Raw genomic sequence first — 72,089 nt, forward strand, 5'->3', positions numbered from 1 at the left:
TTACGTGCTAGGGTGCCAGCCTTCGACCAGATGGATCTTTACAGAGATGCGCAGAGTTGGTCTGAGCAGGAGACTGGAAGACCGCTTCGCCGTGAGTTTGCTTCGATCTTGGGAGCACTTGCGGGGAGGCCTGGAGCAGAGACATCCTACGTGCACGGAGGAGCGCCTACAGCAGCCCCTCGTCTGGAACCCCATGGTTAGCACTCAGAGAGGCCACTTGGTTGGTAGTCGGCCTCATGTTTCCTGGGGTCCCATGGCAACAGGTCCAGCGTGCTCTTTAGGTGACTGGCTAGAGTTCACAGGTTTGTCAGAGGAGGTCCAGGGCCTTCAGTTGCAAGGCATGAGAGGGGTGCAGAGCATGTGCCAGGACATCACAGAGTCAGTACCAGCTGAGTGGCTCATTCCCCTCGGGCCAGTAGCACCCCGATGGATGGGAGCCTTCACACGATTGGAGGTTCTCATCTCAGTCAGGCCTGCTCAGAGACCGTCCTAGCTCTTTTCTTTGAGCTTCTGGGCGTGGGACGCCTTCAGCGAGTTGCAGTAGAGTCCCTATAGGTAGCAGAGTGCTGTTGTCAGAGGATCCGAGTAGTGGGCATCTGTGGGAGGACCGTTGTCATGGACCCTGACCCAGCAACTCTTGAGACTGGACACTAAAGGCTGTGGCCTTAGGAGTGTTGTCCACTGGAACGAGTACAGTGGGACCCTAGTGAGTGGCTATGGAGGGATCCCTTGTCTTTTGCAGACCACCCAGGAGTCCCGTTCTTTCAGTACACTGTTTGACTGGGACATCATATACTAGCAGCACAGAGAGAGGCCCGCCCCGTTGCAGCACCTCATTGGCAGGAGGAGGGACTCACAGCTGAGTTCTTGGCAGTTTTTTGGGAGCGGTTGTGGGACTCCAGACAGCCGAGGCGAGTCACCTTGTTTCAGTGGCTGGTCGCACATAGAGCTACAGTAGTCGGGAGCTGGCTAGTGCATAGTACAGCAGTCGGGAGCTTGTGACCATCTTGTGGAGAGTCAGCGTTACTGTCTTTGGGACTGTCCCTCGGCCCAGCAGGTGTGGATACGAGTTCTTCGGCTCATGCCTGCTCTCTCCACGGCTAGACAGTACACTTGGGGAGCAGCGGCTTGGTCCACCCTCTCAGGCCTGGCACTTCAGTTTGAGCTATCTTCCACCACCAGGATGATAGTGATGCAGCAGGGGCGACCTACACTCTAGCCTGCTCTACAGAGCTTACTCCACAGGAGTGGTGCAGTGAGAGAGAGGAGTGTTGGGAGCTCATCAGTGGCCTGGCACTCTGGTTCATCTGGCGGGCCCGCTGCTTCCGCATCTGAGGCTCGCCCCATGCCACCAGCAGAGACTGTTCGTGACTTCTGGCTAGAGCTGATCCACACTCTCAGAGGACAGTTCGAGGGACTACAGGGCAGCTCCGACCGCATACGGGAGCGTAGAGAGGCTTTCCTTCGACTTTGGCGTCCTGGGCCTTTCTACTCCATGGTCTAGGGTGTACTCCGATGGCACTACCGACCACCTGTGTGGCTTTTCCCTCCCCCCATTTCTTGATTTAGCCCCATTGTACATATGCTGGTTTTTTCATTGGGAGAGTCTCCCACCATGGTTGTTGTAGCCCTCTCTTGAGGTGGTTGTAGCCCTATGGGCAATTTCAATAACTAATAGAAGGTATTTTTCTGGAAAAAGAAAAAAGATAGTCGCCATTTTGAGGTTGCCCCCACCAATCAACCCCAAAGGTGTTCAGAGTTTTGTAGGCCATACAATGTTTAATATGAGAAATCGTTCTCCCATTTCTTGTCCCATGGATCGGAGTTCAAAGTTACTCAAGGATAATGATATTCCTTTGCTAGATGCTATGGAGTGGACATAGTTTATTGGTTCTCTATTATTCTTGGTCAACAGTCGCCCAATTGTACCACTACATGAGTATCTTAAGTTAGGTTTCTAGTCCATAGTCACAGGGGACGCCCATTTTTGGGCTTCCCGACCCCACTTGCCATCCTGCCCTCTTTTTTACACTAAAAATTCATTTGAGCCTCGTCCCCGTCCTGATTCCTCTGGACGCGTCCCTTGTGACTATGTTCTAGTCAGTCTCGTTTCTCTTTTTGACACGGTTTTCTTTTCAAAGAAATAGAGATCACTAAAGCTCAAGGAAGAGTAGAAGTGTGAGGAAAAATAAAGAAGATAGAGTAATCTTTTATAGGCAAGTGTGAAAGAGGGGGGGGGGGGGGGGGGGGGGGGGGGGGGGGGGGGGGGGGGGACGGTGGGGGGGGCGGTGGCAAGGGGGACGCGCAAGGTGGGCGGCGCAGGGTGCTGTGGCAAGGGGCGGGGCAGGGACATGTCACACGGGGCAGGGCAACGGGTGCGGTGGCAAGGGGCGGGGCAGGAACATGGCACACGGGGCAGGGCAGCGGGTGCGGTGGCAAGGGGCAAGGCACAGGGGGGACACGCGGTGGAAGGGGGCGGCGACGAGGGGGGGTGGCGGGGCGCGGTGGCAAGGGGCGGGGCAGGGGGGCTATTTCATCTTCATCTCCTAACTTAGTTTATCAAAGTGCTATTTCTCTAAAGAGTAGCACATAATCGTGTTGTTTGAAGATGGCCCAAGCACATCAATGTTGATAACCACTTTGTTCAGGATTACATCGAGGGTAGTTGAGTTTTTGTTTTACTTTAAACAGTCTTGTAAATTTTCTCACCAAGTGTCTTACCTCGACTTACACTGAATAATCTTCTTCAACAATGTGGACTTGGACCAACCATTTGGCACTAAAGAGGAAGTGTTGGAGATATTTGAGCTCTAGATGGTGACATCTTAGGTTGCATTTTCATTTTTAGTCTATTTTCCTATTTATTATCTTTTATGCTGATGTGCCATATTTTTAGATGATGTTGCACAATTTTTTAGGTATTAATGCCATGTGTTGTCATTTGATGAGGTGGCATTTAAATGAAGCCCTAAACTCGATCCCCCCCCCGCCCCCCCCCCGCCTCTTTTTGATGAGTGTAGGCTACTAATGAGTATATAGGTGACTCTTTGCCTTATCCAATCGAGGATTTCAAAAAGTTTTAAATACAAAAGCAATAGCTAATCATTTTTGGTTAGTTTTTGTAAGTCTAACCTGGAGGACAACTGTCTTGCGATCTTGGTTCAATATAATGGTTTGATTGTGGATATGAATGGTAACATCGTTTTGATGATGCCAAGGCATCCTTAACAGTATGTCAGTGTCCCAAGTTGAGTCAACTTTGCGTTGGTACCCTTGAATGGTGACTGAAAGAGCACCAATAAGAGGAACAATTGTATTGGGATCTCTTGTGGCTAGCTCTGCTTCGATACCTCCAACAAATGGGTCGTACTCAAAATCCATGGTTTTCAAAAAATTTGGATGGATTAAGTTTTCAATGGCTCTAGGATCAAAGAAGATATGTGCTTTATTGCCATGAATCTTTCCATAAGCTCTGCATAATTCTTTAAGGTATCGGGAGTAAAAATTGCATAGATATCCGGAACAAGTCTTACTACAGGAAGTTGCTCAGTTTGTGTGGACAAAGATAAGAAGTGTCTTCCATCTGGAAACATTTGAAACACTTGCCTTCTTGTTGAAGAATTTCTCATTGGCGAGCAGTAAGGGGAGGTTGTACAGGTAGAGTCGAAGTGTCACGAGAATGTGTCACAATTGACAGGCCTATCATAGTGTGCCACATCATCACTACGATACCTTCTCTCTTCCTCCATTGGTTAGGGCTGCCACATCATCACTTTTGTGACAGAGGAGCACTCTTTCATTGAGGTTTTACTTTTTGGTCATTCTCTTCTCTCACACTTTGTTTGTCTCCTCTCTTCATTCCATGCTTTGAGATCAGCTGAATTTATACATGAGAGAACTACTAGAGCTTGATGTTGGGTTTTCAATTATGCTCAATTCTTCGTTCTCTGTTGGTGTTCTGTGCATGATACATACGACCCTTGATTATGTAGTCACCTGTTGGATTATTATCAAGACTGATTGGCTCTCTCAATCGATAACAATAGCAACATTGTCGCCAATAGTTGCTGACATGGCACTGCCACGTGGCACAAAGTAACAAGGGCAGCCAGATGCCCACAGTTTTGACGGTTGTCCAACAATGGTGCCCACATTCAAGCAGTACACACGATAGTTTGTTGTCATCATAGTGTATTGGAAATTTGGCATTGGCACTAGCAACCTAGAGCGACCGTATTACCTTGGTATAAAAATGCCTCCCTTGTTTAATTGGGGATGGTGGCATTGTCTCTCTTGTGTCAAGAATGAGGCTTGCTTGGGAGGTATCATGCAGGTAGAAGCATCCACTTTATGAGGTTTCTCTCACTCAAAATACACACATGAAGACACAGTCTTCATCAACTGCATCAGCATTGGTAATATGCATGCTACATCTCACTCTGCTCGATGATGTGTGGAAAACCATAACTCCGGGCATTTGCATGTGCACGCGTGTGTTGCCACAGATGCATGTGTGTGCCCTCTTATGGTTCGTGAGTTTAAACTTTGCAGACATTATATGGAGAGATAGTTATCGTTTACTTTTTGAAATATTTGTGCCTCCTCATGCATGGTCACACTTGCAGGTCTTATATGCAACTATTCAAGGCCTTTTGTATCTATGCCGATTTTGGTATGGTTGCATCAGTATCATGCCACATATCTAGACAAAGTGACAAGTTTCTGTTAAGTTTACCAAACGGTGCATGCCATAAACCTGTGGCACTACAGGAACTTACAAGAGGAAATAACCATTTACTTTGATGGGTCAAGTGCAAACGTGGGACTCTACCAGTAGCATGTGCACGCGTGTTTGCCACAGATGCATGTGTGTGCCCTCTTATGGTTCGTGAGTTTAAACTTTGCAGACATTATATGGAGAGATAGTTATCGTTTACTTTTTGAAATATTTGTGCCTCCTCATGCATGGTCACACTTGCAGGTCTTATATGCAACTATTCAAGGCCTTTTGTATCTATGCCGATTTTGGTATGGTTGCATCAGTAACATCTTACATCTTATTGATAACTATGCTAAGTATGAGCACATAATTAGGATTGATTTGGGATCTAGTCTCACAACTCTTCATCATTCCACTAACTATTCTACTTGAAGTCATTAGAGCCTTAGTTAGTCGTGCTTGTTGCCCTTGCTCCCTTTAATGTAGCTCATCCATATCTTTCTCTCCCTCTTCCTCTTTTGTGACGCCCCAAAATCTGGGCGCATCAGGTTGAGGTTTGTCTTAAGGGCTGGCTCGGACGGGACACGGCTCAGGTGGGCCCGGCTCGGACGGTACTGGACTAGGGTCGAGGGTTGTCTTCCAGGGGGCCTGGGCTCGGAGGGACCGGCTCAGGTGGGCCCGGCTCGGACGGGACCGGCTCGTGTCGAGGGTGTTTTCTTCAAGGGTCCTGGCGCGGACGACACCGGCTCAGGAGGGGCCCGGCTCGGGGTGGTTGCGTTCCATGGGTCGACGGCCGTGTTGGCGTTTCTGCAGGGTCTTGCGTTCCGGGTCCCTAGCCCCACGTTTAGCCCCACGGGAACTTGCGTGAAGTCCTCACGCGGCACGATGTGCGTGGAGTGTGGTTAGCGTGTATATGGTGGGGGCTCCCCTCCGTTGGCCGTTCTCGGAGGCTCAGTCCCCTTATATCTTTTGTTGCTCCCCCCCACCCCCCTCCCCCCCCACCACCCCCCCCCCCCCCCCCCCCCCCCCCCCCCCCCCCCCCCCTTCTCTTTTGTAGTTTCAGTTTTGTAGTTTTAGCTTCATCAACTATGTTTTTTCTTTAAGCTGTTCTCTTATCTCATCATATTGCTTCTCAATTGTCCTTGCTTTTATGTATAGTTTGCAATTTCTCCATTTTTGCTTAAAATTTGCTTGTTTCTTCCATTGCTTGTGTTTTTTTTGTTGTTCCCGTTTTTAGGTCATGTGTGTGCGCCTCAGTTTTACAGGAAACGTAGCCCCCAACATTGGCAACGTCATTTTCGCTCGTCCAAGCAAGGGATTCTTTGAACCACTCCATAACGGGTTTGAACCCATGGCTATATTTTTAATTGAAAAAGGTGAAGACTCACCTTGGAATTTAAAACAAAAAGGACCATTTACAAACTAAAATAAGTCTTTTTAAACGAATGGTTGAAAAGGAAGTCACGAGGCTCTTCAATAAAGGGACTAGGATTCAAAAATTTGTAAGCCTTTCTCCTTACTGTGAAGGCATGTTTTGTCGAATCAAAAACCACTTATCAGGTCCATTCTCTTACTTTTTCCATGCAACGCTACAAAATTTGCACGCGCGCACGCGCACACACACACATATATAGAAACAAAGCATTTTTTGCCGAAAAGAAGGAGAAAGCTTCCCTAAGCAAAGCTACTCTTGGATTGATTGATAATAAATGGAGATCTATGTACTCATGCATATGTAGGCTTATGTGAATTATGAAATGTGGATACCTTGTTTCTTGTGTGTTCATGTAAAATATGTTGTAAATAACTCAACTTTATAAAACATGCCTTGGGTGAATAATCTTCTCTTCTCTCTCTCTCTCTCTCTCTCTCTCAAGTCATCAAAAAGATTTTTGAGGTCTTTTGATATTGTTCCTACGATGTCAAAACTACTCTTCTTCTTCTTGATTGATGCTAAGGAGAAAGTGGTAGGCTGGGGGACATGATATCTACATACCATACAAAAAAGATAGATAGGATGGAGCTATATATCTATTACTATTCCTCTAGCAACACACTTAGCACTAGCTCTCTTGTCTATTGGTCTATTGTAGTCAATCTTGTTGGCCTCTAATTCACCGTCTGTCTTGCTCATCTTTTGCAAAAGGTCCAAAGCACCTTGCATGTTGCCTTTTCTCTCAACACACATGCAATTGTATTCGCCTTTCCTTTGATTGGTTGGGACACTCCCTCCCTTGTCGCCAATGATACCCACCACACCCCGCACACACTACAAGAGGCTATTCATATTAACGACGCTCACACAGCGACGCTCAAAAAAAAAAATCTCGGCGTCGCTATGAGCGTCGCAACTTTCTTTGTAAATTTGCGACGCTTATAGCGACGCTCATAGCGACGTCGGCTGGGCTAAAAGAATAACCGAGCGCGCCCAAAAACTCAGATCTCAGATTTGAGTTTTTCGGCGCCCTCAAGCAAGGAGCAAGTAACGCTCTCCCTCTCTCTCTCTCTCTCTCTCTCTCTTTTTCTTCTCCACACACACACACACACACACACACACACACACACACACGAGGAGAGGAAGGAGAGCCAGGTATGCTCCTTCCCTCTCCTCATTCTCATGTTCCCTTCCCCTCTTTCTCTCTCCCTCTCTCTCTCTCTCACACACACACATAGTGTTTTTGAGAGAGAGAGAGTACAAACAAAAACAAAAACGCACACACACACATACATAAACAAAGAATGCACACACACATTGAGAGAGGAAAAGAGAGAGAGAGCATGCATGAACAAAAAACGCACGCATTGAGAGAGGAAAAGAGAGAGAGAACATGCATAAACAAAAAACGCACACATTGAGAGAGAAAAGAGAGAGAAAACATGCATACGATCCAAAAAAACGCACACACATTGAGAGAGAAAGAGAGAGAAACTAATTTAACGTCGTAGGAAACTAATTAAAATTAAAAGACCTAAAGATCTAGTCGACGAGGAGTTGAACTCAAGACCTATTATTCAAGAGGGAAATGGCATAATCAATCTATCATACTTGGCATGGGTGATAGAAAGGTTATACCATTTATCTCTTTTTATTGGCACACACATCCACACACGCGCACACAAACAAGAAGAAGAGAGTTATAACGTCGTAGGAAACTATCTTAAAAGACGTTAAAGATTAGGTTATATGTAGACTTACATTAAATTAGATTTAGGTTTATTTTTAACTAGATTTACGTTTATTTACGCTAGATTTAGATTTACGTTATATTAGACTAGATTTAGGTCTCCATAGACTGCGATGCCTGCATGAAGCGGGTGAAGAAAGCCCTCAATGGAATATAGGGTATTGCTGCCTTCACTCATGGTGGGCTCCGTCGATCCAAAAGTACTGGTGAAATGTCTTCAGAAGATAGGGAAGAGGTGGATCTTCAGGGCGGCAAGAGTCACTACATCCCCGACACAATGACCATCTAGACAACCTCTAGTCATTCAACAGCAACTTCAAAGTTAGTAACAAGAGCAAGAACGGTCTAAAGGGCCAATTGTTGTCGTCAGATGTGGATGGAGATGAGGCAGCGTCACCGCCGGAAGTTAACTCTCACATCTTTAGTGATGAGAATGCCAACTCTTGCCGAGTTTAGGGAAAAATTATGTGTTAAATCAGTTTTAAGGTTCTTATAATCCCTGTTAGTTTAGTTCTTTGTTTTTAATATAACATAATTTACGTTAGATTTAGATTTATGTTATATTAGAGTAGACTTAGGTTTATTTAGGTTTACCCACACACACACACACACACACACAAGAAGAAGAGAGTTTTAACGTCGTAGGAAACTATCCCAAAAGACGTTAAAGATTAGGTTAGATGTAGACTTACGTTAAATTAGATTTAGGTTTATTTTTAGTTAGATTTACGTTTATTTAGATTTACGCTTATTTACGTTAGATCGAGTCCACGCAAGAATTACTTACGGTTTAGGGTTTAGAGTTATACGAACAGTGAAAAGATCTACTGTGAAAAGATGTTAAGATGCTGTGAAGTGCTACAACTAGAGAAGAGGCAAAGGGGTTTTGTCCACTACATGCAGTATCATGTAGACGTGGGTGTGTAGATTTCTTGTACCCACAAATATAGGTATTGAACAATAAAGACGAGATTATAACCCGGTGGTTCTGATCTCCGTGCACCTCTAGACCGAGGTGTGCAGGGATTGGACATGACTAGACAATGTGAGGTAAAGAGAGAGAGAGAGAGAGAGAGAGAGAGAGAGATAAGACGAAGAATGCCAATAGAATATTAAATTTGTTGTCCAAGTTATAAGTTTTTTATCCTCATTATGAGTAGTGACGAGGATGTGGGACCGTCCAACCGAAACACCTATCTCTCAATGAGGGTCTTATGTCCTTGTAATCAATGCAAGCATGCTGTGCGACGGACAAGACGTGTTTCTTTGCAGCACGTTCGCGAATTTGGCGAGTTCGATCCATCTATTATAGATCGAGTTGTTGCCAATTATAACTCGTCGGACTCTTATGCTGGCCAACAAGCAGCAATCTTGCAACCCAATAGACGTGTTCGCAGGCGCTTTGGTCAAGCAGCATATGTGAGGCCACAAGATGTAGCCTCTGACAGCTCGGGGGATGATCATGCAGAGCACATTCCCAACGAGGCAATGTTTGAGCCCGAGATTGATGAAATGATCGAGACGATCATGGATTCAGAAAGGCTTATCTATGATGATATGAAAAGTGAAGCCGATACGCCATTGTATAATGGAGCACGTATGTTTAGATTGAAAGCACTCCTGGTTCTTCTCAACATGCAGGCAAAGTTTGGATGGAGTGACACTAGCGTCACAGCGCTTTTCAGGTGATCTATTACAATTAGTTTACTTTAATAAAACTCTAAATGTATAATGATCTGATAGATTTTTATACGACTGTATCATATTTTTATGTTGTGTAGATTGCTGAAAGAGCACATACTACCAGCTGACAATGTGATGCCAGATTCCCGAGATGAAGCAAGAAAGATTTTGCGAAACTTGGGGATGGATTACAATTCTATCCACGCTTGTCCTAATGACTGCATTCTTTTCAGAGGGGAATACATAGACATGGAGAAGTGTCCGAAATGTGATTCCGAAAGATATCGAGTAGATCTCCACGGGACAAAAATTCCACAAAAGGTTTTGCGACATTTCCCTCTGCTTCCTCGCATCAAGCATTTCTTCGAATGTAAGTCCATGGCCGCCCTAGCATCATGGCATGAGGAGAATAAATCTTCGGATGGTGTGCTACGAATTCCTGCAGATTGCGTAGCCTGGAAACATATAGATGGAACATGGTCGGATTTTGCCAGGGAAGCTCGAAATTTGCGCTTAGGCCTGGCTATGGATGGCGTAAATCCATTTGGTCAAAGATCAACATCTTACAGTGTATGGCCCGTTGTCATCGTCAACTACAACATTCCCCCGTGGTTGACTACGAAGAAGGGGCACCTATGGCTAAGCTTGATTGTGCCAGGGCGATATAAAGTGGGGAATATGGATGTGTATCTTCGTCCACTATTGGAAGAGCTACAACAATTGTGGATTGGCATAGAGGTGGTGGATATGAGCCGACACACAGGACGACAGAATGCTTTGATCAGAGGCATTCTAATGTGGACCATGCATGACTATCCCGGGCTAACAGAATGCTCAGGTGATCTATTGACACTCCTCACTCAAACACTGTATATCTTGTTTTTTCCCATAGTTGATCTATTATCATGTGTATACATGCAGGGCTTCAAACAAGCGGATACAGAGCATGTGTCACATGTGGACCTAGACTGAATGCACGTAGGGCACCCTCACTGAAGAAGCAAATCTACGAAGGTCATCAAGCGTATCTTCCAGAGAATCATGTGTTACGCGACGGCTTTTTGGGAAGAGAGCCACCAAGGATGTCTGCACAAGCATGGTTAGAGCAGAAGGAGATGTGCGATGACGGATTGCCTCCAGGGATGAAGAGACTATCTCTATGGTATGAGTTACCATACTGGCCCCGACTCATGATCAATCACTTGCTCGATCCAATGCACATATTCAAGAATGTGGGTAATCTACTATGGGACCATCTGACCGGCAAGAAAGATACTTTGGGAGCCAGAGTTGACCTTAGAAATGTGGATCGTATGGAGCAATATTGGCCGCAAACAGCGTCTGATGGATCGATAAAACTCCCTAAAGCACCATGGATTTTCACAGGAGCCCAAGAACGCAAAGTAAAAGAGACCATTCGATCTTTGCGGACCTCCACTGGCGTAATGCACTCGCTCCGAACGTGTTTTACTAAAGAAGGAAAGCTTACCGGTTTGAAGTCACACGATTGGCATAAAATGTGTCAGGTACGTTCATAGTGGACTTTAATATCATTGCATAAAATGTGGACTTTAATATCATTGCTGCACATACTTTACAATTTATTTTACCGGTTGCCATTGAGGGATGTTTGTCTCTTGACATCCGTAACACAATCTACAAACTTGCAAAGCTGGTGCAACAATGTTCGACGAGGCTCTTTACCCTCCCCTTCTTTGCCCGCCCCCACACCAGCCACATCATCGCCATCTACGCCAGGTTTTGCACGGCTGACTGTTCCTAGAAGCTACACACCTCTACCTACTCCGCCAGGAGCCACCCCACTCGACACTCCTCGCTTCGAGGCCCAGACGCCGGTGGAGACACCTAACGTCCGTACCCCCATCGACACGTCGCTAGAGACCCCTGCCGGGACACCCAGGTTCACGCGTCACCGGCCAGAGGGCTTGTCTTACTCCATTGACTTCAGCGGCGACATCATCATGGATGATGACGGCAAGAAGGTGTTCTCGCGCATGCGTGGTCTTTGCTCTCAGCTGTTTAGACACTACATACTAAACAAATGGAGTGAAGTACCAAGTGATTTAAAAAACAGAGTCATTAGCATACTTCATGATGAGTTTCCCGTTCCAACACGGGATCAGCGCTTCAATGAAAACCTGATGAAGATTCGAATGCGCGAATATTGCAAACACAAGCGTTCCGAAGTGCAAAAAGCAATCAAGAATGGGTGGAACAGGCCAGATTGGTTGGCCAAAGAAGATTGGAAGAATGCGAAGAAAGCAGCGCGCGAGAATCCCGATAAGTGGAAGCAACAAAAGGATGCTGCCAGAGCGCGAGTAGAGGCAGGGAGCTCGCACCACTTGGGGAGCGGTGGATGGGCATCATTTGAGGCCGATTTTGTAAGTGTTTTCACATTGCTCTTTATGTTCGATAGTTTAGGGTTTATGAGTTTTTTAATTCTAACATAATGAAATCTTTGTATGTTTTGACAGTGGTCGATGACAGGACGTGATCCCACACCGTACGAGCGCGAGTACGCAGGCAGGAAGGGCTTAAACGCCCTGATGGACATTCTCAGTTCTCGCGGCGGCATGGTTAGTATTAGGGTTTACTCTTTTTTATTTTTTGTATTGTTTTATAAATGTCGTTATGTGTTTATACTTACTGAAAGCTGTCTTATTGTCTTTTTTTGCAGAATCCGACAGATACGCCGCTTGGACGCGATGAGACGTCTGACTAGACGACGTCAGTTTAGCCGTAGCTAGATAGCATTAGTTTAGGGTTTCTCATAGCTTATGTATCATGAGACGGATTTTATACGTCTTTTTGAACCATGTAGATTATTACATTTGTCACCGGAGTTCCTTTTGCCAATCAATTCTTTATGCCTATGATGTTGTACAATTGTCATTATTACATTTGCCAATCAATTCATTTTGCCTATGATGTATTCAATTGTCAATTTTGCAAACAATGCGTTTTGTGGGTGACTATTTTGGGTCTATTATCTACCCTTGCACTTTTTTTAAAAAGTGAATCAAGTACAATATGGTTGATGGGTGGCAGGGCATTCAATGCCCTGCCACCAAAAAAAAAATCTCTCAGGTGTCGCTATAACCGTCGCTATTTATGGCTCTGTAGCGTCGCTATAGTCTGCAGTGTAAACGTCGCTATCAACGTCGCTATGAGCGTCTCTATATAGCGACGCCTATAGCGACGCTCTCGTAGCGACACTCGTAGCGACGGTTTTAGCGACGTCGGGGGTTATAAAAACCCAATGTATTTCCGTCGCTAACAACGTCACAAGAGCACACAACCTCTTGTAGTAACATTCACGACATTACTTGTCAGATTCCACATTCGTACGGGCTCTAAGGTAAAGGAGCCAACTTAAGGACAACTAGAATGTAGGAACCAATAGAGGAAAATACAAATTGAAATGACTCTCTCTCTCTCTCTCTCTCTCTCTCTCTCTCTCTCTCCATCCAAAATTCCCTCTTGAATAGCATATCAAGATTGAGTTCAAGACAAGTCAAGTAGATAATTGAGGTCTCATGGTATTATTCCCGCATCACTAGAAACTTCTCTTCTCCGCCCCCTTCTCTCTCTCTCTCTCTCTCTCTCTCTCTCTCTCTCCACAGACCCTCATAATTTTTTTGATTTTCATTGTTATCTGTCAATGAATGTAATTTTTCTTTTAAAAAAGCAAGGAGATAAAATGTACTTGTCTCTAGCAGTCGAGAATGTTGATATCATTGGAGGTAACAAAGTGTGAAACCATGACAATAGTCCTTGCAAAGTTGTTCCTTGATTCTTGCAATCTTTTGCCTTACTATACCGAAGATACTACACTTTGTTCAATTTGGCTCCCTTGGTATTGTTCTCTTTGAGTTGGCACTTAGTATGGGAACCTTGTCAAAGGATTTTGGACCAATGGACAAGTTCTTTACCACATGATTCAATCTCGTGCATGGACTACAAATGTCATGAACCACTTTATGGGCATTGAACTTGAGATATTTATGGGGTAATCCATATACTCAAACAATGATTGCTGATTGCATGTAGGAAAACCTTATTGCAGTTATCAACAGTTAAATCCTAATCCAGGCAGTTTGACACATGATTTGCAATAAAAACCAATGGCATGTAATTGTGGTTGTGATAGGTTGTAAAAATTATTTTGTAGGCTACCTAGGAGCCAATTAGCTATACCTTACATTCTAAATCAATCTTGATCTTTCATTCCAAGGAAGCAATTTTGCTAGTCTGATTTTTGAAATTTTCAGTTAAAGAGGATATAGATATCAATCATTCCAACATGGTTATACTTGACATGTTATGAGAAAGCTCATCTTTCCAAAAGCATGCTGAGGGTTGTTACTTAGTAGCTCTTGTGTCTTGTAGCAAAAGAAATAAGCTCACACCTTTTTGAAAGTGTCTTTTACTAAAAGTCGCTTGCTTGAGTACACTCACTATCGTCCAAAACATGCTCTCCAGTAATACGAGAATGCCAAACAAAAGGATAAATCTAGATTCCTGTAAACAAGTGGACAAAAATTCCACTTTTACTAGTGACATAAGCCCTGTGAGGTCCTTTGAGGCCTCTATGAAAAGCTAGGGCATCAAAATAGGGTAAGTTGGCATGATAGAAACAAAAAAAATGCTTTACTTTGAAAGATGATTTGATCAAGAATGGGTGAGCATCATATGTGCAGCAGAGTAGCATAGCAATAACCGTCATGGAAACTAAATGACCAGCATATATTATTGCACACTCTTAGTAGGCCTTACAAAGAATGGCTTTGAGTCAAATTGATGTGAGCTAGTACACTATGAACATTTAAAGTCCAACCGAGGTGGGGTATGCGGGGTACTTGGTCTTGTACAAAAAAGCATGTTGTCCTCAAATGTACCCCACAAAAGGCTAGAATCACCAACAAGGGGGGATCCAAAAATTGGAGTAAGGTTGTCCTGATCAATGTTTGTGTGGTATTGCATGCTCCCTTGATGCCAACTGAAATCTCCGTCTAAATGATCCCAAGCATCATTTGCATGTTCTTCCTCATGATCTATACTTGACGGTATGGATGTAGATGATACATCCAAAGTATTACATAGAATAAAGTGCTCTCCTTCATCAACACATGGATACATGTCTCCATGCTGTGGTAAAGGACTTTCTTTGCAATTGTAGCATATGGCTTCAAGAGGTGTAGTATTTCCTCCAATCTCACTAAAGGCTGTAAAGGGTACAATGAAATCTTCTTGTGGTACTAAAGGTGTTCCTTGGTGTGGAGGTGAATATGTCAAACTATTGTCCCCATGTGTGTTGAGAATACAAGGCACTGATAAATTGTATGCAAATGGGGATTCTTTTGGGGATTCAAAAGTACACATGGTTTTCTTTTCATCACAAGGGATGGTTGCAAACCTTGATGGTACTTCATGATTTGCATCTCCTTCCATGGAGCTAGCCCTTTTGTAGTTCACCAATGTGTTGGATTGCCTTTGCAAGCCACTCATGATATTTCCAGCTTGGCAAATTGCAACATTAACATGAGATTGCAATGTCAAGAATTTACTAGAAGGACAATCATCCTCAATTTTTCCTTTGGCCTCTTTTGGCTTCTTTATGTTCATATCAACTCCCCTTTCAAATCCTTCATGAATGGTGGAATTGCATATTTTTGGCCCTAGGTGGATGCCACTACCGTTTTCATTTGAAATGTTTTTTAATCCGTTGATCAAGTTAGTATGAAGGTTGCTAGAAAAGTAATTCAACTCTGTCAATTCCATGCTTGGCATAATTGCATGGCTATTGCCCTCACTTGTTGATGACGGCATGCAATGTGCATTGTTGCTATTTTTTTGTATGGTTTCAAGTTGTCCAAATCGTTGATTATCAAGCCTAGAGCTTGGTGGGTTGAATTGTAAGGGACTTCCATGACTAGCATCAAATGGATTACCACAACAACTATTCAATCTAATCTGTGTTTCCATGTTAGGATCTTTTGTATAGTGAACCATGTTGGTCTCTGATGGACATTGTGTACTAGCTAGAGATGTAGTGGATGTAGCAACACCAATCTGAGCAGGAACAACAACTATGTGGGGAGGAGGAGGGGGGGGAGGAGAAGGTGGCAATAGAAAGGGTAGATGTGTCTCTGGATCGATGCCCATGGCACGAAGCCTCTTCTTGATGTGGGCATTCCAATGATTTTTGATCTCATTGTCTGTCCTCCCAGGAAGCTTGCTTGCAATAAGAGCCCACCTATAGAAGAAAAATACTTCAAAAATGATATGGTTAAAAAGAAAATTTATCGAATTTTTTGATTATTAATCATGCAAATAATTCATATCTTAGGTTAAATCATATTCCAATTCAATTGTAATAGTGATAACCTTTTATGAACATACAATGTGGAATATTTTGCAATCATGCATTTCATAACCTACTATCATTGCACAAAAATTGAAAACAAGAGAAAAGAACACATTGAAACAGAGACTAAAGAAAAGTAACGTGTTTCTTAGCCAAAAAAGGAAAGATGCTTACACATTTCATGTACAAAATAGGACACCCAAATCATGCCAAGTGGGTGCCTTCATTTAAGCCTGTGAATCTTTCAAATTCAAGTTTGAGCTACAAAATAGCATTCCTCACCCCTTCAAGTAATGGAATCAAGTGAGAAAAGAAATGTTAAAAAGTATTTTTGACTAGTTGTCAAGATAAAAAGAAAGAAAGAATAGTTGAAAGGAATTTCCTTTGTATTGAAAGGAATAGTTTTGTGGCAAAGTTAACCTCTTGCTTTTATGCTTAAAAATTAGTGCAATAGAGGAGTCAGCAATCGAATAATGTGGCTAAGAAAGGAAGAACAAAAATATTCAAAGGCATAAAGGTGTTAAATACAAGATTTGATGGTGTTCAATAATTTAAATATAGATACAAGAAGGGTTATATAAGGGTTTTGTTTCAAAAAGCTATATAGTATGTCACCTAAGTGCCAATTAAAGTCAAGGTTAAAGTGGGGTGTGATGATGAAGTGTGAGTTAATTGATGACTAGAGTAACTTTTCAAATAAAGGTTTTGATTACATTTATCAATCACGATTGGATAGTTTAAGGGATGATTATAGTTCCATCGCTGTCAATGTTAGTCAAATAGAAGTGGCACATTGGAGTTTCTTTTGACGACGGCGATGCAGTTGACTAGGTGCCTAATCACATGATCGAGAGAAAAAAAGGTCCCCACCTATTGCCAAGATGGGCATGAAGGTGGATGATGAGCTTTTCCTCCTCTGGGGATATGTTTCCTTGTTTTAAATCTGGTCTTAAGTAGTTGAACCACCTTAATCTGCAGCTCTTTCCACACCTCAAGAGCCCTGCACACATTGTTGAAATGTCTCTCTCTCTCTCTCTCTCTCTCTCTCTCTCTCTCTCTCTCCATCTCCATATACGTATAAACAATATGTATATAACACACTCATCCATTTTGTCCAATAATATGGACACTCTCTCAAACAATACCATCACTTCTTCAAAGACATGTATGCTGCTTAGTATTAGTGCTATTGCAACAAGAACTTTATTAGGAACTTAGGGAATTTTTAGTAAATGTAGGAGTCCTTAATAAGGACTAGATGGCCATATGATCATATCTTAGTCTTTGGAAACCTCCTTGAGGTTGTATTAAGCAATGATTGCCAAGTTCCACTTTCATAAATTTGGTCAAGTTTTATTCACACGGTCAAATTTCTATTTTTATTTTTGTTGTTGTTGTTGTTGTTGGTTAGGATGCCCTGGCTCGATCCGAGCAAGGTTGCTATCTGTAAATTTTTTCACTTCAATAGCTCATTCTTTGCAAAGCATTGAGCTAGGGTTGCTATCTGTAAATTCTTTTACTTCAATAGCTCATTCTTTGCAAAGCATTGAGCTTGGTCATGTCAATGTGATGCAAATGCTAATGTTTTCCAAGATCCAAATATTGTTATATATTCACTACAATAATCCAAATTCCATATCTTAAATGCAGTATCTTGATGGCTAGCTAAGCCTGCTACATATTGTGTCCAAAAAAACCTTCTTTCTTGACTGTTTTCTTTTAATTCTCTTTGCCGATTTTTCCATTCATCTTGACTTTAAATTTCTCAGCAATAGTTACCCAATCCCATCTCTGTTTAGTTGTCATCACAAAATCCATAAGAATTCCCAAAGCGTGAACACTTTACCATTAGAACCGTTTAAGAGGAGCATCAAACAAAACAAATTCAAGCCATGCCAAGAAGAGGTCATTGTAGTGTCTTCATTAAATGGAAGTCGTATCATCAACAAATTAAATTAGTATTTATTGCCCATAACTCCGAAACATTCTATTTTTTTTTACCTTGCTGGGTCTCATCTCATTGATTGAAGCTTGAGCTAGGGACCACATTGGATCAAAGACAATGTTTCTTCTCACACATATTTTTTCCTTAAACATGTAAATGTGAATATAAATATAAATATGAATATAGACATATGTAAGAACTGATATAATCACAATTTTTCAAGAATAAAGACTTAAGTGCATCAATATAATCCAGAGCCTAATGAGCTTTGAGTGACATCCCATACTGTACTCAAGGCTAATCACATAAAAAAAAGTACACATTGCATGATGTCTCATGAAAGAGGAATACAACTAATCCATTGATTAAGGGATTATTGGCCGTTGACAAGATTATGTTTACTTACGTAAGGTCGATTATGCAAGCAAGCACATGAATTGAGCTAATACAATGCAGTACAAGAATGAAACTAGGGTGTGACCATTTGCATGAGGTGATATCAAGTAGTGTATTCCTTTTGGATCTTTAAAAGGAAATTTCGACAAGTAAAAGCAATAATTTTGCAGATGATATTAAGATAGGTTATTAATAAGAAATGCTTGAAGTTGTTCATTCTAGCTTCATGTGCGTGTGTATATATGTGTGTGTGTGTGTGTGTGTGTGTGTGTGTGTGTGTGTGAGAGAGAGAGAGAGAGAGAGAGAGAGAGAGAGAGAGAGAGAGTTTTTAATTAGCTTGTAGGGACAATCCCAAAGACCTCTATTGGATGAGTCTTGAACTCAAGACTTGTTAGTTAAGAGGGAATGGGGATAACCAATCTACCACACTTGGGGTGATAGAAAGTTTATTCAAGCTTCCTCTTCTTGTTCAAACACACATACACACCAATGAGAAGAGAATTAGTTTTTAATGAGAGAGAGAGAGAGAGAGAGAGAGAGAGAGAGAGAGAGAGAGAGAGAGAGATGCTAACCTGCTGCCTTTGGTAAAGAGCGCCAACCACCTTCGCCGTGGGTTTGAATGTAGTGAATGAGACGCCTATCCTCTGCTGAGGTCCATGGCCCCCTCTTCAAACCCACCTTCTCACAGCATGGAGACCTTCCCATTATGTGTCCTCTTTTGCTTTCTCTACTTATCGATGCCCACAAAAATGATTATGTCGCACCTGCAAAATATAACACTAAACTTGTAAGCACTCTTGTTTACACGCACACGTGCACACACACACACACCCCTACCTCACCTTCCTACTAAACCTAGTCTCTCATATTTTTCCCTTTACGTAAGATTTAGTTCTTTCATTTACAACCCACACACAATCAACTTTCATTTACACTTTGTTCATCACTAATCATCTTTCCAAATTTAACACATGGCACACTCTCCATACAAACCACGTAGAATGTACATCACAAATCATAGTAATAAACAAGGATGAATGAGTAATCTCAATCAACAGTGAAGTTTCTTCTTCTTTTCTCTCTCTCTCTCTCTCTCTCTCTCTCTCTCTCTCACACACACACACACACACACACAAACAAAAAAAAACACGGTTTGATGAACGCTAATTACCTTTCCAATAGAGCACATGGCACACTCTCAAAATGATAGTTACTATGAAAAATCGTGCTATTAATCACGATGAAAATTAATAAGTTTCAATTAACAACCCAATCTCTTCTTCTTGACTTTTATGATCAAGATGATCATATTTTACCCTAACCACCCTTTTTTTCGTTTTGGGTTGGCCATTGGTGTCTTTGGTAGCTAAGTGGTTATTCATAATCTCTACCCCTAACCCACAGTTCATTAACTATTTTCCCACCAAGGAACGTATCCTATATGCTCTTGCTCTTAACTATATAGTTCATTAACTATATGCTTCATACAAACTTATCACGAAACTTCACTTACTCTTGGAATGAAGAAAACAAGGTATTTGATATGAAAGAGGATTAGTTGATCATCAAGAAATTGATACAAAATGGAATGGAATGATATGTTTTGTACTCTTAGTACTCTCTACTAATGAAGCTTAATATGTTAAGAAGGTTAGTGTTAAGCCTTTTAGAAGGTTAGAAGCCTACACTCAATCATAAGCTGAACGTTAAGGCTTTTTAGAAGGTTACAAGCCTACACTCAATCTCTGTGAAATGCAAGAGTTGTGTGTGTGTGTGTGTGTGAGAGAGAGAGAGAGAGAGGGGGGGCTTCCTTAGGCTAGCTATAGAAAAGAGTGCACACCTTTCCAACCATCAAACTTTATACTAAACCCTATTTTTATTGAGGCACTTCATTTGCAAAGGCATCAAGCTTTAAAAGTCAGTTTTTTATTGAGGCACTTCATGAGAAAGTGTTTCTTTTTTATTGTTTTGTGGGGCATACAACTTGTTACAAAGGGGGGGGGCTCTTTTCATTTGTTTTTGTGAGACAGAACTACGCACCACAACACACTATACCAAAATTGAAATGCAACATGTAGCCTATCCCTCTCTCTTCTCTCTTTTGAGATGTGGCATGCTACAACCGCGTATACGGAAAGCACAAAGGCAACATATGGAACGCCCAATTATTTTCTTGAACACTTTTCTCACTTCTACTAAATCCCTTACATAGAAAAATACGATTGATCATTTAGAGCTTATATGCATGCGTGTCCGCGCACACACACACACTCTCTCTCTCTCTCTCTCTCTCTCTCTCACACACACACACACACACACACACACACACACACACACACACACACACACCCTAGAGTGCTTACTCTAATTTTTTCCTGAACAAAATGTACAACTTTTGGAACATGTCAGGAACATGTTTAACCCATGTGATGCACTTCAATATTCATCAGTAATCAGCTCCCCACACACGTGTGCGTGCACTCATAGGGGAGGAGGAATATAATAAGCATCTTTATTACCGCTTTTTTTTTTTGGGGGGGGGGGGGGGGGGGAGGGGGGGTCATGCACTATAGATTAAATCTTAGAGCATCTACAAGTTGTGAGGCATCCTTTCACAAGCAGTTGGTGAGCGTGCCCCTCTGTGGGGGTTGCTTATCATCGTTATGGACCCCGAAGGGCTGATATCGGACGATAATCATGGCACTCGGGGGGCGTCTGATCCCTCTAGTCAGGACTTTGTTTTCTCAGTAAAGGGGAGGAAAAGGGAATCTGATTCATATGCAAATACTACCAACCCGCAAAACATCTTGAAGCCCTCTTCCTTTGTTGCATGTACACTGGATATTCTTCACGGTGCGATAAAGAGAAGCTAGAATAAAGTGAAAGATGGGTACATGATGTAGACGGAGTTCAACCTAGATGCAACACTACAGAGCCTTGTGGATTGTTGCACCCACTCGATTGTACTTTATTGTATGGCGGTTGGAAAAGGCCTTTATGTGGCTAGTTGTGCCTCCAAGCAAACTGTGCAGGATCTGGTTATGAGAGGAGGCATCAGGGAGCTTCGCATTTTGCTTATGCTATGTCTTCGATGCCCAAGTTTTTCCCAAACAAAGAGTTTATGGACTTGTGTCTGGTATGGGTTACACTCAAGGGCTTTTCTCTTTGGCTGCAGGACTATGTAGATTCCATAGCTGTCTTGCTGGGTAGGGTGCTGTTCATTCTGAAACTGCAGTGTGTGTAAGATCAGGCTTGGAGCTAAACGTATGTGTTTTGTGAAATATGACCAAGCCCATCCCCAAACAAAGCACTCTGAGGGATCTCTAAAGATGCTATCTAATAGAAATAGTGGAACCAACAGTAAAAAGAGTAGCGAATACCATACAAAATAGAGAAAATGTTTTCACAATTCACAATTGACTTATTCTTAAGGCCAAAAATGAGTTGACAATCTGTTTTCTAAAAATAGTATGGGAATAAATACTCATTATTCGCATGTTCGTATATTTTTTATGTAACTTTCATGCCATTTTGGCTTTAATGAAACCAATTTGGAAGGCAGCACAAGCTAGAGGGAGAGCGGCCACAAATGTTGCTTGGGTCATGTGGGGAGACACAACTTTATAACCACTTTTGTGAGTACATTTTTATAAATTTTCATAATGTAGAATCAAGAATGAGCCAAAAAGATTAAAAAAATATTACTTTGGGTCTGTTTTCAAATAAACCAAAGACTATATCCTCCCCCCCCCCCCCCCCCCTCTTCCTTCTTGCGCAGAGATCGAGATGGCCACCTACTAGGGAAACAAAGCTGTGTAGAAGTCATTTCCACTAGCACAACTATTTGTGAGTATTGTTTGTAACTTTTCGTGGGGTTCACCATTCAGTACCGCCCTATATAACGTGCTTTCGCGGGATATTAAAAAACCCCCTCTTTTAACATGTCTGAATGAATAAAATGACCCCTTATTTTAGAAAAAAATTTCAGAATTGAATATAAAATCCCTTTATTTTAAATTCCCTATATATTTTTTACATTTTAAAACCCCTCCTTTCAAACTTAGATGATACATTAACATGATTACATAGTGCACCTCCAGAGGTAACTTTGGAATATTTTGTCAATCAAAATGTTTTTTGAAGTAGTTTTTGATTGTCTGCTGATCTAATTTAGCTCTTTTTTATGCAAGAGGTTCATGGTGAGAGAGATGTCGACGTTGCCAAAGAAAAGGAGCAAGGTAGAAGGATAGTCAAGGAGCATGCTCATGTAACTTCCTCACAAAAATCACCTTTGTGTATTGAGGAGAAGGACGATGACGAGTCTGATAGTAATAGCCCTCAGTGTGGCATTTGGTTTATTCTAGACAAATTGATCATTTAAATGGATTGACATTATATATATATATATATATATATATCCACATATTCTCTCTGTTTTAGTTTTCCTTGTCTATTTGAATAGTGTCACGTTTATTTAAGTTTATTTTCAAATGATGAATAAGTAGAAAAAAACATACTATGATCATCGATACTTTTGACTTAGGTCAAGCAGGAAAAACATACTATGATCATCAATAGTTTTGACTTAGATCAAGCATCACTAATTTGGTCACCAACCGCTTTTTTCTATAGTGTATGTGGAATGCTCGTGAGTGTACACTATCCACTTCTAATATGTGTATTTTTTTTGTGTTGTTGCGTGTTATTTACGTGTGCATATGTGCCTATGTGTGATTAAGGTGTGTGTATGATATCTGTGCATGCATGATATGTGAATGTGTGTCACTATTTTGTGTGTGTGTGTGTGTGTGTGTGTGTGTGTGAGAGAGAGAGAGAGAGAGAGAGAGAGAGAGAGAGAGGAGCTCCCGTCATTTATGAAACAAAAAGTCACTACATCACTTAGGTGCCACTTAGCAGGTAAATTAAATGGTGTTTCTTAAGCAACACACATCATTGCTTATGTAACATTGCTTAAGCGATGCCAAAAGCATCACTAAAAGCATCCAATACACAATGTTACCATAGCGACACCAAAATGTGTCACATAGGCCATGCAAAACAGAATCACTATGCACAAAGCATCCTAGTAGTGAAATTGTTTCATCTATGCTATATGTTGAGGTTTTGGAGGAGCTTTGGGCACGTCATTGGGCACATGGCATTGTAACTTTTTGTATTCCTCCTTAGTGGGTCCATCTCTCATGCAATGCATAGAAAAGTGCAAAGGGATTAATACTAGAGTCATTTAAAATTACTTGGATATGTTAGGTTTTTTTTGTTCGGCCAAACTCACAATTGTGAGTGGAAGTATTAAATTGTCCATAAAGAAATGTATAAAGTAACCTCAAGCTCGTGTTGAGCCTTGAAGGATCGCTCGATACATAAAAAAGCTACAAATCCGAGACATAGACGAACCATTACGCATGATGCCTTACACATTGCTAATGATCATGACAACGAGAATTGGCTGATACCACTAATCCGAGTTCTTCCTTTTTCCAATATCAATAATCACTTCTCTACCTTCTTGGATATTTAAACAAAGACGTGTATGCATGAATATATAGGAAAGGATGTAAGGATAAGACTGCAATGGAAAGGATTATGCATCTATATACTTAGGAACAAATCCTGATGCACACACAACCATACTAGTGGAAAGAAAGACCGTGTTTCACTTTCAAGTGGTTGAGAAGGGGGAAATCAAGAAGATACTATACCAGCTTGGAGAGAGATTAAGGCAAAAAAAATCACAAGAAAAAAACAAAGGATTCTATCCCCTATTTAATAGTGCATGCATCCATAACACACCCACCTCCATGCATACTTAACTAGTTTTAGATATTCCTGTATATACTTATTCTACACATGGTTTAGCTTGGGTACACAAATAAACAGGCTTAACCCCACTTTATTTTGGAGATATAGACAATAAATAATATTTCAATGGTCAGGTAACTTGCGATTAAGAGTGCTCAAGCCAGAACACTAATTGGGTGGGTACAAAGCCCAAATCATTGATGCCCTTATTAAGGCTTCTAAATGCTTAATAATAGTACAATATTTATTGAAAAAACTTAGGTATTACAATAAGTAGAAGAATTTGTAGTGCACAACAAAGGATCAAGCTCATCTTCTAGGATATCAATGGACTCCTCTATCTTTGTGACATTCCTTGCTTCAAAACCTATTACATTTGAAATTTTCTTGCTTTGTCCCTCTACATGAATAATAACACTAGAAAAGCAAAGAATCCAATGTCATTGATCACAATGTGTGGAAAACCTTATGACCACACCATTGAAAATGATCGTGTATCATCTTTCAAATACCTTGGAAATTCACAGTTAAAATCTCCTTGTTTGTATTTTCTCCAAGTCCTCTGTACATTCTTTAGTTGTCTCTATCTCTACATATTTGTACATTCTTTAGTTGTTTCTATTTCTTAGCTTCTGTAGTGTGCATGTGTTGAGAGTCTTTCCCCTCTATGTGAAGAACACTTTAAAAAAAAAAACCAAGAAGTCAATGTCTTTAGTCACAAGATGGAAACCCTTATGACCACTCCATTGAAAAGGGTAATGTATTATCTTCCAATCATCTTGGAGTGGTGCCCACTTTTTGGATCCATGGATCTTACTTGTATTTTTTGTCTAAGCATGTATAGCGTTGAAAAAAAAGAAAAAAATATTTTTACGTGAAATTGTCATTTTTCAAAAATCTTCTTTTGGATGAAAATGTGCAAAGTCTCCTCAATTTTAAGTCTCCCAAGTAGGCCCCCTAAAAATGTTTAAAGCAATCACACTTGTACGTTCTATAAGTAAGTAGAGAGGGTTCAATGGCTAAGGGATGGGTGCTTGATGAATATGTGTACTATCTTGCAAAGTACCTTGAGCGTGTTGACAAGAATGCTCTCTACAAATTGACAATAGAAAAATATCTTACACTTTTAATCAAGGTTCTATTCGGCAATGGTGATCCTCACAAGTTATCAACCATAGAGTGCTTACTTGTCCAGGTTTGTTACTTATAACTCAAAGTGTATGGACAAATTTATTGAAGGGTATCATGAAGTTTGAAATCCACAAAGAAGAAGAAGAGGTGACGAATTTACCAAGACTTAACTTTCATCCATTCTTTCATGCTTATCTAACTATATTAGAGATGTAATTGTAGAAGGGGAAGACATCAGGGATTGTTGTGGGGAGAGAGAGAGAGAGAGAGAGAGAGAGAGAGAGAGAGAGAGAATTTGGATGTGATAGAGAGATGAAAATTCTCCCATCTACATATACGTTATAAATTTGTAGTATTCTTGCTTAAAGTTTATGTACTCGGTTTTTACACGTGTTGTCGTGCCATGGCACGTGCATCATGGGAATGAATGCTATGATTCAATTTTTAAATGCATGATAGAATTTTCAATAATGTATTTTCAATAATGTAGATGAGTATGTGTGTGTGTGTGTGTGTGTTATGAGGCTAAGTTATCTACCTCATAACCTTCAAGGTAACTTTCTAAAATTTACTACTAAGATTTACAAGGATAAAATGCCTTAACAACAGTCAATTTTATTTCTTACTTACCCACACTCATCGCATATCTAGATCCTATAGCTATCATAATTTTGCTATATTTCTTATTTCTTTGTTATCAAATTTTATTTTCACATATCTCTATTGTGAGGTCCAAGTTGAACACTAGTTTCTATTTTAAATTGATATCGATTTGTTAAAATGCTGACATACACCATGGTGTGTGTATTCCCACCCAAAGACTTTTGCAGGGAGAGAAAGCACATGTTTTGGTGGAATTGTCCACTTCCCATCCAAATTTGAAAAAGTGTTCATTGTGATAGTTGTAGTGTTAGGTAAGCCCAACTTGTGGTAACATATGGGAATGCCGTCTAGCCACCTAGGAAGAGATAAATGATGAGATGGTCCAATAGGAAGAGGATGCAATGTCTCTAACCAATGATTGTAAAGCACCAAGCCTACATTCGAGGCTATTTTCTAATGAATGAATTGCAACATCTCTAACCAATTATTGTAAAGCACCAAGCCTATATTAGAGGCTATTTTCTAATGAATGAATTGCACTTTAATTTAACTTCATCGTGTCTATATTCTACCCTGATTCTCTTGCTCTTGGCATAGCCTAACCTTAATCCTAACCACTCTAACACTAACTCCAACACCATGGTTAAGCTTAGGCTACATCCACCATAGCTTGACGCTAAACCATTGGCACTTAGGGAGGAACGTGTTTCCCAACAAGTGGTATCAGAGACAACCACTCATACCTAGGCCTATTAACCTCTTCATTTGATCATCATTAGTATCACATAACCTCTTGCATTAATAATCAATTTCACTCCCTAATCATCACTTTGAATATGAGCATGCTCCACTATTGATGATGATTACATGAGAAGTAGTTAATTCCATATGTGCTTTGCATAATTTTCAATTACTATTTGCATTCTTGTGTCGGTTTTGCACAATCTCAATCTCAAATTAATTTCTCTTGTGCTCCAATTATTGCATCATGTGTGTGTGGGGGGGAAGGTCTCATCGAGAGCAATCCATTGACTCCTCATTTGCTCTAACTGGGTTCCATACGAGCACCTAATTGCTCCATCAAATTTTCAAGGTTAACGCTTTTTTTCCTCAAATCCCTATAGATTAAGGTTCACAAAGCTAGTGTATGTTGCGTGTGTGCGTGCGTGCACGCGTGTGTGTGTGTGTGTGGGGGGGGGGGGGGGGGGGGGAGGGGGGGGGGGGGGCATGTGATAATCCCTTTATTTAGGAAGCTTTTACCCTTTTGAAGGTAGGACACACACACACAAAATAGGAAAAAAAAAAGGGGGATGCTTGTTGGCATCATCAATTCATCTGCATTGTGTGCCACATGACTTTGGCATATGTCTTCATTTTTGGCTGCCTATGTCTTCATCGAATCAACCCCAAATCAGCATATGTGCACTCACTTTTGTGCTGCTTTGACCGATCCAAGAGCCCTCACTTGTAGCACAAGAGGCCTTGCCGATTGTGCTTCAATTTGGTGCCACTGGACCCACTTTGCAGCCGAATCATTCCATCATTGCATCGTGTTGCTGTATCATCAACACTTGGAGCCATCAAAAGTCACAATTGATGAATCAATTTGTATTCTACTACTGCATCATAGTGGATACCTTGCAAATGCTCATCACAAAAGCCCCTCGCTCCCGCATCTACAACAGTTTTGAACCATTTTCCTTGTTGCTATCAATTTGCTGACGGCCATGCGTAGACTCCCAAAGTTTTTGGCTTCACAACATTTTTTGGTGTTGTAATTTTGCTTTTTAAAAGATGCCATTCACACAAACCCCTGCTCTTTGGCCTTGTATTTTTTAATTAGGAGCCTTTCCCACAGCAACCACTAAGGGCCTTATTCCCATGGGACTACTCTCGGCAACACATAAAGGTCTCCAGTTTTTTCCAGAGCTAGAAGACCATGTAAAAAATGCATATCTTGAAGAACAAAGAATGTTTTGATAAGACAAACAGGCTTAGGAGAAAGGGTGATTGGGTTTGGATGTATGATAGTAGTCTTGACTACCAATGTATTGTCATGTGAAATCTCTCAAGAAGATGGTTTGGACCATATGTAGTAAAGCATGAAAACAAAAATGATACTTACACCTTGTGTGAGCTAGATGGGACAAAGTTGAAGGTTCATATTGTTGGGGAAAGAATCAAAGTGTTAAAAGAAGAGGCCATAATGATCCATTTGTTGTTGCAGAGGAAGGTGAAGAAGAAGATCTAGACAATATCTCAGGTGATCTTAGGAAAGAAGAAAGTGACAAGGACATGAACAAGGATTGAACCTACAAAAATTAAAGTGTGGTACATACCAGAGGATGTGCAAGTTTAGAGGGGTGGATGTGTGTCATGGCACGGGCATTATGGAAACGGATGTGATTCCATTTTTAGATGCACGATAGAATTTGCAAGTCACCCTACCTTTTTCCATTTTGTGGAGTCAACCTTGCCCTTTGGGAATTGCCCCTTGACCTTGGATAATATTTTTATGTGACACTTGAGATGTGCACCTAGCCATATGCAGCTACTATATAAGTAGCCACGTCTTGTACACTTCCAATGTTTTTTTATTAGTTCATTATCAATCAAGTTATCTTTGAGTTTACAAAATCTCTCTCTCTCTCTCTCTCTCTCTCTCTCTCTCTCTCTCTCTCTCACACACACACACACACACACACACACACACATTGCGTATTTACTGCAATAATTAAGTGCAGTAACATGAATGCTATGCTTGCTAATCCCCATTAACTATACAACTAGTATGAAAGATTATAATGTGATTAGCATCTCCTAATCACTCTATTCAATGTAAATATGTTATCCTCTTCTGATTAGTACTCTAATTGTTGTCTGTTTTGTTAAGTTTGGGCACGTTCATGGCCATTCAATAGAGACACTACCCTTCTTGATTGATTTGACATTACTAGTGTCTGAGTACATAATTAGTGTGCTTCCATCTCCAATTTCCCTTTCCATAAGCTATATAATTGAGCAATTGTTTGTGGATTTATATTATGTAGGGGCTCACCCTCTACATGTTTACACACAAAGATAAGGAAAAAGAAGGTTGTGAGAGAGAAAACATAGAGAGATACCTAAAATGATTCCATTGCTCATTCCATAATTGACTTACAAGCATCAAGAAAAAATTCAAGCCTAATTCAAGCATCTGCTTGAATATATGGAAATAATGCATCAAAAATTCCTTAAAACTCCGTTCCTTTTCCTTCCTTTGACCATCCTCATCCCCATACATAAGATCCCCTGAGGCTGAGGCTCTTCCCATGAAGATACACGTTGTTTTCCCATTTAAGTGCTTAGAGAATTGCATATCCCTTGAAAACGGGAAATTAAGGTATATCCCTAGTAAAAATCACAATAACACTTTAGGTTAACAACTGGCACACCCAATGGTAGAAAAACACTAAGTGCTAATAACTATATATAGTGTAGAGTGAAGTGCCTGGAACTTAATCCAAGATTCACAAACTACATAGTACACAATCATCGAACACTATCTATAAACCCCCAAAGAGATTTCCAGCCATTCCCCAATTTGAGTACCATCGCACCACACAACAAAGTGAATTACAAGTGCGCCAATTATTGGCAACATGTTAGGGTTGGAAACCTATCAAGTAAATCATCATCCATGAGAGCTCATGCAAAACAAACTTGTAGAACCATAATTCTAGGATCAAGCTATCACTTCACAAAAAATTATTAAAAATAGCCATACTCAAGTTCAAGATTCCTTGCATCCCTGAAATTTGCACTCTTGAATTTTCCATGATTGAAAACTGCATTCCTGCTAATTCCATTCTTTTGCAAATCTAAAACTTACATATCCCCAAAAAATCTTCTCAAGTAAACAAAATGCTTCCCAGAACCATGAAAAATATGATTAAAATTCTCCACAAACATCTCATCTTCAACATCCAAATTAAACTCAAAACAATACCCTCTTTGCAACTTGACCGTTTCGCTCATCAAAGATTGAAAATTTAGCAAGAAAAACATCAAATCCCTTTGAAGTCCATAAGAATTTTACAAAATTAGGTTCAAAATCTTCATCTCTTGATCATTGTTTTGCAAAATTTGGCTCAAACAATATGAGACTTGAATCATCAAAATCAACATCTCTAATTTGCAAACTCAAAGTTCAAGAAATCTAAAAAAATCATTTTAGGTTTAGCTTTATTTGCTTCAGACACGTTAAGATTTGGAGCATCTGCAACTTTAAGCTCAATAACCATCAAATACTTGAGAAACATCTCCACAATCAATGTTAGCTTGCAACAAATAACCTTTCAAATAAATTAGGTTTTAGTTCAAAATGAGATATAAATGGCTTGATATGAAAAAACACATTGCAACCATCAAACATTGCTTCTTCAACATTCCACAACACCTAGAGAAGAAGATTAGAATCAACTGTAAACGTCATCTTCTCAAGAACAAGCTTTCCTTAACTCATTCTAGGTCAAAAATAGACAAATTAGTCTTTGCTTCTTTCATTTCGCTTCAAATCCCTTCTACAAATTAGCACACTTTTCTCTTCTTCAAGTAATTTGTAGGTCATTAGGTTTACTTTCATATTCAAATATAATTTCAGTTTTTGTTTCAAGTTTAGGGTTGATTTCAGGTTCAGCTTCAGGTTCCTCTTCAAAAAGACTGAAGAAAGGTTCAAGGTATGATACAAACTTTGCAGCCATTAGACACTACCTCTGGAGCATCTCCAACATCTATGCATATAGATGAAACACTTGTGATCTATTTTAGTCTCAATATGCCAAAACAAGTAATTTTCTTGAAAATCTTGATTCAAGAAACACATAAATTGATGTTTATCAAACTGATTTTATTCAAGGCATAAAAATAACAAATTGGACTCTCCCCTCACACATAAAGATCACCATCAAGATGGCTTGCTCATATTCCTCTTCAAAAACATAAATAAATACACTTTTGGATGCAAAACACTCCAATCACTAATATCTACTTGAAATTAATTAAGTTCAAGTTCATTTTCAAATTTCTCACGCTCCATTAACACTCTAAAGAACGTCACATCATTTTTTTCTATTTCAAGTTGCACAGTTCGACTTTCAAGAAGACACACCACCTGATCTATGATTCTAGAGGCCTCCAATTCACCAGATTTGACTTCAATTTGGTTAGCAGAGCCACTTTGCATCACAACATGCAAAAAACTGCAAATAAAAATACAATTTTGGATGTAAGAACACTCAAGAAAACCATTGTGACCTTCAATGTGTATTGCTTCACTTTCCACTTTCACTTGAAAACCTCAAGATAACTACTTGTCATAGATATTAGATAAGTGCACTTGAAAAATATGAAAACATTGATTTGAAAAGACTTCAAGTGACTAAACCTAAGTTTTTTTGACTTGTGTTCCTTGAATTTCCTTCTACTTCTTCTCTTCTTGTATGTATTTCTATGCATCATCAAGATTCAAGTCAGGTTTCTCATCTAGTCATTGAAGAGGCTTCAAAACTTTATGCATTTGTGACTTGTGACTTTCACTTGAAAACCTCAAGATAATTGCTTGTCATAAAATATGAAAACATTGATTTGAAAAGACTTCAAGTGACTAAACCTGAATTTTTTTTGAATTGTGTTCCTTGAATTTCCTTGTACTTCTTCTCTTCTTGTATGTATTTCAATGCATCATCAAGATTCAAGTCAGGTTTCTCATCTATTCATTGAAGAGACTTCAAAACTTCATGCATTTGTGACTTATTTTTCCATGCATGAGAATCCAAAGCTACTGTCAAGAATGACTAGGATGTGTAAAGAATATTTTCCCCATAGAAAATAGAAAAAATTAACAAACCCATCATTGATGTCGTTCAACATGAACAATTAGAACCATTGAGAGATAATGAGATCATCCATATCTCCTTTATCTATAAAATCACATAGAAATGCAAAAGCATCTTCATGAACAACCACTTGCAAGTACTTGTAAAATACTTGCATCATCATAGAGCAAAACCATCTCCTTAGCATCATATACACCATTCACAACATTGACATCTAACCACATAAGGAATACAAATCTTCAAGAATACTATCAAGAAATTGAACTTTCTGGAAAAAGATGCACTTCCAATCTTCTCGATTGAATTTGCAAAAGCACCAACATTATAAATATCATTCAAGACAACATCATCATTTAAGACACCTTTCATAACATTAAGGCTTGAAGAAAACTCCATATTCATAATTCGAGTAAGTTAAAGATTCAAATTCTCAATTTGATTATCCTTTTCTATAACAACTTGCTTAAGAGCATCAAACTTCACACCAATAAGAAATCTAAAAGTTAACTTCAACTTGAACCTGAGAAAACCTCATCAACAATGATGCCTTCTCTTCTTAAAATTGGATGATCTTGGAAACTGCTTCATTTGCAACAACCATACTTGAATGCATCTCATTCTCCAACTCTAATGAGAGACTATTGATCTCCGCTTGAGAAACAACAAGACTTTGAAATTCAACAAATTCAGGTACATAACTTCTTTGTAAATTACTGATTTTTTGTTAAGGGACTTGCATTATGGAACTTTGTAAATCAAGGACCTTTTGTATGAAAACTTGCAATTGAGGGACTTGAAATTCAAGACCCTTATCTTGAAAACTTGAATAACTCATATTCACTCTTGGAAATTGGCTTTCAATCTTCAAGACTCCAAAAAACACTTCTCCATCAACAGAAACACCTTTTTCCAAAGTATCACTTGTGGGATAGTCCTAGCTAAGACACATAAAAAACTGATTTATCACATCATCCTCATCATCAACACACATAAGATCTTTATCTATCTTCATATCTTCCACTTCAATACACTATAATTTGATGTCTCCCTGAATTTCAACGACTTCAAGATTGATGCCCACCACTATTAGTATATGGGTTTGTATGGAATATTGGTGGCTTCTTTGGCTCACCCCTACTTGGATTTCTTTCTTTTCAATCACCCATTCTTCTTTTGGGTAATTTTCCTTCTCTTCGTGCAAAGAGGTGAGTGTCTTTGATGTGAGGTTTGGAGATAGTTGGCAATCCTCTTGCCCTCCTCTTTGCTCCTTTGGCTCATGAGCTGCTCCTAGCTTCTTCCACCATCTTTTTCACTCCATCTCCCGTTACCATACACATGTGGTAGTGATGTGTGTGAACACACTAGGACCGCCGGGGCATTTTTTCCCTCTTTAGGAGGTTTTTTCCCCCGAGCATTGTATATACGCCCATCACTCTAGGGCTATCAATCTTTCCATTGCATACTAAGTAATACACTCTCTATTGTGTGCCTTGAGCTTCCTTCATCTTCTCCAAGCTGTGTGCGTTTCTTTGCAACCCTAATTCCAACAATTGGTATCAGAGCAGGTTGTGTCCTCCCGGGCTTAGTCGCCAGCTGCTCCAGCACATGCCTGCTCACTTTCTTCGATTTCAATGAGCTTTGGCGAGCATTCGCAGGTCGACAAAAATTTTGGGATAGCTCGTGGAGCTTAGTCTGCTCAGATTTTTTATTCGGGCTCATTTCGGCCTCCGTTTCCACTACAGACAGTACTCCACATGCTATTTTGTCATTTTGTGTAGAATTTCTATCAATGCCGTTTTCTGCATAACAGGTGCCTCATAGTCTTCTACGGTTTGTGCTATATATCACGTGTTGTTTCCGCTCCGTTTCTCCTATTTTTGGGCAGTTTTCACATCAGGTTCAACATTTACCATGGCTGACAACAATGCAGATGTCTTCAAGATGTTTGCTACTGAGGACAGGTTGGATGGGGACAACTACCCTATGTGGGCTTATATGATGCAACATGTTCTTGTGTCAAAGGGCATTTGGAAGATTGTGCAAGGCATTGATGTACGTCCTAGTTCTGAGGATGTAGGCGATGTTGAGGATGTTGCAGGTCTTGCTGCAAGGATTGCTGCTATTAGAGTTGTTTTGCCTACAGTAGAACAAGCTTGTTGGGATGTAAAGGATGCGCAGGCTCATGCATTTATTATGTTGTCTGTGAAGCACACCATTGTTCCTCACATTCGTTCAGCAAAATTTGCAAAACAGGCTTCGGATATTCTAGTAGGTCTTTATGCAAGCCGCAATGAGGCTAAAATTGCTTTGCTGCGTAAAGAGCTGGAGTCGAAGATTATGCATGAGGAAGATGATATGGAGACTTTCCTTATTGGTATCAAGGATTTTAATCACCAACTTATTTTTGCAGGTGAAGTCATTTCAGACAGTTCCCTTGTGCAGACTGTTCTTGATGCCTTACCAGATTCCTACCAGACTTTTGCTAGTACTTGTAGACTGATGACCCAAGGAAATCCTGAAGTTGTCAAGTTTGATGCATTATGCACATTGCTATTGCAAGAGTCACTTTCCAGAAAAAACAGAACTAGGCAGCATGCAGTTGAACAGGCTTTTATTGCTTCTCAAAGAAAGGGTGGTAATAGCAATGCCGCCACTTCTTATGGTTCTGTTGCAAGTGGAAAAACTTTTGTTCCTAATGCTTCTGCTAGCAGCAATTCGTCTGGAAATTTTGGTGATAAGGGCAAAAAGAAGATGCGTTGCCATTATTGTAAAGCTAATGATCACTTGATCAAGTCGTGTCCTAAGTTGAAGGCCAAAGAGGCTAAGAAGAAAGAGGGTGGTTCCACTGCAAATGCTGGTTCCACTACAAATGCAGCCATTGTTGAGTCTTCTGTGAAAGGAGAATGTGTTGCTGATGCTGATACAGAATGGGCTTTTAACGCAGAGTGCACTTACAATCGTGTTGTCCATGATGCATGCTTGTCAATTATTGCAGATTCACATGTGTGGTATTTTGATAGTGGTGCTATAAAGCACATTACCTCACATCGTGAATTGTTTACCTTTCTCGAGTCTGTCCCTCATGGGAATTCAGCCACTTGTGCCAACAATGCCTCTTATCCGGTTCAGGGAGTTGGAAAGATTGTTCTTACTACTGCAAACGGCAGTTCCTTCACACTTGTTGATGCACTTTATGTACCTGGGATCAAGAAGAATCTCTTGTCTATATCCGCACTTGCTAGACTTGGACTTGTAGTCAAATTTTGTGGATGACAGATGTACACTTCATGATCTCAGTTTTGGCGATGAAATTGTTGCATCTGGCCTTTTGTGACGTGGGCTGTATAAGCTCACTTTGTATGACAAGTGTGGAAAATTTGCAAATGCTGTTGCAGATTCAAGGGCTATTTCAGATGCAAAACTTTGGCATGCACTTTTTGGTCATCTGAATTTTGCTAGTTTGCTGCGTTTGCAGAAATCTAATATGGTTGCTTCTTTTCCGCCTCTTGAAGCACCTGTCAAACATGTTTGTGAAGGCTGTATTTTGGGTAAGATGCAGCGTTCTAGTTTCCAAAGGATGGTTCAGTTCGGGCCACATGCAGGTTGCAGCTTGTGCATAGTGATGTTGGGCCCATGCAAGCTCCGTCCTTTGGAAATTACCTTTACTTTGTGACTTTCATTGATGATTACTGCAGGCATGCATGGGTATTTTCGCTTAAAGCGAAGTCCGAAGTTTTTATGTGCTTCAAATAATTTCTGGCTATGGCTGAAAATGTCTCGAAATGTACTATGGGCACCCTCCGTTCCAATCGAGGGGTGGGAGTATATGTCTCATGAATTTAATGCATTTCTGTAAATATCCTCTCTCTAGGTGATGGTCACAAAGGCCCACCTAGAGATTCCCATCTTTTAATAACCTCCCAAAACAAAGCAAGGGTCAACCACACCGGGCCCACCACTTGCTTTGTCTCCCTGATTAAGCTTACCCTAACCACACTGGGATTACCATAATCCAAGCAACCAACACCTATAAATTGGCACTGAGAGGTCACTATCGGGGGGGGGGGAATTCATGAGGAGCCAAGCATTTGGTAGAGTGTAGTGGGAAGGATTGACACAATCACCATCACGGGGAGGGGGCTTGTGTGTTGGGTTTGCCTTGGGAATTGCACCATGCGAAGGGAACCACATACATCTCTCGACTCCAATGGCCGATGCACACACGTATTCACACTCTTGGTAGTAAGTATTCACAATCATTGAGTCGTCTTAGAGAATGCACCAAGTAGGTTGCACCACCTCCTCTCCCTACCTCTCTACCACCACGGCATGCCACTTTGTAAATATTGAACAAATAATTCACCCTCACACCCCCGAGGATTTTTATCATTTGCAAAAATCTGTGTGTGTGTGTGTGTGTGTGTGTGTGTGTGTGTGTGTGTGTGTGTGTGTGTGTGTGTAAGTTTGCGGTGTTCATATCATCGTGGTTTGCGTCCTAGCCGCTCAAAGCTAGGTGGTGCCCCCTGTTCACTTTACCGTGGCAGGCTCGAGGTGCACCATTCGGCCCCCAGCGTTTTAGAGGCCGTCGGGGTTCGGAGTCCGCTTTGCGTCCGTCATTTGGTGCCCCCACGGAGGAGGGATTTTCTAAGACCCTTCAGTTTACAATGCTGAAAGTGACGCCCACTATCAATCATGGACAAATGGTTGAAGGAATTTTCTAACTGGAGGACGGAAGAAGAGGAGAGGAAGGAGGCACTAGCCACCTTCATTGAGGTGCTACTGCCAGGCTACAGTGTCGTCAGCATTCAAGAGGTAAATTCTCCATCTCGTGTCGCTCTTTCTAACTGTAAATCGAAAGCATCAGGTGGGAGGTTGCTGAAGTTCCTTCACTGTTGTCAACCAAGGCACACTGTCAATGAGTGCCAGCAAATGAAGGCAGCGAAAGGGCTGAAGTCATCTACATTGACATTCATCACGAAGAAATCATTCACGTCAAGGAAGGGAAGCAAACTGTGAGACCTCTTTATCTAAAGAAACTGCAGGCAAAGATATAACTCCAAAGTGGCCTAAAGGGGCTGCTCGAGCTAAAGGCAAGGAGAAGATAAGCTAGTTTAGACACACATGACCCCGAAGGGAGAAGCATCTGGCCAAGCAAGTGCTTCAAGCTCAGAAATTCGGGTTGTATCCACTTTGTCAAGAAAGAAGTCATCCGAAGCTAAGCGGCGGAAGGTCGCCTACCGATTTGCACGACGCATGCGAGTGCTACCAATCCACTTTGACAATCCGGAAGAAGAAGTGGTAAGAAGATCCCCATGTCCTAGAGAAGAGTGGTTCGGCTACTGCTCTCGCTGTTTTGGGAAGCGAGTGGAGGATGTGGTTCGGCTATTGCTCTCGCTGTTTTGGGAAGCGAGTGGAGGACCTTCCTCCTCTTCTTGTACAACTTATCCTGAAGAAGCTCTCTACCACGGGAGAAACCCAGTGGGTTGGAGACGAGTTGCAACTGAATGGAGTAGAATTCATGCAACACGCCGATTACGGAACTTACCTGCAATTACTGTTAGCCAAGAGGCTGGGAGTGGTCAGACGCGTCGCCATCACCCCGTACGTGCTGAGCAACGAAGTAAAGGTACAGTCCATGAAAGGCGACGACCTCTTGCGGATGTGCCGACTCATCAACACTAGCACAGTAAGAGTATAAGTAAGTATTCCACCCTCTGTGCATGATGGAAAACGGGCCGACGGCATTCCCGTTCAGATTCCTGCAGCATATGCATGTGAATATCTATGTAGATAAGAAAGTCTTCTACCAACAGAAGATCGTATGCCTATTCGGTGCGGTGGTACTAGGAGAAATCCTCAATTCCCCGAACCCTATCATCCTCCCCATATTAGATTACCATCATTCCTTTAATGTCTCTATTTTTATCCTGTTTTAACCTATCCACCCACCCCTGTAAAAAGCCGTTATGAGCCGCTACTGTTGATGTAAAAGAAAAAAAAAAGAAAAAAAAAGGAAAAAAAGGTTTGTAATTTCCTTAGTCACCACCATGGCAAGTGTTTCTTTCCCCACATTCAGTGGAAAGAAGGGAGAGGATCTCACCACCGACTTTTTGGATGATTTCGACATTGCTTGTGTCGTCTCCAACAAAGATGACGACGTTTCATGACTAAGAATTTTTCCTCTGCTGATGAAAGTAGAGGCCAAGTCCTAGTATAATGCATTGCCCCAGGCTACCAAGAATGCATGAAATGTGTTAAGGGCTGCTTTTGTAAAGAGGTTTAGTGGAGGCACAACCTCGGATAAGCTATGGCAGCTACTGACAGAATTAAAGCAGGGAATCCTGCTGGAGTATGCCACCTACGAGTCAAAATTTGTGGACTTATGGGAGAGATGGGTTGCCACGCTGGAGGAAGGCGAAGGAGCGCCTAATTTCCTAAAGAAGGACCGTTTCATTGCTGGTCTATGGTCGCCGCTTAGAGAGAAGGTGAAGGGAAGGTTTCCTTCAGCATATGAGTTGGCAGTCGAAGTAGCCCATCTTAAAGACAATAAGCTGCGCATGCAAGCAAGAGTAAACGAGTCAGAGGAAACAAGCTCTGCCCGACCAACCCCAGTGGCTGCAACAGCCAATCATAGAGTCCAACCACAGGAGGCATCAGAAGAACAACAAGACCTGCTGAGTCGCATCACCACCCGCATCACCACCCAACTAGAGAGTTTATCTGTGCATCTGGTGCAGCAAGGGCATGCATCTGGCAGAAACCCAGAACAAGGAAGAGGACAACGAAGGCAGAACCCAGAGTACCATTGTTACAACTACGGGGAAGATGGCCATGGAATGTACTACTGCCCACACCCGAGGAGGCAGAATTTCAATTGAGGGGGGAGACAGAATCAGATCTCTCCGCCAAGAGCAAGACCACCACCACCTAGGTAGCCAGGACCAATTCCACCGGTCCAAATCCTTCGACCACCTGTACAACAGCAACCACCACCCCAACCTCTCATTCCGCCACTATCCCCACCACCTGTTGTGAACCAAGCGGTGAGTGTTATTATCTTTTAGGCTAAAGTGAAGGCGAAGGAAGAAGAGTCAGCTCGAGAGAAGCACAAAGGAAAAGCGAAGGTAGAAGAAGTGGATGCTATGGGAGTGAAGCGTGCAAGGCACGAGGAGGCATCTCAAAGAGAAGAGAAGATGAAAGGGAAGGCCGAGTCTAGCAAGCAAGCAGCTAAACCGCAGCAGAAGATAGACATCGTGGACTTCTCACTAGGTGAGTATGCAGAACCCTATGACTTAGTTCAGGATGTGTTAATGCAGGACCCGAAGATAACTTGGCCCCAATTACTCCACCTTGCACCCAGAATGAGGAGGCAATGGACGAAAATGGTAAGTACCAAAAAATCAAGACCCAAGATAGCTGGGGCTATCTCTGAGAGGGATCTCGACGACATCCTGCCAACCATGGACGCTCACATCAAGGGGAAACGTATTTAAAACGTCTACATAGATGGTGGCGCGCAAATATGTGTCATGAGTGAGAAGATGATGCACCATCTAGGTCTAGAGGTAAGTAGGCCGGCACCCTGCCAAGCCAAGATGGCAAACAATGTAAGAGTGAAATGCGTAGGCATTGTAAATGCGGTCAAAGTAAAATCAGAAGTGGAGGTAGACATCTTTGTCATGCCACACAAAGGGGAGGGCTACCCCATCATTCTTGGAAGGCCTTGGCTTATGGATATGGAAGCTAAGCAAGACTGGAGCACCAGGATGATCCAGATGAAGGATGCTAAAGGGAAGTCCATATTCTACGACATGAGGACTGGAAAGCAGCGCAACATGTTGGAGGCTTCAGAAGACGAGTTCACCAGCGACTACTCGTCTACCTCAGGAGAAGAGACGACCACCACCGACGGAAGTGACAGTATCATCGAAGTAATGGGAGTCATTCTTAAAGACCCAAACAGATTAACACAATCTGAAGCAACCTCGGCAAACCAAGAGGGATCATCAGGTATGCAGTCCTTGGAGAATGCAAGTAAGCTACAAAAAATGCTCTCAAATGAGTTAACCAATGAAGAAAGAAAGGAGTACGTCTCCATGCTAGGTAACTTCACTACTTTGTTCATTGATGGCTATGATAAGATCATAGGAATTACAGTAGTACAACACCACATAAAGCTCAAGGAAGGCAGTAAACCCATAGTACAAAAGCTCAGAAGACTTGGAGTAATCCAACAAGAGGAATCGCTTAAAGAAGTGAGAAGTTTGCTACAAGCAGGTTTCATCTATCCTATCGAAAACTAAGAATGGGTTTCCCCAGTAGTAGTCACCCAAAAAAAAAAAGGTAAGTGGAGAGTCTGTGTGGATTATAAACCTCTCAATGCAGCCATGAAGAGGGACCACTTTCCCCTCCCATTCCAGGACGAAATACTCAATGAAGTGGCAGGTCATGAACGATACACAGTATGCGATGGCTACTCAGGATACATCCAGATTAGCATTGCGGAGGAGGATTAGAAGAAGACAACCTTCATCACACCATGGGGATGTTTTGCCTACAGAGTGATGCCGTTTGGCCTCACTAAAGCCCCAGCCACGTTTCAACGCTATGTGACTTTTGTTTTCCAACCCTACTTTGGAACATCAATACGGGTTTTCATAGATGATTTTTGCATTTATAGCTCACGAGCCCTTCATTTAAGCAAAGTCTATGATGGCTTAACCAGGTTGCAAACCTTGGGTGGCCAACTCAATGTGGACAAGTGTCACATTGGTGAGAGCAAAGTCACTCTCCTTGGTCATGTAATTTCAAAAAAAGGAATTGAGGCTGACCCGAGCAAGATTCAGACTCTAGTATCTTTATCATCACCCACCACCGCCAAGCAGCTGGTTTCTTTCCTTCAGAAGGTAAGATACTTAAGCAGGTTCATTCACCTGCTATCTCAAGTGGTCCTTCCCCTACAACAACTCACCCAGAGGGATGTCTTCTCCTGGAGTGAAGAGAACGAGCAGTAGTTTACTGAGGTGAAGCAAATCCTAGCTAAGCTTCCCACTTTTTCACCTCCTAAGTGGGACGAGCCATTTTATGTGAACCCTAGTGTGGGAAGTGATACACTCGGAGCAGTGCTAATGAAAAAGGACCCCAAAACTTCTTTCATGCGCCCTATTTACTTCTCTAGTCGGGTCATGACCCCATCAGAAAAAGGATTTACCGAAGTAGAACACATGGTTTTGGCACTAATTTTTGCTACCACAAAGTTCCGCTCCTATCTCCTGCCTAGACCCTTTGTAATCCTGACAATGGACGAGGTTTTCCCATATGTAATGCGGCACATGGATGTCTCATCAAGGATCTCAAAGTGCTTAATTAGACTACAAGAGTTTGACTACACCATGCAAGTAGAAAACTCCACCAGGGCTAGTTTAGCGGGAATTCTCACTCATCGCCATTATGAGAAGAAGCTGAAGGTCAACACGGAAGCAAAGGAAGGAACACCAACGATAGAAAATCCTAGGCTAGAGAGATCTCACTCTCTTTTCTTTGACGGAGCATACAAGAGAACAATGGATCAATTTGCAACAGGCATGGTCATTTTCAATGAGCAGCAAGAAAGAGTATTCTCCATGGGGCAGTTATTACACTCACACTCCAACAATGAAGCAGAATATGAAGTCCTAATCCTTGGGTTGGAACAATGTATTTCACAAAGAATTCAGCGCCTAAATGTGTTCAGCGATGCTTTGCTTTTGATAAGGCAGATAAATGGCACCTAGGATTGCAAAAATCAGGTTTTACTTGGTCAACTTCGCCAAGTTAAGGACCTTCTAAAGAGGTTTGAAGCAATGAAACTCTTCCTTGTCCCCAGAGTAGAAAATCAAGAGGCAGATGCACTAGCTAAAGAAAGAATACAAGACGTTCCCGTAGGGGCGATTAAATTAAAACTACCCCTCTTCCAAGGTAGTGATGCTATGCCTGATATCATCAGTTTTCTAGATACAGGAGAATGTCCAGCAGGACACACCAAAGGCCAAAAACAGTGGCTAGTAAGGAAGGCTACTAGGTACCGCCTTATAGACGACCACTTGTATTGTAAGGGCAAAGATCAAATTCTCAGGCGGGTGCCAACCTCCAGTGAAATCACAGAAGTAATTTCAAGTTGCAATGACTGCGTCTGCGGCAGTCATTTTGCTCTAGATATCACCAGTAGGAAGATTCTACAGGCAGGATAATTTTAGCCTAGTTTGAACAGGGATGTACACCATTGGTGTAAAACATGTAAGGCTTGTCAAGTGGCGAGTGATCGCACGTTAACCTACGAGCCACAAACCCCTATCATTTCATATGGTCCTTTTGAGAAATGGGGAATAGATGCAATCGGTCCTTTACCAAGGGCCCAATCAGGTAAATTGTACATCATAGTGGGTGTAGACTACATGACTTGATGGGCAGAAGCAACGGCCACCACGTGCATTACAGCCCAAGAGGTGGCAAAGTTCATTTTTGAGCATATTGTTTTCCGTTTTGGCACTCCTCTTGAGATAATATCAGATAGAGGACCAGGATTCAGAGGTGATTTGGTGGGAGAACTGATGAAGAAGTTAGGCATCACACGTAGGCTGTTAACCCTCGTGGCTCACGGACACCCTATCGCCTACGACGGACACTGTAACCGTATTATTTATTTAAGTAGAGTCAGGCACCAGGCTTGTCGGTCCAATAGGGAAAGGTAGAGTGATCGCCGATGAGAGGCGCACTCTAACACGAACATGCTAGGGTTAGTTGGCTAAGCATGGGCGCCCAAGTGTGAATGGGGTGAGCTCACATAAAAGCCAATTAAACCTAAAATTGAGTCATTCTCTCATTGTGCAATAGAAGCTGCTCTTGCTCCATCTCCACCTTCTCCTTCACCATCTCCTTGTGTGTGTGCGTGAGAGAGAGAGAGAGAGAGAGAGAGAGAGAGAGAGAGAGAGAGAGAGAGAGTGTGTGTGAGAGTGTGTGTGCGATCGAGTGTTGCGGCGGCACGACGGCGGCGAGGCGGTTGAGCGCGGCGTAGCGGCGTCTCCCTCTTCTTCGCGGCGAGGAATCCTCTACGACAGGAGCATAAGGCGGTGAGTGACACACCATTGCCCTCTTTGAGCTTACTAGTTAAACTAGTTGTGTGCTTGGAGCCGTCTGCGGCTCGTACACGGTGTATCGGCAAGTCCCTTGCTTCGACAATGCGGCAAGGAGCGCACATTTTTGGCGCCGTTGCCGGGGAATAGCCCTGCACTAAGCCCAAGAGGCACTTTGTGCTTCTTGTATGAGTGGTTTGCAGTAGGAAAGAAGAGGGAGAGGAAGGCGTATTTTTTCTGCAAGTTGTTAATTCTGTTTTTCCAATGCGCACAGTTTGCATTTTCTGTTTTTCTATTGCGTACATTCAGTAATTAGTTAGATAGTTAGCAAAATTCTGTTTTTCTATTTACACACAGTTAGCATTTCTTGCGTTTTTTTTTACATTTTCTGTGTTTTCACTGCACAGTTCTGTCAAGTTTCCATTTCTGCATTTTCTGTGTTTTCTGGTTTGTGCACAGTTAGGCGCACAGTTAGTTAATTAAGTAGGTTACTAATTAGGTGAACCACTGATTAGCAGGTCAGCAGGTAGGTGGGACAGTAAATAGTTAGGTGAGGTCAACGCGCACCAAAACGCGTACCAAATAATATCTAAAATAAATAAAAAAATATTTTTTTTGAAAAAAAAAATAAAAAATAATTTTTTTTAAAAAAATTTTGTAAAAAAAAAAAAAGCCGAAAAATAGAAACGCGAGTGAGTGGGAAATTTTCGAAAATAAAAAACGTGAGTTATAAAAACGTACGGGTTGGTTTGTATAAAAGTTAGATCGGGATCGGGATCATTTTCCCAAGCCCAAGCCCAAGCCCAAGCCCAAGCCCAGGCCCAGGCCTCAGTCCTCAGCCTTATGATATATACTAAACTCACTCTTATATATATACCCTACTCCCTCAGGAGAGAATGAGAGCATGTGGGACAAGTCCTCCACTCTCCTCCCTTCTCTTCCCACTTGCACCCTTAGACCTTCTAGTTTGGGCCTAGTTCCCTACTGGAAATTGACAGTTTTAGGGATTCCGAGGGCATAGAGTGACCAAACGGAGGGCTGTAAAGCACGGCACGACCCTCTGACCGATACGCTCGTTTCGAGCTATCACACGGCCCATTCCACGATACGCTCTAAAAAATCTAGCAAAAAAACACGTTAAAAACTAGTCACAAGGCCTCCTAGAGCAGCTTTTTGACACCTTAGGATATCAAAAGCACATGCACTTACGCTCTGGGCGGGTGCTAGAACACGAGCATATTGAGGGTGCCTCTGTTCATACGGACACCCATTACCCATCCACGATAGGATTTAGACCCTCAGCGGGGACACAAGGTAGCACCACCCAAGACCCTAAAATAGCCGCTAGTGATTCCTCCTCCGACTCAGAAATCATGGAAGCATACCCTACCCAAAACACTGAGAGAGAAGGCCATGCACCTCCCGAAGCTCCACAGCCTAGTACTAGTATGTTTAGCCGTTTCATGGAAACATTAGGTAGAGCTACTCGCTCGGAACCTGATGCAAATGAAGCACACGAAGGGGGTGGGGAAGTGGACTCTCCTTTCACATCGCACGTGGACCCCACACCCCCAAAGAGTGTCCATGTGGATATCCTACCAACTTCTTACCAAGCAGGCCCTGTTGAGCTGCCTCCTTCAGAAGTTCCCTCTAGAGTACCGTTGGTGACAAGTAAAACCACGGGGAGCAACATTGCTTCTACCTCACAAGAAACCGTTAACACGTCGACTCTAGAAGGATTGTTCATTAATGATCATTGGACATACGACCTCCACACTGAGGTGTTGACGGATCTACACTCTGGCCACGCCTACCATGTAGGATGGATAGAGATTGTACAATCCACCTCTAGTGCCACGAGCATCGAAGATCAACAGAAAATGATCTGTAATGTTATCCATGGCATTATTCAATCAGAAAGGCAAAACCGAGGGGTAAATATACTCTCAACTGGCCCCATGAGATTTCTGGATACGAGCAAGGCTCAACAGCCTACTCTATCACAAATGGAGACTCCTCTAATGAGCCCCATGGACCCATCTTACGTCATTTCACCTGGGGTCTCTATGCAATCTAAGCCTCCGAGCGACAACTTTAGCTTCCCTAACTTGGCTCAACCCTCTATTAAGGAAAACCCAGTGCTCACTCCAGGGATAAGCCTGACAGAGAATGTACCGATGACATCTACGGTTAGCGCAGTGCCACTACCTAGTGTCGTAGTACCTAATATGGGGCCTCGACCATATGTGCCTCTAGCCCCTTATGCACACATGGCCCCCACACCTCCAATTGTACCACTTGCTTATGCTCCTCGAGTGCCGCTCCCTAGCCCTTATCCGAGTGGACCTATGCCCGGTTATGTTCCATATCCTGCATCATCCACACATATGCCAAGACCGGCACCCGTCCCTCTCCCACATATGATTCCAAGAGTACCTCCACCGGCCTTGCCTCCTCACATAGGTGACTTGGCAGCGTTTGCTCAAACCATAGGTCGATCTATCACCGAAAATATGCGTCACGCATCTGATAGAGAGCCTAGAAGTAAGGCAGTACAAATTGCCAAACTCACACAAAAATTCAATGGGGACGAAGATGCTAAGAAACACATTGAAGTGTTTGAACAAGTATGTGATTCCTTAGGGGAACGCAACGAACTACATAAGTGCAATGCCTTAAGCTTGACATTAAGTGGGAAGGCTGGAGATTGGTATAGGACCCTAAGGGTGGACGAGAAAACAATCTACCCTACCCTTCGAAGGTTGTTTCTAAAGGAGTACATACGAGAAGGTGTGCTTTGGGGTGTAGCATCTCAGCTACAGAAGGCCGAACGTAAGGAAGGAGAGTCACTAAGGGACTTCATTAGTCGTCTAAAGCACTTAAACTCTTGTTGCCCTGTAAATGAGCGCTTCAACAATAACCAACTGCTTGATCGATTCATTCGAGGGTTGAGGAATGAAGGAATCTATAATGGACTAGTGATTAGAGGTATCACAACCTGGGAAGATGTCACTGCCAATGCAATCCAACTAGAGGACAACTTGATGATAGCAGGCATGAGGGTGTCTACTGACACGAGATCCACTAGCTCACAAGCCATTGAGTATGAACCCATGACTGCAAAGCCCATTGCCAATGAGCCAAACGTATTTGAGACATTCTTGACAGACCTCACCAAGGCAATCCAAGAGTCTCTTAAGGATAATCGACCCCCTCAAAATAGTCACATGTATCCAAGAAGGGAGCAACAATGGTGTTCCATTTGCTTAGGTCCACATAGCACTAGTGAGTGCCCTACGTTTAGAGTAAAATTTAATGGAACTTGCAACGCATGTGGTAGGTATGGTCACCAAGCTAAGGATTGTTTAATGATCAAACGTATGATGGCAAATAGACCACCTGTAGCCTGGACAGATGCACCTCGAGCTCCTGTATTGATGCCTGCTCCACCTGTTGAGAAACTACCGCAACACATGGTCCGTAGATCTCAAAATGTTGTACAAGCTACACCATTACCACCTCCTGTGCTAGGACCGCAGCCCCCGCATCCAAGAGTCGCCCCTATGAACCAAGTGGGTTGCGAGCCATCTAATGCTTATGCAGATGGTTGTGAGGAGGCAATAGACACTAGTATTGCCTACGGACTTGATACATTGGAAGAGTGTCCTATATACTACATGGAAGATTGTTGGGGGCAAGTCAAGCCGGTTTATCAAGCTGCTGCTCTCGTATCCAGAGGTCAAAATATCAACACCCATGCTAGGAGGCCACCTCTTCAATGCTACGAGTGTGGTAGACCACATCGGGCAGCGGAGTGCCCTATTAGGCTGCAAAAGAATGCTGCACAGATGCAAATGAATCAAGGGAGCACGTCTGCAATGCCAATACTCACATGTAATCGTTGTGGCATAGATCACTTGATTGCCCAACGAGGATGATTCAGATTCAATCGAGACAATGGAGACTAGAACCAATGCCACAAAGGGAAAGACCGACAAAGAAAACCGTAACATGGAACCAAATGAAAACCGAATAAGAGAAAACCATAAAGAGCCTCTGAAAACACCACAAGTGTTTCCAAATCCAATCCAAGACCCCCAAGATAAACCGCAGGGGCAAAAAGGGAAGAATCGTAAAAAGAAGATTGGGACGTACCCAAACCCAGTAGACGAGATTGAGCAAGTGAAACATCTAAGAGGTTTAGTGGAGGAGACTCAAAGGAAACTAGAACCAGAACCCATGCATGTCAAAATTCATGACACAGTGTTTCCCACGCAAGTTCATCCACCCCACATGAACCATAGACCGTTAGCCATATCTAGTATCATCCAAGAAGGGAGTGAGGACGGGGCATCAGGAAGTGAGCACACACCTTTCTTGTTGGAAAGGATGTTTAACGAAGGAATACCTGATCCCATTGAGGAATATGAGATTCCATCCTCACCAGTTCCTAGTCAAGGACCTACACCCTGCAAAACGCCAATGAATGTTGCCAAACTAGTGGACTTCATGTCTTCTGAGGTCCGAACCACGATCATAGCAAAGCTGTATGGAGATCCTGAGTTATTCCTTGCACTTCGAGCATTCCTTAACGGAGAGCTACGAACGGGATTATCGCAGTTTGCGCAACCAAATAGGCCTGACTTGATTATGATTGATGAGGAAAATCATGTGCAATTACTTGACTTAGATGGACACGAGTCTGTGATCGAGGTACCCATTAACGAATTAGGGCAGTATTTTGAAGGAGACGAGTCTAATGCGACCCTACCCATCACTACCAAGGGATTAACTATAAAGGGAATTCTTGATGGTGGTGCGGGAGTTAGCATCGTTACAAAAGATTGTTGGGAATCCATGGGAAAACCCCGCCTCAGTGTTACTAACATTGTGGTAAAGATGGCAAATGGTACCATAGCCAAACCTATGGGGATGCTCAAGGATCTTAAGATCAAAGTTCTAGGACACAAGGTACGACATACGTTCATTGTAATGGATTTCTCTAAACACCTTATGTCATATGAAATGATTTTAGGACGACCATTCATGAGGGAAGCACAAATGGTTCACGATTGGTCTAAAAATCATGTCTATTTGCAATTCCAAGACTCTGTCCTTAGAGTGGATTTGGTGACTGGTAAGGTACACCCCTTAGGGAGTAAAACCATTATTGATCATCGCTCTGACACCACAGTTCACTCGGCCCCACTACAATATTGTTACACTTGTAAGAAGGATAGAGACATTGGCCAAGATTCTCCTTACATGGATGTGTTACCGGGTATGACGGAATCAGACAACGTAGACTGGGTACACCTAGCTGCAACCATAGATACCTGGGGAAATAGAGGAACCACTTGGGTCACACCAGAGGGGGAAGAGGTACCACAAATTGCACCTCTGAACATGATAAGTGCCATACATGCATCTTCTAAGGGCAAGGCAATTGTGGACCAATCTGACAGTGACACCGATAGCTCAATAGAAGACTTTGACCAACAGAAGACTTTGACCAACATGACTTGGACACTGACTCCCAGAGTGAAACGGATTCTGAATCTCATGAATTAGAGAGTGGAGCAAGTTCAGAGTCAAAACATTCGGAAGGACCGAGCACATCATCCGATGATCGCTCCCCCGAGAGTGAAGAGGACACCAACGAGGACTCCTTTAGTGAGCCAGATCTAAATGAAAATCAAAAGCAGGTCTCAAATAAGAAAAAGAAAAACCTTAAGAGGCGTCGATATCGAGCCAATGTACGTGCTAGGATAAAAAAGAAGAGATCCTCAGCAGAATGGCTCAGTTATATAGGGGCATGTGATGCTCATCGAAAATTGGTAGACAATTGGGGTGAATATCTCCAAAATGTTATGTGGTGTAGACCACGACCCCATGACATAGCCCAATTAGAGATCATAGACAAACCGAAGTTGAGCCGCACTGCAAGGAGGCGTCAAAACCAAGAGTTAGCTCGACAACACAAGAAAGCAGAAATGGAAGCACAAACCAAAGCACAACCAGAATCCACAGACTTGCATCCTGCACCAGAACATTTCAAATCTTACACCACAGGGGAAGCAAAGGTTGTGTACACAAAAGCCCAAAGAATACCTATCGATGGGAATAATGGAATCTATCATGGTCCGGCAATAGTTAAAGAAATAGAATTAGCTGACCCCGGTGAAGAATCAAAACCTGTTTTTATTGCCCAAGACCTCACAAAAGTTGAAGAGGCGGTCCTCAAAGAGCTTCTCAAGGAATTCAAGGACGTATTCGCTTGGACATACCATGATATGAAAGGTGTTCCACCTTCTGTGGTCCAACATACAATCCCTATGATTAGCACTGCGAAGCCCGTACAACAAAGACCCTACCCGATGAATCCTAAGTACGCAAAGATCATTCAAGAAGAACTAGAAAAGCTTATCAAATGTGGGTTCATATATCCTATTGAACACTCTGAATGGGTGTCTCCGATAGTTATCGTGCCAAAAAAGAATGGGAAACTCAGGGTGTGCGTGGACCTCAAAAAAGTTAATGTAGCTACTAGAAGAGACCATTACCCCCTACCATATTCCGAACATGTACTCGAAAGAGTCGCAGGCAAGGAAGCTTATAGCTTTCTAGATGGGTACTCAGGCTACAACCAAATCACGATAGCGCTCGAGGACCAAGCTAAAACTGCCTTCATCACAGAATTTGGCGTGTTTGCATTTCGTGTGATGGCTTTTGGCTTAACAAATGCCCCTGCTACATTCCAACGATTAATAAACACTGCTTTTAAAGAATATTTGAGAGAGTTTTGTGAAGCTTTCTTAGACGACCTTTGTGTTTACTCTTCTTGGAAGGAACATCTATCATGTTTGCGGAAGGTGTTTGAAAAGTGTAGGTTATATCGTATCTCATTGAACCCGTTCAAATGCCAATTTTGGGTCAAGCATGGAGTTATTTTAGGGCATATAGTATCCAAGAATGGTATCTCAACCGATGAGAGCAAAATAAAAGTGATTCTAGAGTTACCACCACCAACCAATTACAAGGGAGTTCAAAGGTTCATGGGACACGTGGGTTATTATCGACGGTTTATTTTATTTTTCGCTGAGATAGCACGTCCTTTGTACAAGCTTCTCATTGAATTTAAATGGACTGAAAAGTGTGACCAGGCCTATGAACAATTGAAGAAAACACTAGCAAGTGCTCCGATTTTAAGGACACCTAACTGGGATGTCATTTTCCATGTGCATATTGATGCATCAAACTTTGCTATTGGGTGTGCTCTCACTCAACCAAGAGAACATAAATTGGACTATCCCATTAGCTTTGCAATCAATTGAACGATGCTGAAAGGAACTACACCACTACAGAGCGAGAAGGTTTGGCAATGGTTTATGCAGTAAAGAAATTTCGCTACTACCTTCTGGCAAAAAAGTTTGTATTTTATGTGGACCATCAAGCGTTGCTGTATCTGGTAAACAAGCCATGCTCCACAGGAAGAATCACACGATGGTTGTTAATTCTTCCGGAGTTTGATTTCACGATTGTAGTGAGACCCGGTAAAAGGCACGTCATGGCTGATCATTTGTCTCGCATACCCAATGGTGAAGCCCCTAAAGGAGTTGATGATGAATTACCCGATACTTCCCTATTCATAGTTGAGACTATGCCTGAATGGAGTGAGAACATTGTTAACTTTTTAGTTAATGGTTTTCCACCCAAGGAACTTCATAAGGATATCGCTCGAAGGCTAGTAAAAGAATGTGAACCCTATTGTCTGATTGCCGGAACTCTGTATAGATTAGGCAAGGATGATATTCTTAGGCGTTGTGCCCGCGAGGATGAATATTTGTATATCTTGCAAGAAGCACATATGGGCATAGCAGGAGGTCATTTTTCAGGAGACCTGACTGCTAGAAAGGTGCTGCAATCAGGCTATTGGTGGCCAACTTTATTTAAGGATGCATCACTTTTTGCAAAAGGGTGTGATGAGTGCCAACGTTACAAGACCACACAGCGCAAAGACAGAATGCCCTTACATCCTATTAAAGTAACCCAACCATTTGAAAAATGGGGCTTAGACTTTGTAGGTCCAATTAGTCCCGCAGCTCGCAACACTCAATCTCGATATATTCTAGTTGCTACGGACTATGTAACAAAGTGGGCTGAAGCTAAGGCTTCACAAAAAGCTGACGCGAGGACAACAACTAAGTTTCTTTTTGAGAACATTATCACAAGATTTGGTTGCCCTTTTGAAATTGTTAGTGACAATGGTACCCATTTTATAAATGAGGTAATAAGAGAGCTTACCACGACCTTTATGATATCCCACCATAAGTCTACACCTTATTACCCGCAAGCTAATGGACAAGCCGAGAGCACCAACAAGACTCTAATCTCTATTTTAACCAAGACGGTAGAAGCTCATCGCACTGATTGGGATTTGAAGTTGACATCTGCTCTATGGCTTATCGTACTGCTTATAAAGTGGCTATTAATTGTACGCCATTCAAAATGGTATACGGCCAAGAAGCGGTTATGCCTTGGGAGTTTGTCATTCCTAGTCTTAGGGTAGCTTCGCAAGAAGGATGGAATGGTAACCCCTTAACCGAGCGTTTGTATATCTTAGAAAAACTAGACGAAGAGAGACAGTTGGCTGTGCAAAATGCTCTTGTGGAAAAGGATAGGAGAAAGAAGTGGTTTGATCGCCATGTGAAGGACAAGGACATCAAAGCTGGTGATAAAGTCCTTATGTATGGAGTACGTAAAGAGAAGAAAAAGTTGAAATATGCTGGTAAAGGACCATATAGAGTATGTGAAATTACCCCACAAGGTACCCTTCGTGTGGAAACTCTTGATGGAGTTGAAACCATTGGACTCCTCAATGGGAGTAAATTCAAAAGATATTATGATCCTTTAAGCCAAGAAGAACTACGGGCCATTCATCAAAAGAAGGCCGCCAAAGCACAAACCGAGTTAAACAAGATACAAGCTCAAGTTGAGGCTAAGGAGCGACAACAACGTATAAGACAAAAACGAGAGGCTAACCTTGGAGTCACAAATGCATTCCACGTGGAAATCGAAGAAGATGGGTTGGACTCTGACACACCTCTACGATATCCCATTGAGTTAAATAGTGCCTAAGGAAAAGTGCTATATAACGCCTTATTGGACACGGGTGCTAAATATAATCTGCTATCCTATGGGGTGTGGTGTCAGTTAGGGAAGCCACCTCTATCTGAGAGTATTATCCAAGTCAAGGGTGTCAACAAGAAAAAAACTACGGTTTTTGGAATCTGGCACACTTCTGTCAGTTATGACAATGGGATTGTAGGTCAAGACTTTTTGGTCATGCCTACTGGAACTATGGAGGGTAATATAAACCTAAGCCGCACGTGGATGATAGCCACCAAATGCACTATTGATTGGGGGACTGGGGGTGTTACAACGCAAAAACCAACTCTTAGCCCTACCACTCAAGCCATAGTCCCTGAGATATTGCCTAAGGAAATAAAACCCAAGACATTGCATGTCCAGGAGGTTGAACCATACGTCCCCATAGCCCAACTCTCTAGAGCTTCAACTGATGTAGTGGAAAGAAAGCTTGAGACACACAAGAACCATCCTAATATAACACAGAAAACATACAAGTGGGTCCCTAAAGCCTCTGTACTGAGCATGGTTGATGCAAAAAAACGGAAACCTAGTAAGAACCATCCCACTCACTCGAAGAAATGTAAAGAAACGTTGCGTTGGATTCCTAAACGACTATTGGAAGCCCAAGGATACTATGAAGGAAATGATCAAATCTGGGTGCCCAAACGTAAAGTGTACTCTTACCTGTCACCTGGCCCATGTAAACCCAATCCTGTGGCTCCAAAACAAATTGAAAATCGCGGAAAGGAAAAAATCATGGAATGTTACACACCCGATCTAGAGATAGTTTGGGTACCAAAGAAAGAACGATTTGTTCCACCTAGCTCAGGAACAGGGAAATCAAATGAAGCTTCTTGCTCTTCATGTAGTTCCTATACGCAAATAGAAGCTTCGACACAACCTCCACCTACCACTGTACATATCCATACAAGCACGAAAGAGTTTGCACCTCCCGGGGTAAGTTCACCACCTACAACAACGTTGCCAATAAAATCATGGGAGAGTACCTTACCACCCTTGCAACTAGATGAAACGCATAGGGCGGTCGAAAACTATTGGTTAAAACCTTCACCCATAACAACTTGGAACAATTGGTTTCAAAAGGTGACGACCTCCTTCCAAAAGGTATGATCTACCCAAGGAAGGGGGGGGTGTTTGCTAACATCAATCATTCACTCGCTCCCCTCTCAACCTTCCTCCCTGACCTCTCAATTCCAATCTTAGGGAATGTATATATATAGCCTTATACTCACAAAAAACAAAAATAGTAAAGAGCAAGAGCGACTAGCAACGAGAGAGCACCCTATCAGATCTTACATATAAGTCCAAATTCACCGTGTCAATTCAAGCAACACACAAAAACAACTCTTATGTTTTAAAGACCTAACCAAATCTATCTGTCTTGTCAGAAATGGCTACTTCACCAGAGGCATGCACTTCTATTTTTGATGAAAGGTACCCTTTGTCTTTTCCTCAAGTATTCTACGTATGCTACCCTATACTTTCTTGCGAATGGGATTTGATAGAGAGCTTTGCATGTGAGAGAAATTTTGAGGAGTTAGAATGGCTGATACGTCTATGGCTAACTAGTGATCCCTACCCAGTAGCGAATGTGTCTCCAATGGCACATGCTTATTCTTTTGCACAAGATGAGTATCCACGCATCGCGAGGTTCTTGATTAGCATGCTTGCTCAAGAGGATGATGAAGAGGAACTAATAGAGACCGAGGAAGACTATGGCCTCACGAACAACGATTTTATTTATCTAGATGATGAGGATAGAGGCCTAGCCTTAGGGTGGCCACCCGGTTTATATAATATCCTCTTTCCTTGATTCCAAAAGGGGTGACAGATAGGTAGGTTAGGGGTCTAGATTGTGTTTTGAGTTTGTTTTTTAGGAGTTTTAATTTTTCACACTGACATGCCTCCTAGAGGTATAGTGCCTGTTTTTGGATGTGTTAGGTAGGACTTATATGGATCTCCATTCACATGGCTGAGGACATCTGCTTCAACGAAATGAGCCACTCCATACCTCCAGGTGTACTACTTTCCATGATTCATGTTGGTGGATATGTGTAATTGCTAATAATGATTTTCATTCTTTGTTTGAGTGCAATAGTTATGATTGTTATCTGCCATTATAGATGTATAAATTTGTCTTTGCTTAAGTTGATTGAACTCCAGTTTAATCTTATGGATGAGCCTGGAGATTAGGAGACCGTGACTTTAGGTTAACTCATTTACTTGACCACTAGGCCTAGCTAATAAAATTATCCCAGTATTTGAGACCTTAGGAATGTTTTAGGCAGAGAAAGGCTTGCTCAATCAAACAACAAAAAACACTAGTGCGAATACCAAGGAAATGGAAGCAAAAAAAAAAAAAAAAACACACACAAGTGCCACAAATGAAAAATCTTACGCTGGAAGAGAAATCCTGGCTTGAATTGGTACTTCACTCACATGTATTGTCTATGGTACTAGAGCCCTAGAGGTTCCCAGTGTGGGTGCTTAAGCTTACAGTTAACATTTCAAGCTTTTGTTTCCAGTTGTGAGAGCAAGTTGGCTAATCAAAGCTGAAAAGCATAATTAGGGAATCTTGCATTTAGATAATCTTCTTAGCTTAGCTAGTACTAGGGTAGTTGTTTTAACCTTAGTCATAGCTAACTAATTGATAGACTCACCCATAAGCTTTACTCAAAGTGCAATTTATTTGTCCTTAATGGCAGTCTAACATTTCATGAATCTTGCATTTACTCATTTCCACATGTACTTTACATTCCCCTCATGATTTATGGCAATATAAATTCCGCTTGCTAAAACTGTGACTTTGCCTTGCAGATTCAAATCTAGATGCTCTACAACATGGACATACCAAGCTTCAACTCAATAGCTTCCGAGGACGGAATCTACATCAGGAAGGGGGGCAATGTTAACCCTCGTGGCTCACGGACACCATATCGCCTACAACGGACACTGTAATCGTATTATTTATTTAAGTAGAGTCAGGCACCGGGCTTGTCAGTCCAATAGGGAAAGGTAGAGTGATCGCCGATGAGAGGCGCACTCTAACACGAACATGCTAGGGTTAGTTGGCTAAGCATGGGCGCCCAAGTGTGAATGGGGTGAGCTCACATAAAAGCCAATTAAACCTAAAATTGAGTCATTCTCTCATTGTGCAATAGAAGCTGCTCTTGCTCCATCTCCACCTTCTCCTTCACCATCTCCTTGTGTGTGTGCGTGAGAGAGAGAGAGAGAGAGAGAGAGAGAGAGAGAGAGAGAGAGAGAGAGAGTGTGTGTGCGATCGAGTGTTGCGGCGGCACGACGGCGGCGAGGCGGTTGAGCGCGGCGTAGCGGCGTCTCCCTCTTCTTCGCGGCGAGGAATCCTCTACGACAGGAGCATAAGGCGGTGAGTGACACACCATTGCCCTCTTTGAGCTTACTAGTTAAACTAGTAGTGTGCTTGGAGCCGTCTGCGGCTCGTACACGGTGTATCGGCAAGTCCCTTGCTTCGACAGTGCGGCAAGGAGCGCACATAGGCATTCCACACCATACTATCCACAATGCAATGGTCTGGTAGAGAAGGTAAATGGAATGATTTGCAAAATCATCACAAAACAGGTGAACAATCACATAGGGGACTGGGATAAACATCTCATGGCAGCTCTTTGGGCCTACTGAACAACGTTCCGAACATCACTAGGTTTCACTCCTTTCCATCTAGTTTATGGCAAGGAGGCAATTCTACCCATGGAGGTACAAATAGCCAGCTTACGAGTCTTGGCTAGCCAGACACATCGTCCAATTGTAAACCTCCAAAACCACATCTTGGATTTGGAGAGACTCCAACTGGATAGGGAAGAAGCAATCAATCACTATGCAGCACAGGTAGAACGACGTCAGCTCACTTTCAACCAAGGACTTAAAGAAAAGGGACTGAAAAAAGGCATGTTAGTACTGCGATACGACAACAGATTTGACACTAGGAAGGATAAGAAATTTTCATCTGAAGGGCCATTCATCATCAAGAAACGCTATGACAACGGCAGCTATAAGCTGATGGGAGCAGATGGGAGAATTCACAAGACTAGGGTCAATGGATGGAGACTGAACATGTATTTTCTCAGGTTTGACCCAGAATTCGTGCTAGACATTCCAGAAGAGGGAGAACCCTCTAACTCTACAGCTGAAGAAGCAGAAGAAGGGCTAGAAGCATGAATGCCTCTAGCCAAAGGGAGAGGGCTAATGATAGCCAACTTTCGAAAATCAAAGAAAAAAAAACTCATTACCTCCCCCCACTCTCAGTACCCCCCCCCCGCCCGACGGGCATTGGATAAAGTAACACCCTCTTCTCTCTCTCTCTCTCTCTCTCTCTCTCTCTCTCTCTCTCTCTCTCTCTCTCTCCCTCATTTTCCCTACATACCCCTCCCTAATATCCTCTCTCCCAATTAACCCCCCCCCCCCCCCCCCCCCCCCCCCCCCCCCCCCCCCCCCCCCCCCCCCCCCCACACACACACACACACTTCTCCCCCCACTCTCATTACCCCCCCTTGGCCCGCTAATATTCTTTCCCCGAACCCTCCCCCCTCTTCCCCACCTGCTCGCCTCACCCCCCCCCCTCGGCTCATTCCCTCCCCCTTGGCCCGCCGATATATTCCCTCACTCCCACCCATTGACTTGCTTCCCTCCTCTCGTCCTCAAGCTCCCCTGCAAGACAGTAGAACCTCACTCTCTCTCTCTCTCTCTCTCTCTCTCTCTCTCTCTCTCTCTCTCTCTCTCTCTCTCCATACACACACACACACACACACACACCATCACTCTCCCCCCCCTTTTTGCGTTGTGCACGAGCCCATGACAGCACCGCTCTCTCTCTCCCACCCTGGCGCACAGCAGACCAATACACACACACACAATACACACACACACACACCATAGCTAGACACACACACCTACCGCACACACACTCACGCTCTCTCTCTACCCCATCTTCCCCCCCCCCACCCATCCGCCTCGCGCAGTAGAAGGCAGGTAGTCGGCCGTCCGCCATCAAAGAAAAAATAATAATAATTAAAAAATATATATATTGTATATATATAAAGCACCTTCCCACGCACGTTTTCGCACACACACATACATATACATACACACACAGCCACCCTCATGCACGAATACATACACACACACACACACACATATACGCACCGCACCACAAATACGAAGGAAAAAACGACTACGACATCGACGAATAAAGAAGAAGGATCCAAAGCACGCGCCGCCAACCACGAAAAGAGAAAATGCGTCGAAGGCATGCCCCGGCCGACTCCGAAAAGAAGTACGCTCGACATCGACGCATCGGCAGCACACCCTTCGCTGGCAACACGCAACCACGATGCCATTCCAGTAATTTATAGGTTATTTTCATCATTATCTTCAGTTTTCACCCGAGCCATTGTAAATTTCCATTTTTTGTAAATATCCTCTCTCTAGGTAATGGTCACAAAGGCCCACCTAGAGATTTCCATCTTTTAATAACCTCCCAAAACAAAGCAAGGGTCAACCACACCGGGACCACCACTTTCTTTGTCTCCCTGATTAAGCTTACCCTAACCACACTGGGATTACCATAATTCAAGCAACCAACACCTATAAATTGGCACTGAGAGGTCACTATCGGGGGGGGGGGCAATTCATGAGGAGCCAAGCATTTGGTAGAGTGTAGTGGGAAGGATTGACACAATCACCATCACGGGGAGGGGGCTTGTGTGTTGGGTTTGCCTTGGGAATTGCACCATGCGAAGGGAACCACATCCATCTCTCGACTCCAATGGTCGATGCACACACGTATTCACGCTCTTGGTAGTACGTATTCACAATCATTGAGTCATCTTAGAGAACGCACCAAGTAGGTTGCACCACCTCCTCTCCCTACCTCTCTACCACCACCGCATGCCACTTTATAAATATTGCAGAAATAATTCACCCTCACATCCCCAAGGGTTTTCATCATTTGCAAAAATCTCTCTCTCTCTCCCTCTCTCTCTCTCTCTCTCTCTCTCTCTCTCTCTCTCTCTCTCCTGTGTGTGTGTGTGTGTGTGTGTGTGTGTGTGTGTGTGTGTGTGTGTGTGTGTGTGTGTGTGTAAGTTTGCGGTGTTCATATCATCGTGGTTTGCGTCCTAGCCGCCCAAAGCTAGGTGGTGCCCCCTGTTCACTTTACAGTGGCAGGCTCGAGGCGCGCCATTCGGCCCTCGGCATTTTAGAGGCCGTCGGGGTTCGGGGTCCGCTTTGCGTTTGTCAGTGTGTTTTTGGCTGTTTGGCATATGCTTTGGTGCAACAAACACAGCATAGAAAATTGGATGATAAGGCTGTCAAATGTATTTTTGTTGGCTATAGTGCTGAAATAAAAGGTTACATATTATAACATCCGAAAACAAAGCTATTCTTGTTTCACGGGATGTAGTGTTTGTGGAAGATTCTGTTCAGCCCTTGTTGTCATGTGCTAGAGATAGTAATGTAAGCTCACAGGACATTTATGACACTTTGTTGCCTCTTTTCAGTGATGGAAATACGAATGTAATTTCCAATGAGGCAAATGTACTGCCTATGGGGGTTTCTGAAAATGTTACAGATCAACCTATTACTGATGCAGATGTACATGATGTACTTGATGAGGAAAGGGCTGAAAATGAGCAGGCTAGAGGTATGCCAAAATGATTGGTGCACACTTTGCGTGACAGTAAATTGGATGCACCTTTTTAGGCTCATTCAGGCTCTCATTCAGGCTCTCACCATGCATGTTATGCATCAGATTGTTATGCTTTGGTTGTATCTAGCTTACATGATGTTGAGGAGCCTCTGCCTTTTGATGAAGCACAGAATTCAAAAAATTGGATGGCTGCCATGCAATCAGAATATGATGCACTTATAGAAAATGACACATGGAATTTATGTGATTTGCCTCCTACCAATGGCCTTTTTGCCTCCTAGCAAAAAGGCCATTGGTACGAAGTGCGTTTACAAGTTGAAACGCAAGCGGGATAGTGAGATCGATCGCCATAAGGCTTGACTTGTTGCAAAAGGTTATGCACAACAAAAAGTCATAGATTATGAAGAGACTTTTGCTCCCACTTTTCGTATGACTATTGTGCGTTTTCTATGTGCATTGGCAGCTCATTTTGGTTGGGATGTACATCAATCAGACATTGTTACTGCTTTCTTGAATGGTGACATATTTGAGGAAGTTTATGTAACGCATCCTCGCGGTTTGTCATAAAAGGACAAGAGGACAAAGTGTGCAGATGTAAGAAGGCTTTGTATGGGTTGAAGCAATCTCCTCGTGCTTGGTATGAGAAAGCTGACACTCATTTGGTTAAACGAGGCTTTCGTAACAGTCCAATAGAAAGCACATTGTTTGTAAAGTGTGAGGGTGATGTACTTCTCATTGTGGTTCTTTATGTCGATGATTTTCTGATCACTGGACCAAATGAGAGATATATTTGTAAATTTAAAGCTGATTTGAATGCTACTTTCAAGATGAAAGATTTGGGGCTGTTGCATCATTACTTGGGTATACAGTTTAAGCAGTGTGATGGTGGTATTTCCTTGTGTCAGAAAGGTTACATAGAGACATTGCTATGAAAGTTTGGACTTGAGGATTGCAAACCTATTGCCACTCCCATGGAAAGAGGTTTGAAGTTGATTCTACATGATGCTGGCAATCTTGCTGATGTCACTCTTTACCAAATTGTTGTTGGCTGCCTCATTTATATATGCAACACGAGGCCAGATATTCAGTTTGCAGTCTCACAAGTCAGCAGATTTATGCATAGCCCAAGGTCTAAGCATTGGCAGGTTGTCAAGAGGATTTTCCACTACCTTAGTGGCACTTTACATATTGGCTTGTTTTATCCCAAGGGGGGATCATTGCCGCCAGACTTACATGCTTTTTCGGACTCAGATTAGGTTGGTTGTTTTGACACGCGAGTGTCCACAAGTGGTTTTTGTTTCATGCTTGGAAGTTCATGTATATCATGGTTCAGCAATCAGCAACCTACTGTGGCCACTTTGAGTTGTGAGGCTGAGTACAGGGCAGTCTTCACAGCTACGGTTGAGTGTATATGGCTCAGACGCCTTATGGCTGATTTGGGTGTTGGACAGGACACTGCCAACACTATCTACACTGACAATCAGAGTGCATTGGCATTTGCGAGGAACCCAGTTTTTCATGCTCGCACAAAGCACATTGAGGTGCATTACCACTATGTCAAGGAGAGGCTCTCAGTAGGAGAGATCAGCTTGGCTTATGTGCCAACACAGGACAACCTTGTAGATCTTTTCACAAAGGCATTGTCTTGTGAGAAGCTTGAAGCTTTCCGCAAAGCTTTGGGCTTACTCCCGTTTGTGGGCTGATCATGTCCTCAAGGCATGGCACTTCCCTTTACTCATGTGCCAGCTCTCGTTCACCGCATCATTCCAGGGGGGGTTTTTTACCATACACATGTGGTAGTGATGTGTGTGAACACACTAGGACCATCGGAGCATTTTTTCCCTCTTTAGGAGGTTTTTCCCCCCGAGCATTGTATATACGCCCATCACTCTAGGGCTATCAATCTTTCCATTTCATACTAAGTAATACACTCTCTATTGTGTGTCGTGAGCTTCCTTCGTCTTCTCCAAGATGTGTGCGTTTCTTTGCAACCCTAATTCCAACACTCCCTTGCTTTAAACAATATCTCTTTCTTAAACTAACTTCTTCTCTTCAGTAATTTGTGTATTTAGAACTTTGATCCCATATTCAAGAACATCAAAATTAAGTTTGAAACATCCAGGTGCTGTGAATTCAGATTCATGCTTTGAAATGTGAGGTTTTGAAACCACAAGTGCTTGAAAAGCTATTGGTAATTGAAAACTGACAACTTGGTTTTTTTTAGGTTGGAAATAGTAATAGGTTGTTGAAAACACCATTGAGAATCATCATCACTAAGGTAGTCATCAAACTCGTCTCCATACTGCTATGAAAAACTTTCAACCACTTCTTGCAACCTTGATATCCACCTTATGACTTCCTCTCCTTGCCCACATAACTATTATCAGGAAAATTAAAAAACCAAATTAGATTCTCTTGAGCATCACACATGTGTTGATGACATGATGCATCCTAAAAACATTGCATAATCCAATACAACTCCTTGGAAAAACTTAGCATGCAATACTTGACACAAAGCTTTTCTTTCTGACAAGGTTTAAACATGTCTCAGGGAGGTCACTACATATAAATTGTGTATATCACGTGCGTTCAAGGACTATTTATAAAACTCCTTATCTTTGAGTTTTTTAGAAATAAAATGCATCCTTTTTCTATTCAATCTATAAATTTTCTTCCTAATTCCATTTTATAATACTCTTCTGTATGTGAAAATGTGAGAAAAAAATGAAATATAATAACCCTTCTTCTGCACTCACGTGATAGTCACAAATTATTACAATAGAGAGCAATAATGACCGCATACTGCAATAACTTTCAAACAATTTCATGAAAATATGTACTGCATAACTTGCATACTTTCAGGAAACAAAAGCTACCTGTAATTGCAAATTGAAATTGGTTGAATGGTATCGACTACACAAAAATTTTCAGGAACTTGAAAATACCTGAAACTGCATGGAAACAATCTCAAAACTCTGAAAATTTTGTTTCAACCATTCTTTGTGCTCCTTCCACTTTAACATCATGGCCCTAATATCATACCTTCCCTGTGCCCCTTCTAGGCTCACTCCTTATCATCATGTTTTGGTTTTTGAGTGTGCTTATGCTCGTGGCAGCATTTGGTCTTCATGCTCGTTCTCTTGGTAGTTCGCAGCTCCCCTTGGGCATCTCAGTGGGCAGTGATAGAGCCCTCCTTGGTGGTGGCACCTGAGTGACAAGCTTGTTCATCAGTAGGCTCTACTTTGGTGGTTATTCTTCGGTGGATGATATGGTCGTTGTTGTGTTTGCTGTTGGATCTCTCTGCAGGTGGGTTTAGTAGGTGGTTTGTTTTGGCTTTGGGGGTCCATGGACATGTTGGAAGGTTGTGCAAGAGATTCTGACATGGTGGCAGCCATGGTTGGCTATTTATGTATGTAGTTCAAGGGTTAGGGGATTCCTTGTAAAAAGCCCGTGAATTGTTGCGAGATTATTAGTGTTGTATGGGCTCCATGGCTTGGGTTGAGCATGGGCTGGTTGTAATTTTTTGTTATTATGCTAATATAATAATCACCACTCACAATTGTGAGTTTGAAAAAAAAAAAACAAAAACATATTATATTCATTTAGGTATGAATTGCATCAAGTTTTGGACATGCTTAAATCTCCAAGTTGATCCACTTTAATGATCAAACTATTACATTGTAGATGTGTGAAAAATCCATCCTCCAAGAGATTTTAGAACTTGGGGGCGAGGGGGGGGGGGGGGGTCGTCTGTTGGGAGCAAGGGTGGGCTTCCACCCTTGGCCATGAAATATAACTTTGACCTTGCCTTGATGACAGAGAGAAATAAGTAAGGGGATAAACTCTTACACAAGAATATTACACACAGTCAAGCTCCATAGCTTAAGACATAGCTTAAGAGAGGGGAAAGGGAAAATTTTGAGCATCAACACAAGAAAGATCAAAGCCTTTTTGTGGAGTTTGATATTTAATTAATTATATAAGTTTTTGGGTGCTAAAATTGGAGGCCCTTCTTTTACATCTAGTCCACTTTAGTACTTGAGTGGAGCACATCACTTATTGTATGTCCCATAAGGGTGAGTTCTCACTAGAGTTATTTACAAGCAGCCATAGTGGCTTATTGAATAGAAAGTCTAAAATACTGTGCAAAGGTAAAATGGCTGAGAGCGTTATTATTTGCCAACACCTCCTTTCCATTAAGCCAACTATTCCAATTGCAGATAACCACATACAACAGGAGGGTTCCCAATCATGTAACATCCCTCCCACCAAGGATAAAAACTGTCCTCAATTTCTCAATAGAGAATCAACTGGACCGTGAGTGACGGAAAGTGTGGAGAAGGTCTAGGAAGTTTTTCATAAAAAACTTTTCAGGCATCAATTTGGCATCCTCTTTAGGGTAGTCTTTGAAATTCAAAAGATAGCGGTTATAAAGCATGGTAGTGCGTGTGGTGGTGGTCTCATGATTAACTATTTGTGCAGGGATGAGTTGTCCTTCTTGGTCCACAAGCAAAGGTAACTAGTTGCTCATAGACATGATTTGCAGATAGGGGTCCTCAAAAGGGTTGTAATAAACTAGTTTGACACGCATTTTGAATGTGTCAGTGTAAAGATAATTACCTACTAAAGTACATTACAAGGTTTGGTATCTTGTTTTAATATACTTGGGCATTACACCATGACCCAAAACATAGTGATTGACTAAGAATGAGTTGGGGGCATAGAGAATGGACAAAATCTTAACATTCGTGGTGCTCAGTATATCCTGTAGTGAAGTCCATAGAAATTGACACATAGAGTGGCCATAAGTGTGAATATCTAAAAAGAAAACTTCACTAGAAATTTAGTACCTCATAGGGATAGGAATTCTGATGTCTGGATGTAAATAATTCAAGAGATGTGGTAGTATATGCACTTTTGATTAAAATAATCAAATGCCATTATGGAACAATTGGTCTATTTCATTATATAGACATCTTTGTATCCTTGAATGAAGCTAGCACATAAGTAGTGAGGCGGTCCGGGGCGGGCAACAAGAGAGGCGACCTCTAAACACCCCTCAAGGCTCCTGTGCTGCTCAATTGGGGATGGGGCAACCACAAGCACAACACACCAACAAACCCACAGCCAAACCCAAACAAGATAGGGGCACCACCTACTTATGGTATGCGAACTAGGACGCAAGAGAGATTTTGTCACAACCAAGAAGATACACCACACAACACACATAAGCAACCTCACACCAAGACACACACAAAATGGACCAGAGAGAGCTAGAGCAAAGGGAAGAGAGAGAGGAAAGAATCTTGCGTAATACCTTATTTGTGACTTGCAAATGGAGATGGTTCGTTATGATGCTAGCATAGAACTTGTACAAAACTCACTCAATGCCTAGTGATTGCTAAACATTGCCAAAACACACACACACTGTCTTAGGGTGTGGGAGACCTCTCACCACAATTCCCTCTTACAATGGACAAAAATTGGCAATGAAAAACACACTAAAACACTTTCTAAAATCAAGATCAACCGATAAAAACTCAAAATACACAAGTCACCTTGAATTCACCAAACCGTATTGCACAAATGGAAGGACGAAGATTTGAACGTTGAATCACTCCTTTGATGCACCAAACCTCAATTTATTGATGATGAAGGAGCATGTACAATAGTGGTTTTGAGATTTGTGGAACTCACGCTCTCTCACTTGCAATGTGTAGCTTGAAGGCTTCTCTCACACCAAGAGTGAAGCTCACAAGTGGTTGCTACACCTAAGTCTCTCCTCACGCATAGAGTGTTGGGGTGCTATGTGAGATGTTGGAGGTTGTTTTACAAGAAGGAGAGGGGCCTATTTATAGGTTGGATACCCCTCATTAAGATTATTAGAAATCCTAATTTACAAGCTAACAAATCAGGATTATGATTTTTTTGAATATCAAAACATTGCGGGCCTTCTTTGTCTGCTTGAGTCATGGATGTGGGCTCAAAAGCGAGTATTATTGATGGTGAATAATGTGAAAGTAGAGTTTTAAGTAAGGGGAGAGAGAGAGAGAGTTACTTTGTACATGTCTTGAGGTGAGGTGTCTTTTATGGTTAGGTCAATACTATTTTGTGTTAGTATGTTAGTGGTTAGTGTTAGTAATCACTAGAAAGTTAATGATATATTTACAATGGGTAGGATGAGTTGATTTGATGAAGGAAGAGGGGTGAATTAAAAGAGAATCATTGAGATGGTGAAGCTTTGAAGAAGTTTGAACTCACCCTTGTGTAGATTGTGGAAAAAATGACCGTTGGTCTTCTTCTTCTTCTTCGCTTCTTTACGCCGCCGCCACGGTTGACCACCACGATGAAAAGAGGATTTGTTGATGAAAAATCCTCAATTTGCCGAAGTTATCATGGTTAAGATGCTGAATTTTAGATACTTTTAGGAGAGGTAAATAAAATTGTAACATAGAAGCAATAGAGAGAGACATGGAGAGGGTGTATGTGTGTAGAGGTTCATAAAAGAACTATAGGGATGAGAGAGAAGGGTAATGGTGAAGAGGGTGGGAGAAGCCATGGAAATTGCAGGTTTGAGTGAGGGAAGGAGAGGGAGGGATGTGTAAGAGTGAGTAGATGTGTGGAAGGGTGAGAGAAGACTAAGGGCTACTTGTGAGAAAAGTGGACAGAATGGGGTCCACTCAAAAAATCATAGCTCACCGCTGGTAGCTCCAAAAATCATGAAAAAATTTGAGGTGATTATTCAGAGAGGGATACATTTTCTCTTTTGACCACCGCTCCAAATTCGGAGTGGAGATAGGTGCCAAAATTCTCACCAAAAAGCCTGTTTTTATGCCTGCAAAAGTCTTTTAGTGGCCCCCTCCTTTGTTGAATTTGTACAATGCATCCAAGAGTGAGCCCCTCCTTTGTCATATTATAATACAAAGCATCCAAGTTGCCCTTGACCCATGCATGGAGGAGGATTATTGGTGAATAAAGAAATATATACATGGTGGGACTAGTGTATGGACTATTCATGTGCTTTAGCTCAATGAGCACATGGTGTTAGAATAATGAGTAAAAATAATAATAAAAATATGGAGGAGTTATGGATATGGAAAGATATTGGAATCATATGATATGGTCCCTCCTTGAATTATTTTGGGTAAAAGAGGAAAAGGTATGCAAGTAAATAATATAATAAACATAACCAATGAGTAGAAATCAATTTTTTGTTTTCACGAGGGTGAAGGTGAAAATGTGGGAGTGATTTGTATAAAGGAAAAATATGAGGTTAGAGTATGTACATATTGGCAAAAAATATAATTATGGTGTAAGAGGATGAAAGAAGGTGTACATAGGTTTAATAAAACACACACCTAAGTAGAAATATTTAAATAAAATACCAAAATAATTATAAAAAATCCCTATATTTAGGCCATATATACAATGAAATATTTACACACAAAGAGGCTATAATATACTTTCATTTTTTTATTTTTTTGGCTCAACTAGCCCAGTGACTAGCTAATTGAGGGTTTTAAGAAGATATGGGAAAAGCCCCCTAACTCACACACGCCTATGTACAGTGAAATGGTAGGGATAGCCATAGCGTTTGGGTGAATTTGGTAGGGTGGAGTAACTTACTATGGCAATTACGGATAGCCGAAAAATGGCTATCAGTAGTAAATTAATGATGCAATTTTATCACACGTCAATAACTTGGCATTTGGATTTTTAAAAAGAGTGTAAACCATTGTAAATTGGATACTTATATGGAGTTTGAAGCTCACAATTTGTGAGAGAATTTGTACTAACAAGTGATTGCATTTGTGATCTGTTATTAGAATTAAAAGTGGCCTTTGTGGCTTGATTAGTAGCGTGAAGATTGAAAAACATATAGCACGGGGTTATCAATGATAAACCACAATTGTCAAGTAATGATCCATAAATGATAACAAAAACTATTATTACCATGAATGTCAATAATTTTTGTTCTAAAGAGATATAAAGGAGAGAAACTTACAAATTATACTCACAGACATACACTCAACATGGACTGTGATTAGACTCACAAGAATCAAGTTTCCTTGTCTTGGTATTGATGAAAAAGAAAGAAAGAGATACATTACCCAAGGTCAATATAAAATTTTAAGATACCTTTTTTTAATGTTGGGTGGTCAGCCAATCCAAATGGATTCAAATACAGACATGGACTTACTGGATTCTTCCAGTGTCTTCTCAGTGGCATCTTTGCAACTTACAAATAGAGAAAACTTAATGGAGAGTAAGTAGTACAAAAGTCATTCGATAAAACTTGTATAAAATCATGGATAGAAGTACCATCCCATTAGCAAGAAAGCCAAGTTCAAAGTTGTGTTCCAAAAATGTGCTCAAAGGTTATGGGGATATCTGCAAAGTTTTTTGGAAATTGAACAAAGTGTAATAAGTTGGCTATCATAAGCCCGATATTATGCGACTCTTGGTGAGGTCTCAAAAACCACGACAAACACTAGATCCAAAAAACTTGAATGTCTTTTTGATGTGTGAATTATTTCTTTTGAAGCCGCAAACATTTTGATTTGTGTGGGTTAAAATTAGTAGCCGACCAAGGGCTTGTCAAAGTTGCACGGCCAAAATAATGAAGATTGAGTAGTTGAAAATTATTGTGGTTGATAGTCTAGGGTTATGGAGATTGGGCGGCCAATAGCAATAAGTACGCACACAAGAGGGGTTGGGGATTGGGCGGCCAATAGCAATAACCTTCTTGAGAAGCTACTCGAAGACTAGGAACGACAAACTCCCATGGCATAACCGCTTCTTGGCCATACACCATCTTGAATGGTGTGCAGTTAATGGCAACTTTGTACGCAGTACGATAAGCCCATAGAGCTGATGTAAGCTTTAAATCCCAATCTTTGCGATGTACGCAGTACGATAAGCCCATAGAGCTGATGTAAGCTTTAAATCCCAATCTGTGCGATGAGCTTCCACCATTTTGGTCAAGATAGAGATTAAGGTCTTATTGGTGCTCTCAGCTTGGCCATTTGCTTGTGGATAATAAGGTGTGGACTTATGGTGAGCTATCATAAAGTTGGTAGTGAGTTCTTTTATTACTCCATTTATAAAATGAGTACCATTGTCACTCACAATTTCAAAGGGACAACCAAATATTGTAATAATGTTCTCAAAGAGAAACTTGGAAGTTGACCTCGCATCGGTCTTACGTGTCGCCCTGGCTTCCGCCCACTTTGTCACATAGTCAGTGGCAACGATAATATATCGAGATTGAGTGCTACGAGCTACCGGACTAATTGGGCCTACAAAGTCCAAACCCCATTTTTCAAATGGTTGAGTCACTTTAACACGATGTAAGGGCATCCCATCCTTTCGTTGTGTGATCTTGTAACGTTGGCATTCATCACATCCTTTTGCAAGAAGTGATGCATCCTTAAATAAGGTTGGCGACCAATAGCCCGATTGCAACACCTTTCTAGCTGTTAGTTCCCCTGAGAAATGTCCTCTGGCTATACCCATGTGGACTTCTTGCAATATGTATAAATACTCATCCTCACGGGCACAACGTCTAAGAATATCATCCTTTCCTAGCCTGTAGAGAGTTCCTGCAATGAGAGAGTAAGGTTCGCATTCTTTTAACAGTTTTCGAGCTATGTCTTTACGAAGCTCTTTGAGTGGAAAACCATTAACTAGAAAGTTCACAATCTTCTCACTCCATTCAGATATGGTTTTAACTAGGAATAGAGAAATATCGGGCAACTCATCATTGACTCCAGTAGGGGCTTCACCATTGGGTATGCGAGACAAATGATCCGCCATGACATGTCTTTTACCAGGTCTCACCACAACGGTAAAATCAAACTCAAGGATAATTAACAACCGTCGTGTAATTCTTCCCGTGGAACAAGGTTTATTTACTAGATACAACAAGGCTTGATGATCAACATAGAACACAAACTTGTTGGCCAGAAGGTAGTAGCGAAATTTCTTCACTGCATAAATCATACCTAAACCTTCTTGCTCTGTAGTGGTGTAGTTTCTCTCGGCATCATTCAATTGACGCCTTGCAAAGCTAATGGGGTAGTCCAGTTTATGTTCTCCTGGTTGAGCTAGAACACACCCAATAGCAAAGTTTGATGATTCAATATGCACATGGAAAATTACATTCCAATCGGGCACTCGTAGAATAGGAGTGCTAGTAAAGGTCTTTTTCAATGACTCATAAGCATGGTCACATTTCGTAGTCCATTGGAACTCAATAAGAAGCTTGTACAAAGGACGAGCTATCTCGACAAAGTTTACAATAAACCGTCGGTAATAACCAACATGGCCCATGAACCTTTGAACTCCTTTATAGTTTGTAGGTGGTGGCAATTCAGCAATGGCTTTAATTTTGTTCTCATCTGTGGAAATCCCATTTTTGGACACTATATGCCCTAAAATGACTCCATGTTTAACCCAAAATTGGCATTTGAAAGGGTTTAAGGAGATGCGATACAATCTACACTTCTCAAACACTTTTCGTAAGCATGATAGATGTTCTTTCCAAGAGGAATAAACACAAAGGTCATCTAAGAAAGCTTCACAAAACTCCCTCAAATATTCTCTAAAAGCAGTGTTTATTAATCTTTGAAAGGTAGCCGGGGCATTGGTTAAGCCAAAAGCCATAACACGAAATGCGAACACTCCAAATTCGGTTATAAAGGTTGTTTTAGTTTGGTCCTCCAGCACAATTGTGATTTGATTGTGGCCAGAGTACCCATCTAAAAAGCTATAAGCTTCCTTCCCTGCAACTCTTTCAAGCACGTGTTCTGAATATGGCAAGGGGTAATGGTCCCTCCTAGTGGCGGCATTGACCTTCTTGAGATCCACGCACACTCTGAGTTTCCCATTCTTCTTTGGCACAATCACTATTGGAGACACCCATTCTGAATGCTCAATAGGGTATATGAATCCGCATTCCACAAGCTTTTCAATCTCTTCTTGAATGATTTTTGCATATTTAAGATTCATTGGGTAGGATCGTTGTTGAACTGGTTTGGCCATGCTATTCATGGGGATTGTGTGTTGCACCACGAAAGGTGGAACACCTTTCATATCATGATATGTCCATGCAAATATATCCCTGAGAAGTTCTTTAAGTACACACTCCTCAGTCTCAGTCATATCTTGGGCAATGAAAACAGTTTAGACTCTTCTCCTGGGTCTGCTAACTCTATTTCCTTAACTATCGCTGGACCGTCATAGAATCCATTGCTCCCATCGATAGGTTTTCTTTGAGCCTTTGTATACACAACCTTACGTTCCTTTGTGGTATATGATTTGAAATGTTCAGGTGCAGGGTGTAAGTCTGTGGAGTCCTGTTGTTCTGTGGAATGTGATTTCACTTCTGATTCCTTTTGTTGTTGAGCTAACTCTCGATTTTGTCGTCTCCTTACAATACGGCTCAACTTTGGCTTCTCTGTAGCCTCTAGTTGTGCGATGTCAATGGGTTGTGGACTACACCACATAACGCTTTGAAGGTATTCACCCCAGTTATCTACCAGCTTCCGATGAGCATCACATACCTCTATATAATTAAGCCATTCTGCGGTAGATTTGTTTTCATTTATTCTAGCACGCACATTTTCTCGATATTTTCGCCTCTTATATCTCTTACTCTTCTTGTTTAATTCTCAATTACGGGCGATTTCTAGTGAAGAGTCACTAAATGAATCACTACATGTGTCTTCTGCTCCCTTGCATAGATTGTCATCTAGGTTACCACTGGGCCCTGAATGGTTTGTCCCCACATTTGCACTAAGATTTAACTTAGATTCTTCGTCTGCAGAGTCAATTTCAATTGATGATTTTGACCCCAAATCGTGTGGGCTATATTCTTGTGAGGCGCTACTAGTTCCAATGCCAGTCAAACTTTCATCTTGTAGGTCATCAGAAGCTATATGCATTGCTTCTAGCATGTTTAAGGGTACGAGTGGTGGCATTTCATCCCCCTCAGGTGTTACCCAGGTCGTCCCCCTATTTCCCCAAGTATCTATGGTTGCTACTAGGTGGACCCAATCCACATTGTCCGACTCAGTCATCCCAGGTAGTACATCCATATAAGGAGAATCTTCCCCAACATCATTGTCCGCTTTACACATATAACAATACTGCAATGGGGCCGAGTGAACTATGGTGTCAGATCTATGATCAATTATAAACCTGTTTCCTAGAGGATGTGCTCGACCCGTCACAAGATACACTCGAATGACAGAATCTTGGAATTGTAGGTAGACATGGTTCTTAGACCTGTCATGCACCATTTTTGCTTCCCTCATGAAAGGACGTCCTAAGATTATCTCCGATGCCATAGTGTGTTTGGAGATATCCATAACAATGAAGGTAATCCTTATTTTATGTCCAAAGACCTTGATCTTGAGATCTTCAAGCATCCCAATAGGTTTAACAATAGACCCATTTTCCATCTTCACTACTATGGTTGTGGTCACAAGGTGAGGTCTTCCCATAGCTTCCCAACAATTTTTAGTCACAATGGTAACCCCAGAGCCACCATCACGGATTCCCTTCACAGTTAATCCCTTAGTAGTGATTGGTATGGTCGCATTGGATTCATCACCCTCAAAGTATTGTCCCAACTTGTTAACAGGTATCTCTATAACAAGGTTCTCATCTAGGTTGGGTTGTGGATCTATGTATTCCTCCTCTATTGGCATCTCTCCAGCTCCATCCATATGTGCAAATTGTGGTAGCCCAAACTTTATTTCTCCATTGAGGAAGGCTTGAAGAGCTGAGACTAGCTTAGGGTCTTTATATAGTCTGGACATGATGGTGGTTCTAACTTCTGAAGACATGAAATCCATCAATTTCGCAATGTTTAACGGCACCTTTTGGACTTCAGTCCCTTAACGTGGGGAAGATGGGATCTCCATTTCTTCGATAGGATCAAGTAGTCCCTCTGTAAACATTCTTTCCATCAAGAAGTGAGTACGCCCACTTTCCCATGACTTTAAGTCACTTTCTTCTTGGATGACACTAGGTACGTCTAAGGGTCTATGGACTTGGTGAGGTTGTTGTTGCATAGGGAACACGGTGTCTGTAACACGGTGTCTGTAATCTGGATCTTCCTAGGTGTTGGTTCTAGATCCCTTTGGGTATCTTCTACCAAACTCCTTAATTGCTTGACTCGCTCAATCTCCTCTGTAGGGTTTGGGTAAGTTCCTATCTTCTTTTTGGATCCTCGCCATTGTGGCTCATGAAGATCTTCCTTGTTGGTTTCTATGTTAGTGGTAGTTTTGGTCTCAATGGTTTCACCTGAATCAGAATCTTCTTCAGCGTCGTTCATATATACGGGGTCATCACCAGTCCCTATGTTGGTCTT

General features: G+C 42.0%; 1 protein-coding gene and 1 long non-coding RNA gene across 3 annotated transcripts; one reads left to right on the forward strand and one right to left on the reverse strand.

Moving 5' to 3' along the window:
- Positions 1–14,336: 14,336 nt before the first annotated feature.
- Positions 14,337–20,149, reverse strand: LOC147441370 (uncharacterized). Of its 2 annotated transcripts, none has more exons than XM_086483022.1 (4): positions 19,831–20,149; positions 18,890–19,081; positions 16,847–16,976; positions 14,337–15,865 (listed from the first exon to the last, which is right to left on the reverse strand). In XM_086483022.1, the coding sequence occupies exons 2-4, from the start codon at positions 19,020–19,022 to the stop codon at positions 14,425–14,427; spliced, it is 1,704 nt and encodes a 567-aa protein (XP_086339148.1). In that variant the 5' UTR covers positions 19,023–19,081; positions 19,831–20,149; the 3' UTR covers positions 14,337–14,424. The 2 variants fall into 2 exon arrangements, with proteins under 2 accessions (XP_086339148.1, XP_086339149.1); XM_086483023.1 differs by lacking the exon at positions 19,831–20,149 and adding an exon at positions 19,489–19,783.
- Positions 20,150–26,374: 6,225 nt separating this feature from the next.
- LOC147441371 (uncharacterized) lies at positions 26,375–28,498 on the forward strand. Its single transcript, XR_015184316.1, has 2 exons — positions 26,375–26,964; positions 28,099–28,498. It is a non-coding gene; the product is annotated as an uncharacterized LOC147441371 (long non-coding RNA).
- The last annotated feature ends 43,591 nt before the right edge of the window (positions 28,499–72,089 follow it).

Source organism: Adiantum capillus-veneris, chromosome 15 (assembly GCF_014529385.1).
Source record: "Adiantum capillus-veneris isolate H3 chromosome 15, ASM1452938v2, whole genome shotgun sequence".
Lineage (NCBI taxonomy): Eukaryota > Viridiplantae > Streptophyta > Polypodiopsida > Polypodiales > Pteridaceae > Adiantum > Adiantum capillus-veneris.

Bases quoted from the DNA above. Each gene is read 5' to 3' on its own strand.
- LOC147441370 (XM_086483022.1), bottom strand. From the start codon at position 19,022: ATGGGAAGGTCTCCATGCTGTGAGAAGGTGGGTTTGAAGAGGGGGCCA. The intron at 16,977-18,889 runs GTTAGCATCTCT...CAATGTGTGCAG, and splicing joins CTCTTTACCAAAGGCAGCAG to GGCTCTTGAGGTGTGGAAAG. The intron at 15,866-16,846 runs GTGGGGACCTTT...TTTCTTCTATAG, and splicing joins CATGCCCATCTTGGCAATAG to GTGGGCTCTTATTGCAAGCA.